The following is a 72089-nucleotide window of genomic DNA, read 5'->3' on the forward strand; positions in this document are numbered from 1 at the left end:
TATACAGCCCACACCATAGGATGATCCAAACCGCCCAATTGATGGCCACAACATAAATAGGTTCTCCCCAAAAATTATTTCCATAGATGATCCCAACCGTCCAATCTATAGAAGTTTCCATAATCTAAGTCCCTCTTTAGATCGGATGGTTAGAATCATCATATGGAAATGATTTTTGGGGCAAAACCTATTTACGTTGTGGCCCATCAATTGGGCGGTTAGGATCATCCTGTGGTATGGGCTGTATAGTCTATTTTGAAAAATATGGGCTAAATTCATCCTAAATGGGGGCTGTACAATGGAGTTACAAAAGGCAAGACTTTCAACACTTGGCATGGGGAAGAAGAATCTAAAAAAGGTGAATAGGGTTTGTGAAATGCATTGGGATCAGTTTCTCAACAAGGTGGAGGGAAAAGCAACTCAAGGGCATTCTTGTCTTTAAACATGCCTTGGGATGCATTTCACCCCTTTTTGAGAATTTAGCCAACTCAACCCTTTTTCTTAAAAATCACATTTTTTTTGAGAATTTTCCCTTGAATTTATTGTTGCTTGTGTTTTCTATGCATATAAGTTGAACTTTGAAAACATTAATTATATATGCCTATAGAAAACATTAATTATTATATAAATCTCATTTTGGTCTATGTCTAAAATCATAAAAATGTGATGCCTATTTACATGGTTCCCCTTTAAAGTGGATATTTTGAATGGAAATTATAGTAAATTTCTAGTTTTCTATTACTGTATTTTGTATCAGCTTTTGTTAATGAATAATGTATCTAAATCTTTGAAATTAATGTGTTTCATTGGATTGTTTGTATAATTTGTAAATTTGTTGATATTTTAAGAACGTATAACAGAGTTGGTATAATAGATAAAAAGAATATTTGCATCTTACAAAATGCAAACAATGTATGGCTACATCCATCTGAGTTGAACATAAGACCTAAGCCACCTAAACTTTAATTTTTCTATCATTAAAAATATTAATTAATTTCTTCTTTCTGCAGAGAGCAATAAGAAACTGGCACTGAAAGTAAAGCTTTTAACTTCTATGCTACAGACATGAAATTTCAAACCATAAAAGATACTTTTAGAATAGTAACTCCAAAGATGAGAAGCGTTTACAGATTCTAATATACAATTGAAACAGAGAATAGTAACTCTGAAATTTCAAACGTTACAGATTCCAGAGTTACACCCTGTTTAGCGAATTCGTCACCCTGTTTATAGCTTCAATTTTCTTTGGTTGAATTTATATGCCTTTGCTTAATTGTATCTTTGTTTGTTCTTTTCCTTTTTCGCTGCACTTCATTATTCTTTATTTGTGACTTTCCCACACCCATCAATGCAATCAGGATCATTATCATCCTCAACTTGGAAGTAATAGTTGAAAAGTGTGATCCTATTGGTGAACCAAAGCAATATGTAGATGGTTCTATTGCTGCTACTGCTTCACAGGGAAGAGTTCCCATTCCTGCACAGTCATCTTCAATGGTTCAACCTGGGATAGCCTCCGGGAATCCACAATCTTATGGTGGTTCACTTGCTGGTGGTTCATTTACTGGGGGTGTTCCCCCTGGACGAAATGCAACTAATGGAGTTTCTATGTACCCCAAAGCAGAGCCAGGAGGACCACAACCTCCCATCAATAACTCTGGGCGCTCAGCTCAGACGGCATATCACCAACCAGTTCCAATGTATGCAAATAGAGGACCTATAGCCAAGAATGAAGCTCCTGCTAGGATAATTCCCATTGCCGCTCTGAATCCTTACCAAGGCAGGTGGACAATCAAGGCCCGAGTGACAGCAAAAGGGGAACTTAGACGCTACAACAATCCAAGGGGGGAGGGGAAGGTATTCTCTTTTGATCTTCTCGACTCTGATGGTGGAGAAATACGTGTGACCTGTTTTAACATGGTTGCCGATCAATTTTATGACATGATTGAGGTTGGGAAAGTGTACTTGATATCCAAGGGAAGCCTAAAACAAGCTCAGAAGAATTTCAATCACCTCAATAATGACTGGGAGATATTTTTGGAGTCTACGTCGACTATTCAGCCTTGTTTGGAAGAGGACAACTCTATACCAAGGCAGCAATTCCATTTTCGATCCATAAGCGACGTTGAGGACATGGAGAGTAATTCTATGGTGGATGTGATCGGTATAGTTTCATCGATTAACCCTTCAAGTACAATAATGAGAAAAAATGGTACTGAAACTCTTAAAAGAACTCTTCAGTTGAAGGATATGTCTGGCCAAAGTGTTGAGTTAACTCTTTGGGGAAATTTTTGCAATGCAGAAGGCCAACAGCTACAAGTTATGTGTGATTCTGGGGTATTTCCTGTTGTGGCTGTGAAAGCTGCTAGAGTCAATGATTTCAACGGGAAGACTGTGGGAACAATTTCTACATCCCAGTTATTCATAAACCCTGATTTTCCAGAGGCAAAAATGTTAAGGGAGTGGTTTGATAGAGAGGGGAAGAATGCTGTTTCTCATTCTATTTCGATGGACACACCAAGTATGGGAAAGACAGAAATCCGTAAAACTGTTTCACAAATCAAGGATGAGGGGCTTGGAAGATCTGCGAAACCAGACTGGATCACCGTCAAGGCAACAGTTTCATTCATAAAGACTGAAAATTTCTGCTATACGGCTTGTCCTCTGATGGTTGGGGATAGGCAATGCAACAAGAAGGTTAACAATAATGGTGATGGAACATGGATTTGCGAGAGGTGTGATCAGTCTTTCCCCGAGTGTGACTATCGTTATCTTCTTCAGTTTCAAATACAAGACCACACAGGCTTTACAGCGGTTACTGCATTCCAGGAATCTGGTGAAGAGATCATGGGCATTTCTGCAAAGGATTTGTACTTGTTGAAATACGAAGAACAAGATGATGGAAAATTTGAGGAAATTATAAGGGGGGTTCTCTTTACTCAGTATTTATTCAAGTTGAAAGTGAAAGAGGAGACCTTTAACGATGAACAGCAGGTAAAATTAACTGTTGTCAAAGCAGAGAAAGTAAATTTCTTATCTGAGAGCAAGTATCTTTTGAGTTTGATAGATAATATTCCAGAAGAAGAACCCAGTTTTGTAGGTCAGAGGAGAGGTAGTACAGGGGTGTACCTGCTATGTAATGGCTGTGGTGGTTCTGGCCACAATTCCCAGAACTGCCCGAGGGTCATAAGTGGACAGGGACAGCCAATGGGAGGAGGTTATGGAAATAGGATCCCTCATGCTGGAGCAAATACTGATAGTGCTTCTGGTAAATGCTTCAAATGCAATCAAAGTGGTCACTGGGCTAGAGACTGTCCAAGATCAAATTCTGTCTCTACAGCATATGGAAACAGCAGTGTTACTGGTAGATATGGAATTGCAAAGATGGGAGGAGGATTTTGAATATTGTGCTAGAGACTGTCCAAGATCAAATTCTGTCTCTACGGCATATTGAAACAGCAGTGTTACTGGTAGATATGGAATTGCAAAGATGGGAGGAGGATTTTGAATATTGTAAAGATGAGAAGCTCTCGCTATAACCACAAAATGGAATCCCTTGGGGAAGATGGGATCCATCTGTAATGGATCTTAACGTGTCTGTCCTCATGAGCATGCTTGGTACTACTGCGATTCTATGCATATAAGTTGAACTTTGATGGACATATTATCACAAGGCAAGGCGCTTTTGCTGGCCAACCTGGCTGAAGTTCAACTGCCAATCTCCTTGAGCTGTTTTCATTTCTTCTAATATATAATTGAAACTATGTGAAAAGGCATGTTTCAGTGTCTTTTTCTTTTATGCCCATGGTATATTTTCAGATCGCTATTTGATTATATGATCTTCCAATAATTTACATGATTTACATGTACCGCCGACCCCAACTAGTTTGGGACAAAGGCTTAGTTGAGTTGAATTGCAGTACTTATTTATTTATTTGCACATATTGATTGTGTTGCATTTATTCTCTTCTCACATCGAATTGGTTCCTGTGGAGGAGGGAGAGTTATATGATCTATGAGGGAGGGAGAGTTATATGATCTGTGTGCATCTTATCTTGGAAAAATACATGTGGGACTGTTCAATAAGCACCGCGTCAGTGTTATATGACCTGATATGGCTACCATGTTAAGGATATTACTTGCTTGCGCGTTCTCTACTGCAAAGCGACATGGGAAAGAGATTCATGGCTGCATTCTCCAATGTAGGTTGTAAAGCAGTGTTCTAATCAAGAATGAAGTTGTTAACATGTATTCGAAATTGCTGTTGAACTCAGTCCATTCTTTTGGAGCAAATGAATGAACTCAGTCCATTCGAAATTTCTCTGGACGGCTTTGATATGGTCAAGGGAAGAAAGCTTTTTGAGCTTTTAGGGAGATCGAGGAAAAAGGAATCAAACCACATCATATCACTACATTGCTGTTATTTTGTCAAGTTGCCATGAGGGTGAGGCAGAAGAAGTCTAGCTAGTGCTGAAAAGAAGTTATAAATTGTGATGTCTGCTATTGGTGTTCGTATACATTAGTTTATTCAGCCGAATCGGTCCTGTATCTGTGACTACTCTAAAGTTCTAAGTCCCTAAAATAATTGTAGAATTAATCTGTCTAACTAGTTAGGCTTAGAATGAATGTCCAACTTCATTCATATTTGATTTAGAATTTTATATGATGAAAATATCCTTAAAAAATATTCTTTCATTTAGGCCCTGTTTTTTTTCTTCAAAATCCAAAATCAGTTTTGGACTCGCAATTGATTCTCAAAATGCTAACATTCTCAAACTGATTTTATAGAAATTTTCCATTTTACAACTAATAAAACAAGTTGTAAACTAATTAAAATAAGGTGATAGAAATAGAGAATTTGCAATATCAAGTAAGTTGATTCTAATACAAGCTTTGTATAATTTTTTTTTTTTGGTGTTACTACTATTATGCCAAAAAATATTTTAAAATTGAAAACCCTGCTGCTTTCTACTATATATTGGTATCATAGTTCTCAATATTCATGAAACTCCTGAATAATAGGGAAAATGATATCCTGCATTTCTATATTTTGATTATGAGACTCCTTAGCTCTCACTATTTATGCAACCTGAATAATGGAAGGAAAATGATATACTGCACTCCCATAGTGAGATAATGACTCTACTTGCTTTGTACATCTAACAAGTCTCAAACTCAGCAATCAGATAACACTTGATATAATGCAATCCAAACAACAGCCTTCTGTCAATCTTATTGATTTTCCAATTAAGTTTTAGTACATAAATAATACAAATACCCCCCTAACCCAATAAAATAAAAATTTTAAAGCCAATTTAGGACCAAAATAGCAAAATTATGAAAAACATAACATGTAAAAGTGGTACTAAGTTTATGTAATTAAATCCCTTTGTTGTTTAAGACTCTTTAAGTTGTGCCTATAGAAAACATTAATTATTATATAAATCTCATTTTGGTCTATGTCTAAAATCATAAAAATGTGATGCCTATTTACATGGTTCCCCTTTAAAGTGGATATTTTGAATGGAAATTATAGTAAATTTCTAGTTTTCTATTACTGTATTTTGTATCAGCTTTTGTTAATGAATAATGTATCTAAATCTTTGAAATTAATGTGTTTCATTGGATTGTTTGCATAATTTGTAAATTTGTGTACAACCCAGTGTTTTTTATTAGCATCATACAAAAATCCCAAAAATTTGTTGATATTTTAAGAACGTATAACATAGTTGGTATAATAGATAAAAAGAATATTTGCATCTTACAAAATGCAAATAATGTATGGCTACATCCATCTGAGTTGAACATAAGACCTAAGCCACCTAAACTTTAATTTTTCTATCATTAAAAATATTAATTAATTTCTTCTTTCTGCAGAGAGCAATAAGAAACTGGCACTGAAAGTAAAGCTTTTAACTTCTATGCTACAGACATGAAATTTCAAACCATAAAAGATACTTTTAGAATAGTAACTCCAAAGATGATCCTAACCCTCTATAAATCGGAGGGTTAGGATCAACCTGTGGAGATGAATTTTGGGGCACAACCTATTTAGGATGCTACCCATCTAATGGACGGTTTGGATCATCCTATGGTGCGGGCCATACCATACTTTTAAAGAATGAGGAGTGCGGTTATCAAAATATAGCAGTGCTGATAACATCTCCCTAAACATAATGAAGGAACAAAATCACAAGGCTCTGTAGAATAGTCTCCTGTTGATGGTGTCAATTTTGTTGATAAATTGAAGGTCTCTAAACAAAAATAAATGATTAAATGGGACAAGGTCCCAGTCAATAATAAATACATTCAAATTATGAAAAGTACTATTTTAAAACTACAACAGTTTTAAAATGGGACAAGGTCCCAGTCAATAATATTGGACTGGTTAAATGGGACAAGGTCCCAGTCAATAAATTGTCTTTTTCTAACAATTTGGAAATGATTACCCCAGCATTTTCACCGTTGTTTGTCCTGTGCCTATCCACTTCCTTTTGGGTTGTTTGTCTTTTGCCTACAATGGGGCATCCACTTCCTTTTGGGTCATAACCGTGTTCCCAAAGGACACTTTCTTTTTGAGGCTTGCCAGCAAGAGGTCGATGAGATGGACTCAGTGGGATCACCACTCCCTATATTCCATCCATGTGAGCTTAGCTAGACCGTGGAGACTTTCTAGTCCACATGTAGGGAGTGGTAGCTCTGTGTTCTCGAGTCATTTTCCACTCTTTCTGTACAAGTACAAAGTGTTGGCCTCGTGTTATGGAATTGTCACACCCGAATCATTTACCCATACCTCATGTTACAGTCCAAAATTTATCGAGTGCCCTGGTAGATCTTTTGAGACGCCCCGAGGTTCAAAAGTGCTGCAAGGACCTGCGTGGACCAACAAAGGGCTAAGGCCACTAAGAGTTTGGGAACTCCTAGGGACCCTTCGACACTCAAGTCAGCTCTAGACGTCATAGATGGAACTAAGCTTCAAATTAGAGCTCAGGCGTACTTTGGCTCGGTTTACCTTGGCTCTTTTAGCTCTTCCCCCCTCCTCTGACTGCTATGTGCGGATCCTCTTTTATAGATGATATTCCCTTGGGTGGTGTGTTTACTGTGTGCCAGGCGAAGAATCACATTGGTGCTTTAGGGCGGTGCCGAGTCTCCTCAACCATTTTCAGAGTGGCTCTGACCATGGACGTGACCTTTCAAGTGACGGCCATGATTGGCATTGTTGTGCCTATTTCCGAGATTGGCTGGTGTCCTTTGATTAGCTTGTTGGGAGGTGCGTGGCCTATTGAAAGTGGCGTGTTGGAGAAGATTGTTGTGCCTGCAGCTTGGGGATCGTCATGGCTGGCGGTGACATGTCTCCCCATGTGACCTCAGGGCCTCTGTGGGCTTAAGGACCAGGTAGGAGGACACGTATCGCCTCCGTGGCCTCAAGTCATCTGTGGGCTCAGTGAGCAGCTAGGATGACGTGTCTCACCTACGCGGCTTCAACGCCTCGGTGGGCTCAAGGGCCAGGTGGGATGACGTGTCACACCGTGCGACCTCAAGACCCTTGTGGGCTCAGGAGCCAGATGGCGGTCTATTGTTGGTGATCTGTTTTTGTCCCCAGCACTTCAACCTCAGCATATACCGCATAAAATGTTTGAACCCGAGTAGAACTCACCCTTAAAAGCTCACCGTTAAGGGGAGGGTACCCAAGTCCTTGTAAGACCTACCACATCACTCTACTTTCCTGGATTGTTGCTTTCACATGGAACCCACTAGGCTTTGTTTGGATGCTTAAGCATTTTTTGGGCAAGTAAAGTCCATGGAGGGGGCAGGATTTTAAAACCTTGGTAAAACCGAGTAAAGTCCAAGTAAAGTTCCTGTTTTGATGAAAAGCTAGCCGGGAGAGGGAGAGATGGAGAGAGATAGGAGGGGAGTATTACCGATGAAATTTTTTCCTTTTTGGGGATATTTAATATGTAAAGATATGTGATATCATGTCACTAGACGTGCAATTTGTCACGCGCCGATCCTGATGTGTAAATATTGTCCAGTTCTATATTGTCCAGTTCTATATCACTGTCCAGTTCTATATTGTCCAGTTCTATATCACATGGTAAATATTGATACCATGTGAACAAACCAACTTCTCCAAAAGCCTAAGCTGTTGGAGAAAGGCGTTTTTTTATCTTTTATACTTTAACATGATGGTAAGTTATCTGATTTTTTCCAATTTAGTGTTTTGTTGCCCAAATGCAAAAGAAAATATTTTCTAATTAATTTTTGTGTAAAAAAAAATGCACGATGCGGCGAAAAAAAGTATATGATACCCAATTTTTCTAATGAATTTTTGTTTAAAAAAATAAAAAAAATGCACGACACGGCAATAAAAAAAAAGCGTTATTTAAAAAATATGTAGAAAAAAATAAGGGAAGGGTAGGATTGAAAATAAGTGGGTTGAATGGGTGCCTTTGTTAAAAAGCATAAAGGAGGGGGTAGGATTGAAAATATATGAGTTGAATAGGTGTCTTTGTTAGAAAAAGTCAAAAAAAGTGAGATATAAATCCCACCGAATTTTAAAAAAATTCAAAAAAGCCCGGGCTTTTCCTCCCAGCTTATTATATATATCAAGTGGTATTTTACACAATTATTACACCCTTCTTGTCTACTAGATTTTAGGGATTTACACAATTATTACATCCAAGCAGCATAAAGTGGAAAATGGAATCTTTCCGGATATTATTGCAACCCATGAATACTACAACAGTTGCCCCACTATCAACACTAGGGCTGCAACAGGGTCAGGTTGGGTCAGGTTTTTCAAAACCCTGGCCCAACCCTGGATCCCATTATCTTGGCCCTGACCCACCCTGACCCTGAGTCAGGGCCGAAAAGCCTCAACCCATTGCCCGCCCTACAGGGCTCAGTGCTGGCCCTGGCCCACCCTGATTGGCCCTGATTGGGCAGGGCCGGGCCGGCCCATAATTGACTCTAGTGCAAATACCTGTTAAGAGTGCCAAAAATAAAGCAACCACTTATCATATAGAACAAAATGATCAATAAACAGAGAAAGGGAACAAAATAAGACAATATGAATTCAACAACATGACGGGCAACAGAGACAATTAATAATAATAATCTAAAGAAATATCAATCGAAGATAATAGAAAACTTTAGCAAAAGAAACACGCACAGATGGTTCAATTCTATAATAGAAATCTTAGGGTCGGGCCGGGTCAGGGTACCCGAGGCATTAACCTAGAACCCGTCCCGACCTGAGTCGGGGTCTAAAAAAAATGAACCCTGACCCTGTTCGGGCTCAGGGCGGGTCAGAGCTGACAAGGGCGGGTCAAGGCTGACAGGGCCAAACTTGCACGCCTAGTCAACACCATATGTATAAGCAGCAACCCCCACTATCCTCACTCCCAACAAAATTTCAAAACCAGTAGAACTCTCAAACCCCAGAAATGGAAAACCCAGATAAAGAAAAAAGAACCTCAGATCAATTCATCCTCCACTTACCCAAAACCCCTGAGAATCCCCCCGATCACATCGACAAAGTAAAACCCTTCAACTTACCAAGACACCGCCCCCTCCGTCAATTGGTTTTAATGGTTTGGACCCTAATGTTCAAATCTGAGATCGAACGGTCAACTTTAAAGCACAAACGGCTACTTTCTATGTTCTCGCGCGCGCTCCTCGCGATCTTGATCGGGGCCATTATTTGGCTCGTTAAGATTTTAATGGTCAAGATTCTCGCATCGTCCTTCCATGTGGCAACCTTCTTTGATCGGATGAAGGAGAGTGTTTTTCATCATTACATTCTCGAGGCGCTGTCGGGTCCTGCTCTGGGCGAGTTGACCCGGTCTCCGAGTGAGTGGAAGCAGTCCGCGTCGATGGCTGCGAGGCCACCGTTGGATTGGAGGCTATCGATGAAGGAAGGGAGTACTAGTGGGGCAGGGTCGAGGCGGATTGACGTGGCAAGGTTGAAGAGACTGAGTCAGGCTAGCGCGTCGGCCTTGGGTGTGAAGAAGCTGGTGAGTCATGTTATGAAATCAGGGCTTTCCACAATTACGCACACGGTGGACAATACCATGGAGCGATTCAAGGAGACCGAGTCGGAGATCACGAACGAGTTCGAAGCTAGGCTTGCGGCTCAGCGCATCTTCAAGAACGTTGCCAAACCCGGTGTGAAGTGAGTTTTCTTGGTTTTCTCAATTTGGTTTATTACGTTTCGGTAAAAAGTAAGGCCCGTGATCCAAACCGTCCATTTGTTCGGCCAAATTGTAAATAGGTTGTGCCTAAAAATCACTTCCATAGGATGATTGTAACCCTCCAATCGATCTATAGAATTTTTCATAATATGCCGTCCTTCTATAGATCGGAGGGGAAGGATCGTTCTATGAAAATAAGATTATTTTAATTTAATCTTTTTTGAAAATTAAACATTAAAGGTTTAAGGCCTTTTGATAGTCACTAATTATATAATTTACAAGGCTATTATAACCATTATATATTTACAAGTAATTATACTTAACTTCAAAACCAGTTTTTAAATTGGCTGTTCACCACTGGGATAAAATATTCTTGGATAAGCTGTTCCTGGGATTATTTATTCTTGTAGAATAAGTTTCTCTAGAAATTATCTTTCCCGTCATCTTTTTTATTTTCTCACCACCTATTTAGTGGCGAGGGTTAGAATCGTCTAATATATTTTGCTCCAAGTCCCATCCATAGTTGGAAATAGTTGGAATCATTGAACAAGTGGCCCGACAAATACTTTTGCGCTGGGCCTCCAATTTGGTGTTTAGGGGTGTAACTTGGGTCAGGCTCAACCGAAACCCGACGGGTTCAACCTGATTTTGGCTCAAGTTGGCTTGGCATTTTCTTGGATTGGGTTGGGAAAAGCCAACCCGATTTAAATTCGGGTTGGGTTAGGGTTGAGACCTTGGCAACCCGACCCGACCTGGGTCTTCTAATTTTATCATGATTTTCTTTCTTGTGTTTTTCTGTTTGGTCGTAGATGACCCGATCCCAACCTGAACGCAACCCGACCCGATTTGGAGGCGGGTTGGTTAGGGTTGACCATCCTCAACCCGAGGCTCGGGTTAGGGTTGAGGGAATGCTATCTTGGGTTGGGTTAGGGTTGGCCTCAACCCAACCCAACCATCAACCCTAACCCAACCCGGGTTGCACCCCTACTAGTGGTGTTGCCGACAGTATTTTTAAGGGTTTTTTTGCAAAAGAAGTCTTCTACTTCCTTTTATTGCAAGAAGAGTCTTTCTAGACAATTTGCAAATAGGGTCATCACATTTGAGTGAATTTCGCAAATAAGGTAATGCCATAAATTTCTGACCCAATTACTCATGGTAGATTTTCTGACTAGTTAAAATATCCGCAGAATTGTCTGTTTTTTATTGCCGTGTGCGTCAACCTAAGCATTCTGTTTCTGGTATTAAAAATCTAAATCTAGAAAAGCTATTGATATTGGCACTTGTCATGCTAATGGGCAGAACTCGCTTTGTCTTTTATGAGATCTAATATGCTGTGTGCGTGAGAAGTCCAGTATTTTCAAAAAGTATAGTGGGCCCACTATATATAATTGTTGATTTTCTAGTTTTGAAGTAGTTATAATTAGGGCTGCAACTCGAGCCGGGTTTTACCCGACCGTATCGACCCGACCCGAAAATAGCCTGGGTTGGGTTCAGGTTTCATGGGATTCGGGTCGAGCCGGGTTGAGCATTCAAAAGCCCGCATGACTCTCGGGTCGAGCCGGGTTTGAAGGGGCCCGACCCGACCTGACCCGAGTTACATAAGTTATAGTATATACATTTTTTTCTATTGTTAGTTAAAAGTTAAAAGTGAAAACCCACACACGCACTGTTATTGTATGTGAGTGTAATTTCTGCTTCTATGAGTTGAGCTGATTCAAGTGTTTGATTCAGGATTGTCTGATTGTAATTACAACATTGTTTGATTACAACATTGTTTGATTCAAGTGTAATGTGAGTGTAATTACATCATTGTTTGATTCAAGTGTAATGTGAGTGTAATTTCTGCTGAGTTGAGTTGAGTTGCCTTGCCAAATAAGAATTTTCCTTAAAAAATTGCGTCAACGTGAAAAAACCCGACCCGGCCCGAGATTTATCATGGGTAGGGGCGGGTTTGGGAATCGTGGGTTTTCCGAAAAAAAAAAACCCGACCCGAGATATTTCTCGGGTAGGGTTGGGTTCTCCAAAACCCGACCCGCCCGACCCGAGTTGCAGCCCTAGTTATAATGTGTGATATTTATCATGTAGGTACATTGAAGATGACGACCTGTTGAGGTTCTTAAATAAGGACGAGGTTAACACAATATTCCCTCTCTTTGAAGGAGCTGTTGAGACTGCCAAAATCAGAAAGTCCTCTTTGAGGAACTGGGTGGTAAGCTATTACATAAAACTCTTATATATACTTCAAGGAACAAGGGCAGTAACAGAGTGCCGGCCATAATAACTAAATGAGTCAACTCAGAACTCAATTAAGTCAAGTTAACTGGACAAATATTTGAGTCCCTTGGGTTGATGTCTTGTATTCTGGCAGTGATCTATCACCTGGTCGGATTAATGTGTGAGGCACAAACACTGATAGAGATAATAAAACACTCTTATTCCACGGGCATAAGCACACTACTGAACCATGTTTTTTTGCTATGTGTTTGTGTTTCTTGCATCTCATCTTGTCAGTGGTTTGGATAGACATCGGCTTTGATTCTATTTTTGAGACTAGATAGGTAATTAATTTTCTAAAAAATATATAGAAAATATACAAATTAAGAAATCTCCCTTACAAAGAGAGGCACCCGCATCAATTATTGACTTGCTTATGTCGAGTTCTCATCCGAGTCCAAGTTTTTTAACACTAGTAGCATCCTAGTACTTTGAAAAAAAAATAATGAAAATACTTATCGTGGGGCTTTACTTCTTGCAGGTGAGAGCTTATATTGAGCGAAAAGCTCTTGCTCATGCCTTGAATGACACAAAGACGGCAGTGCAACAGCTTCATAAACTGGTGGGCACAATCGTATTTGTCATTATAATATTTGTATCACTTATGGTAATGGGATTAGCCACAAGCAAAGTCCTAGTTGTTATCACTTCCCAATCACTGCTCCTTGGATTCATGTTCCAAAACACTTGCAAGACCGTCTTCGAATCCGTCATCTTTGTCTTTGTCATGCACCCTTTCGATGTTGGTGATCGTTGCGTCATTGATGGTGTCCATGTAAGTTTTCCTATGAGTCAAGCTTCTCTATTATCTCATTGGAATGAAAAAAGAAAATGTTTTCCATTTTGTTAACTACTCCTTTGATTTGAATTGAGATTGCTGATTTTGTGTAGATGATTGTGGAGGAGATGAATATTTTGACAACGGTATTTCTTAGATATGACAATGAGAAGATTTACTACCCCAACTCGAATCTGATCACAAAGCCCATCAGTAATTTCTATAGAAGTCCAGAAATGGGAGACAGTATTGACTTCTCGATAGACGTTTGGACTTCAGTCGAGACTATCACTGACCTAAAGAAATCTATACGATCGTAAGCAATGCTCTCACACATCCTTTCCTTACAAGTTTCCAAGATTAATTGACTTGAGAGAAAATGGGGTTGATATTGACACAATGACACCCATAAATTTGTACACTTCCACCTATGTCTATTTGTCCTATTTGATATGCTTTTACTGTCTACAAGTAGGACAAACAAAGTGACATTGATTGAAGTGTCTAAATTTATAAATTTATCAGTGATAATGCCAGCCCCTTATTGGTTGGATGGGTTGTTCAAAAGTAGAGGTTTTGGGGAGATGATCCATCCATTGTGGGTCCCATCAGATGAATAATTTGGATCATCAAACGATGTTCCCAATCTTTCGTGAGCCCAAAACTTTTTTGCTTGGGTTGAGCAAAGTTTAATCCACTATATCATTTGATTCAACTGGGATATTAAATGAGGCATGTGTGTGATGGAGGGAAAAAGAACAAGAGGTAAAAAAAACAAAGAACTTGAGGAAGAATGACCAAATAGGAGCAATGCTCCGCCACAAAAGAATTTCTTTTTTTCATCCCAATATTTTCTTCAACTGTTCCAACATACATTCATCACCTCTTTTTAACAAATTTTTGCACTACATAAACCGTTTACACCCTTACAACTTCCAACCACACATTGTTAACCTAAGAATTTGACCCAGCTTGGAAACTACAACAATAACAACTTTCAAAACATCTTGTAACTCTAAAATCTTATATTCCAAGATAATAACTTTCAAAAATGCCATAACTACATGCAAAACTTAAGTTCCAAAGCTTCCTAATACTTTTACCACCATTATAACACCAAAATCGAGGCCGCCCATCAAGCTAGGCACATATGTATGCCACCACCTGTGCTCCATCAATGCGGCTTTTATTTCTTTACTTATTTCTTTTTCTGATTTTATTTTTCGGGTGGAACAAGATTAAATTTTTCCTCACAAGATTAGTAGTCAATTTTAAATAATATCCATTTACATAGTGTTTTCTAAGTGTAAATAGTGGTTAAAACTATGTACATAGTGGTTCAGAGGGTATAAATAGTGGTTCCAACTATACCATCCGTAGTTCATGGGTGTATGTAGTGGTTAAAATAATATAAATAGTAGTTTAGGGTTGTAAAAAGTGATTCATTAGATCCGATTCCATCTAGTTTAAATTGGTTCATTAGATTAGATTCCATTTACTTGAACAGTGGTTCAGTAGTGTTGAAATAGTGGTTCATAGTGTTCGAATGGTGATTCATGTGTTTATATAATGTTTCCTAAGTGTAAATAGTGGTTCAGAGGGTATAAATAGTGGTACAAACTCTACTATCAGTGGTTCATGGGTGTACGCAGTGGTTAAAACAATATAAATAGTAGTTCAGGGTTGTAAAAAGTGATTCATTGGATTTGATTCCATCTAGTTTAAATTGGTTCATTGGATTGAATATCACCTACTTGAATAGTGGTTCAGGAGTGTTGGAATAGTGGTTCATAGTGTTGGAATAGTGGTTCATGTGTTTACATAGTGTTTTCTAAGTGTAAATAGTGGTTTAGAGGGTATAAATAGTGGTTCCAACTCCAGCAATAATAGTTTATGGGTGTAAGTAGTTGTTAAAAAAACAACAACCGAGAGTTGACTCAAGCTTTGACTTTAAAACTTCTGTTTTCTTTAAAAATTGAACAGAAACGTTGCAAGGCGCCTCAAGAGTCAACTTCAAAAGAAAATGAACCTAAGTCGACTCTGCAACTATTGTTTTGCTTAAAATCGACTCTAAAGTTGACTCCAAACCTTATGTTGCATATCATAATAAGCAGAAGCCTTTTGAGCCGCCCAAATCATGCAAAGATATATATTGACACACCCAAATCTTGAACATGTAAGAAAACAATGAACTTTTACTTCTACGTATATTCAATTACATAAAACAATTAAAGACATTAAAGTGGTCATTCATCTGTTCCTTCCATGTATATTCAATTACAGAAAACAATTACAGAAATTAAAGTGGTCATTCATTTGTTCCTTCCATGTGCATTCAATTACAGAAAAAATCAACGACATTCAAAGTTCCTTCCATGTACAATGTTGGCAAAATCGTATATATTGACTCCCATACACACCCTCTAAGAATTCATCGAGTAGAGTTCTTCTCATAGCAGTAATATCAGCGTGCACAAAGTCAAAACTTTCATATCTGCTCAGGCATTCCATTTCCTTAATAACAAATAACCTACAATCAAAACTACAAGAAATGAAGACTAAATAAAGTTAGAACTGAAGATATTTCAAAGTTGTAGGGACCAGTTGAAATCAGTTTACATCTCCGGTTTTTTTTTAAATGAGCCGTTGAGCAGGTCCATCCACTTAAAATGCACTTATATTTACATCTTTCACCTACCATACTTTACGCTAAAATTTGTGCTACATCCCTAACTTCGAACCACTAGTATCACACTACCTATTCTAAACATCCTAAGTTGTTTTTGCCAACACAGCACTAAGACAGTCATAAGTTTTTTGTGTAGTTCAACTCCTTATAGTTTGACCAAATGTCCAAATGGGCTACTTCTTATTAAATCTTCATGCTCTTCCCAAAGTTTTAAGGACTGTATGCAGTTGTGAAAACAGGAAGGACAACATCTAGATGAAAGATAAATAGCCTGCACAGAAATGCATTATCGTAAAAGCGTAAACACTTACAAAAAATCGCTAATGAATGAATAAATGTACTGGCCGATGTCATAGTTACTCACCATAGTGTCAGCATAACCTTACTTACTCTGCCCTTCTCTGTAGAAACAAAACCATTATAGTATGTGAACAGATGTTATACCGGCATAGATGCATACTAAAGACAATAAAATATAGACACTTGCAACCACTAATTACATATTTCAACTAATAAACCACTACTACACCACTTTCAACTACTAATTACAGATTCCAACCACTAATTTCTCATTATATACAGTTTGCACAAGTATTTTGACTTCAGACCACTACATTGACACTTTCAACCACTAATTACATATTTCAACTACTAATTTATCTCTATAAACCACTATTACACCTATTTGAACTACTATAGTAATTCTTAACCAATTACAAACAATAATTACAGAGTTCAACCACTAGTTGGACACTTTCAACCACTAAATAGAAGATTTCAACCACTATTACACTTGGTTGTGAATTATCATCCACTATTTACACACTGTAGAAGCACTAAAATGACACTTTTAACAAGTAATTATAGATTTCAACCACATTTCAAACAATAATTACAGAGTTCAACCACTATTTGGACACTTTGAAGGACTAAAACATATTTCAACCACTTGATTTCACATTTTTGACCACTATTTTACACACTATAGACAATTTGAATAACTAAAAAGACACTTTCAACCACTAATTATAGAATTCAACCAAATTCCAAACAATAATTACAGAGTTCAGAAACTATCTGAAAACTTTCAACCACTAATCATACACTTTCAACCACTAAATACAAAGTTTCAACCACTAAATAGAAACTTGTAACCACTAACTTGTAACTGTTAACCACAATATTACACCTGCTTTCTCATTTTCAACCACTACTTGGATACTATAGATCTTTGAACCACTAATTACATTTTTCAACTAGTAATTTATCACTATTACACCTATTCCGACCACTATGGACACACACTTTGAACCAATTTTAACCAATAATTCAAGATTTCAACCGCTAACTCCTCACTGGAAACCACTATTTCAACACTATAAACTACTATTTAGGAACTTTCAACCTCTATTTGAACACTCTAAACCACTAGGGTTCTCAAACACAGAAAAACCCTAACAGAACCCTAAATAGTGGTTGAAATTGGTTTTGCAAAACCCTAACAAAATCCTAAATAGTGGTTCATATTTGCAAAACCGTGACAAAACCCCTACATAATGGTTGAAATTGGTTTTGCAAAACCCAAAAAAAACCCTTAGTAGCGGTTGAAATTTGTTTTGCAAAAAGTAATAATAAAATAATGAATGTAATTTATAGATGTGATTGAAAAGGAAGAGAGAGGTAAAGGAAGAAAGTGGTAAGTTTCAAAAAGTAATAATAAAATAATAGATATGATTGAAAAAAGGTGAAGAGCATTTTTGTCCTCCAAAATTCATGAACAGTGAAAAACACTCTTCTTTGGTCCTTTTCAAATCACCACTGCTTTCTTAATATTCGTGCAAAAGAGGGATTTTTTTGGTCATTTTCAGAAGAAAAAAATTGACCATTTATTCCATATTCAAATTATTATTTTTAACGCGGAATTTATCTAGGAACTCGGGGTCCCTATTCAAGTTATTTAATTTTCAGTACTGTATCCTTAAAACCGAAATGTTTGTTGTGAATGCAGATACATAGAGAGCAAGCCTAAGCACTGGCAATCAAAGCACTCCGTGGTGGTGAAAGAGATCGAGAACGTGAACAATATGAAAATGTCTCTCACCGTACTACACACCATCAACTATCAAAACTTCCCGGAGAGGAACAACCGTAGATCGGATCTTGTCTTTGAGTTGAAGAAGATATTTGAAAACCTTAGCATAAGCTACCACCTTCTCCCTCAAGAGGCCATGTTAGCAGGATCAATTAATACCAGCGTCCCGATGCCTTGATGACATGGATGTTGTGTTGGATCACAAGAGTAATCCATGCATGCCGTGCAAATGCCATTGGAGGGGGTTATCGACTCTAATCCCGTTGTTGTAATGCTGAGTTGGGTTAAATCATCACCTGTTGTAATTAACATTTTATTTTTTGAATTGGACGAAGGGCTTGTAATTTCATGATGTTGGTGCTCTCAAGTTCAGAGAGGGAGAGAGGGAGAGAGAGTTGGTATTTTACATAGTTAAAAGGTAGTTTTATCATTTTAAATAATATTTGAAAGGGATATGATTTTAGCACTCCGCTCTATTGATCTGTGGCGAAAGCTTCTTGTCTTTAGTGTTAAAAGGGTTGTCAAAAGGTTATTTGCAGTTCCCCAAAATCTCTGACAATACCAATTAAAAAATTAAAAATAAAACGACGAGAAGCTTTCGAGACATATCAAACAGTGGGTGGAAACAAACATTAATTTTTAGACGTGGATCTATTCAAGGACCCTTCTTTAGCCCTTGCGTAAAGAGGGCCCTTGCTTCTATCATTCTTCTTATAATTTTATAAAGCATTAATTTTTAGAGCCCCAACCGTTTTCCTAATGGTTGTGAAACAAACAGGCACCACTCGCATATCATATCGATCTATGGCGACAAATACGTGTGCATTTAACTTTTTTTTTATGGGTATACGTGTGCATTTAAAGAATCAATGGATTATAATGAATTTACTAGCTATTGGAGCTGCATATTTGGATAGAATGGCTATAGGAAGATGAACTTAATCTCTTATATCTTGTTTACTAGCTAGTAATTAATGCCCCAAAAATGTAGAGTCTCTTATATCTTATTGCTAATACCAAGAAATAACATTGTTCTTATGGTGTTAGTTTATATTCTCTTATTTCTAAAGTTAATATAAAAATTCAATGATAAAGAGAGTACTTTTTTCTTAAGTGAAATGAGAGAGTATTTTCTTAGGAAATGTTGTTCAAAGTACATGTAGGTAAACATTAATGTTTTTCAAAAGTACATATTATATGTCGGTAAATATGAAACGTCCTTAAAGTGGCACCAACCGAATATGCATGCATGAGTCTTCATGCCTGGCAATAACAGTGGGAGGCTGTTGAGTTTTCTTCTTGTCAGCTAGAAATACGAGCTCTAGGCAAGGATAGAGTTGGACCGAGGAAGCACCACATGACGAAAGATAAATGGCATGAGTAATGAACATTACCTATCTAATAATTAATATTTTCTAATACCTAATATAAAATGCGACCACCAACAATATTAATTATTAGAGCTCCAATTGTAACATGAAATTGTTACTTGAGATAAACTGATTGGACCTCAACTTGTCTTTAAGCTTATCAATTCATTGACACATTATTAACTTCATATGTTCTTGGGATTGTCTTTAAGGCAGTTGGCCATTTTTCTATTCATGAAAATCAATTTTATACATGGATGAAAAATTGAAAGAGTACATGCATGTTATTAGTCCTTGTATGGAAGGAAATTGATGCTTTTAACCTACTAGGGATCTACTTATCATCCCTAATTGTAGACAGCCACCCACCGTCGCAAAACTAGTTGTCTGACACCTTGAAACATGGCTGGTCACCAATTTGATATTTTTCAACTAAAATGTGTTAAGTTGGGCATCTTGAATTCAACCCGGTTGGGGTCTGAAATATTGTGTATGACCCGGAAGCGGCCTGTTGTTTCGCCCGGCCCGTTTTAAGTCATTTCAGCCCTACTCGAGTAAGTTCTGGCCCGCTTTATTTAAAGGGATTTAGGGATTATTTTCGTGAGCTCGTTCTTTCTAGAAGAGGGTTGAGAGTAAAAGGGGAAAAAGAGTGCACTAGGGTTTCTTGGTGGGTTTGGTGAGAGACACTGATCTTCTCTTGTAATCTCCTGTTTCTATGGTGGATTTTCTGGTTGCTGTAGACACCCCATTTTGACCGGACCCTATTTCCCCAAAATTGAACCAAAATCCCTAAACCTGAATAAAGTTCCAAAGCCAAATCTTAAAATCTCTGAAGAATTGAACTCAAATGCCAAAAGAACTTGAAACCCCGAAAGTGCCCATTCGCATATAATTCTTGAAGTCTTTTCGGAACCCTTGGAATCCCAAAGCTCCTATCGAAACCCCTCGTTTAGTTATCCCATTCTTATCCTTCATTTCTTAAAAAAATAAAAATCGAAAAGGTACAAAAACATCCCTGAGCATTGGCATTGTGTGGACCCCGATCCGGGAGAGAGGTGGGGGACGAGCCCCCAGCGGCCTCTTAGGATCATCCACGTGAATGGAGAGCTCTACCAAGGAACTCTCGAAACGAATGCCACCCTCATAGCATAGCACGAGTGGCGATATATAAGAGATACCTCTCGATTCGGGAACAAGTCCGGATTCGAAACGTACCTAAACAAACTCAGAGTCGCCATCCACGGTATACGGCCATGGATCCTTTAAACAAAAATATGCTCTGTATACCATGGATAACCAGAAATATATATGGGTTCGTGCCTGATTACGAATGGAGAAGGTCTGAGAGCACCCCCAATTCGTCCGAGTGCAAGCACTTGGTCTCTTATGCCATTTATTATTAAATTTAAAGAGTTTCAGGCGAAAATCATATGAAATGGGAACAATTCTCAGGAATCGTCTACCTAAGCATGCATTTCCTGAGGATAAAGAAATAAGCATACACAAAATGAAATGAAAAAAATGTGTCACCTAAGCAAAGCTAGGTTATAAGTGACATGCCTAATGGGTGTCTAAATTCTGATGTGCAAACACATGCAAGCTATAGCTAAAGGTATAGGATCAGTACGATAAAGTAAGAAAACACATCAAAACACACAATATAACAAAACAACAAATCCTAAGACTCTAAATTATTAGCCCGAGTCCTCGGATGGTCTGATATTCATCCAAAGAAGCCTACGTATCCCCGCCTCCACGAGAATCAAGGCAACGTAGTTCTTCGCGCCTATTCTAAGCTATGATGTCTAAGACACATAGACCTCTATCTTAGACTCGATCTAAAAGACCGGACTAGTTATTAAAGTTTCTTGTACAATTATTTAAATTCCAGTGAATTGTGGATTTTAGGACACCCTATATGCCCTAACTAAATGCATGTTAGCCCTAGGCTAATGCAAGTGGTTCCTACAACCTATGTGTAACTAGGCTGTATTTCCTAAGGAAAACAATAGGTTCGCTAACGTATCCAAGACCTAGTCATCAATCGGCGATGTGAATCGCCAACTGACCGGACGGAGGCGCTCCTATAACTCTAGAACAAACCCTTAACTCTAAAACAAACACACAACAAACAAACAACCAAACAACATATCAAAAGAAACTCCTAACTCTAAAACTCTCTAGGAGAAACTCCTAACTCTAGAGGAAGAGCTTTTCGAAAACGGGGTTTTAAAGATTGCTTATTCAAAAAGATTTAAAATATTATTTACAAAAATTTGGCTGGACTTGGGATATAAATCCCGAGCTGCGCTACGTACCTCGTGAAAGAGGATCAAGCCAACGTAGTTCGAAACGAACTCTCCTAATATGCTAAAAAACTCAAAAGCATTTCAAAAAGACTTAAGATTTTTTTATATTTTTCAACTGTTTTTTGAATTTTAAGATATTTCAATGTTTTTGAATTTTAAAATCTTCAATTGTTTTTGAATTTTAAAACGTTTTCACTCTTTTGGTCAAAGACCTAAAGAGAACACATAAAGCCATAAACTAGGGCAAAACCCTAAAGCTACGGGGAAACCCCGAACAAGCAAACTAATGTCAAAGACACTTGAAATAAACCACAAACAAGTAACTGAAATTTTAAAGTAAAAGAGAACGGATAAGGGTTCTGAACAGGTCAAATTCGAACAAGACTAAGCTGGTTTCTAAGGATAAACCTCTAAACCAAACAACACTAAAAAGGAGTTACAAGCATATCAAAGATACTCTAAAGGAGGGCAAATGAGTCAAAGACTCTCTAAAACTCTAAGAGAAGGTGCAACTGAGTCAAAGTATGACTGAAAACACATAAGAGATAAACAAGAGTGCTAATGAGACTGAGAAAGTCTTCTATATACAAATGGAGAGGAGCGCTACTTGGACTGAGCAAGTCCCCTAAGGATGGGCTTGGGCTAGCGCCTTCATCGCCCTTGCAATGAATGAGTCTAAAGACAACTAACAGACCAAGTTGGTCTTCAACTAATAGGAGGTACCAGCTGAGATACAACCTAAAAAGGTTCTATACATGAGGCAGGGCATGCCTCCTAATGGGAAAACTTTCCACTAAATTAGACTCCCTAAGGAATGGGCTCTAAACGATAAGGCTTGTCTCCTAAGGAGAACTGCCTAATGAGATAGAGTGCCTTCCATTGGGGCTCCAGATGACTCTTTCATTGACCTAACAATGAGAAGGAGCACAAATCAGGGCAGATAATTTAAAAAAAGTTAGAAAGTCTTTCACAAATGACACTCTAATGAGACGAAAGGTAGTCTTCTAAAGGGTAATAGACCTCCAAAGAAAACACTAAAAGACACAAATATATCACCCTAAGCAGCAAACAAGATCCCTCACAACAGACCTCCAATTCCCCAAAATAAACCACCACTTATAGATATAACCCTTTTGCACATCCTCACATATACAGGCATATTCTCAAATACATGCTTATGCATACATATGTACACACGCGCACATGCTCGGAAGCATCTATTCACATATATGTAATGGGCACTCCGACATGTATACATGCATAGAACTATGGCCATCATGCACCCGACTATATTTTGGTGAACAAATAACATGTTACAAAAAATGCATTCCCAAGCAAAGGGGAGTCAAGTAGCAAAGGGTGAGGGCTGATAATATCAAAGTGAAGTAGAAGAAGGCAAACATCAAAGTGATAAAAGGACTACAAATATCAAAGTAATGGCTGCCAAAATCCAAGTCCAAAAAAAGGCTGCAAATATTATGGTAGTGTCTACCAAAATCATAAGAGTGTAAAAGCTGCTATTATCAAAAGATGTGCAAGATTTTCCAAAATTGAGGGTATAAGGGGCTGCCATTAGCAAATGTGCATGAGGGCTGCCATTATGCACCTATGAACAATTACAAAACATAACAATAGAGTACAAAACTAGGTAGGGCAGCAGCTACATGCTTCTAAGCAGACATAAATCACAGTTGTAAAGTGAAACAACCCATAGGGGCAGCAACGAGAGAATAGCCAGGCAGCAGAATTCACTTGAATGAAAGAAACTCACTTTGTCATTAAGTGTCCAGCCAAGATATTTTAAGTATAAATCTTGCAAGAATAGTGACGGATATGACACAATCCAAAGCACATACTTTGGAATCCAAAGCAACAAGTAACAACCAATCAGTGGACAAAGCTCCTCAAATATTGGGAAAACTGCATGGAATCCCACACTAACCACATATGAGCAGTTTCAAAAATCAAAGTCTAAGGCAACCTTTAGTGACCTTCGAATCAAATCGCATTCATTTAAACCAAAAATACAAGTATAATCAAGTTCCAAGCCCCATTCGATCTGTTGTTGTTTGAATACAAACAAATGAGAGTTGAAAATTTACCACAGCCCATCAAACATGAAATACTTTAATGAAATCGCCATTCATAGAAGGGAAAAATATGAACACTAAGAGATGGAATTTCTGCTAAATGAGACATCTTTCCGAAGTAGCAACTACAACCACACAATTCCTATGATAACCTTCGCTATTGCTCTGCAAAATATACATGGCATCGCTATTGCTCATAGACAAAGAACCAAATAGACAGAACTATGCAAAACAGGGGCATGCAATGCGGACAGATTTTAGGCAAAAACTGGACACGAAATTATTGACAGAATTGTGCTAAGCAGGGACAGATTTTGCGCAAAACTGGGCTGAAATGAGTAAAAATTGTGCTCAAACAGAGGCTAAAGTGAGTGAAAATTGTGTTCAAATGTGGACAGATTCTGGGTGAAAATTGTGCTCAAAGGTGGGCAGATTCTGTGCCAAACAAAAGACAAATTTATGTGCGTATATTGTGCTAAATATGATGGTAATCCCTTTCAAAGATATCCAAAGAACAAGCCAAGCATTTTCTCAACAAGATGCCACAATATCCGAATCTACATAATCCTCGAAAATAAATGAAATAATCTACAACCAGAAGATATCAGAAACGGAAATTCTGGCAAGAAATTCACCATTTAAACCTTAAAACTATAATCCAAACATCCAAAACCTACAAGATCCAACAAAACACCAAAATTCATCCCCGAGCGTCAAAAAAAATGTCAATGAAACTCTTCTTCGAAGATATGAACTCGAATTAAAAAAAAACGAGAATCATAAAAAAAAAATCACAAGTAAATTAGATCTAAACATCGAGAAGAGGATCGAAAAAAAGAAATTGTGGGAAGAAATCAAAACCTTTCCACCTAAAGAGATAGTCTCCATGTCAATGGAAACAGAACCGCTCGAATCACCCATGGCCGCGGTCTCTTGTCTGGAAAAACAAAATCCTCGCTTCCTTTTCCTTTCCTTTCCTTTGCTTTCCTTTCTCCTCTCCTCTTTCTCTCTTTTTAGATCTCAGATCTCAGATCTGAGATCTCACAGGGATGTGATCGGAGGTAGGAAGACAATCAGGGAAGAAGGAGATGAGCTGATAGCGAGAGGCGATGAAGAGGCCGCGGATCGGAGGTGGAGATCAAGCTCTCCTCTGCAATTTCTATTCCTCTCCCTTCATTCTCCCTCTCTTGGTTTTTGTTTTTGTTTTTTTTTTTCTTTCTGCTAGGGCTTTTTGTGAACGAGAAATTGAAAGAAGATCCTACTCTCTCGATCCTTCTTGGGTATTTAAAGAGTTTAAGTGAAATTTTTTACACCCATCAAATCCAAGTGGACACTCCCTCTAATGCATTATGACTAACATTTTCACTTAAATTGGGTGGTCCGGGAAGCAACAAGGGATAAAATTTAACTCTTGTTACTACATATAGGGTTTGCATTGACACACCCTTGTGAGATACGTCACCCCCCTTCCTCTTTCCATGGACAGCCACTCTTCTCAAATGTTCTAATTTGGGGTTTTATAAAAAGTGATATTTGTCTTCCCTCCATTCCTTTCTAAAACAGTCCTTTTAATGCTAATCCACTCCCCTTTTCCTCCTCCCTTTTGATTTTTCTAAGACAAAAAGCCTTTCTGATTTTTCCTCTCAATGAGAATAACGAAGACCTCCCTTAAAACTCTGATCGTATCCCTTTATAGCTGGGATGCGTGCTGATTTCAACACATCCTATCTTTGATAATTGCACTCCTTTGAAAATGGTATGCATTAGGCCCTTTTGCTTCCCTTAGACAACCCCTAGGCAATGGTATTGGCACAAACCCGGTTTTGATAATGGCACACCTTTTTTTATCTTCCTTTGCTGCCCCATTTCACTCCAAATGAAAAATAAAAGAACCCCCTGGAACTTGGTTATTGTACACCCTGCTCATGGTCTTTTCCTCTTTAGTTGTAAACACATGAATTGGTAATGGCACATCTGGTGTGAATAAAGCACACCTCTTTTCACAAGATAAAAAATCCCTCCCTCCCTTATACTATGATCAACCTTTTCACTTTATAAAGGGGCTGATATGAGGGTTCGGGTAATGCACTCTTTTTTTTTTGCTCATTCAAGGAAAGATATTGACACCACCTTGCTTGATGTTGCACCCCACTTCTTTTTGTTCTATACAGCCCCTTCTACGGTGGTCTTTTGCAAGCGCAATGATAAACTTGACCCCCCCCTTTTCTTGTGTACAAACTCTATGTATGATTCACCTCTCTACTAGTGTATTATGACTACCTCCTTCTGCAAACAAAGGTGGCTCAAGTAAACCAAAAGGAAATGATATTAGCCTTATTTCTTCCATGAACAACCCCTCTTGGGTGATTAACACTTCTTTTACCTCTAAAAAAAAACAAATTGCTCTCATTGGGCAACCCCTAAACAGGATAACCTACTCCCCTATCATATTAAACTTAAACACTACATTGCAGACCACACTAATCTTATTAGAAAATATTCATTAGATTCTCCCTAAATTTTAATGAGACCCCCTAAGGACTCTAATTAATTTTATCATTAAAAATGAAGTGTTTGGGGTACGGTCAAAATGGGGTGTCTACACATTGGCACTTCCCTATTGAGGTCCCCCAAACTCCGAAGGTTACCCGTACAATCTTGTTTTGATATTTTTCGCTAACCCATCTTCTCTTGGTGTTTAAAGAGCCATCAATGGTCATTTCTATTTTTGAAATGCCCCCAAAAATCATAAGAAAAGAAGAAAAGACAAGTTGGGCTGTGCAAATTTCAAAATTTGAGGTGCCAATATCATTCCCTATAAAAAGAAAGTGATTTGTTTTACTCTTGTCATTACATGAACCACCCCCTTTGTAGTGTACAAGAATAGTCAAAAATACTTTGAGAGGCTGTCCAAGTAAGAGGAAGGGGATGCAAAAATATATCACTTCTCTTTTCGTTTAAAATACCCATCTACTTTACCCAGGCCACCCCATCTTTTTGTAGAATAAAACGAGTAGTCATGAAATACATTAGAGGGGGCTGTCTAGAGAAGCAAAAGGGGGGGCATTAATATATCATTTTCCCTTTATAAGGGATCGAAGGAGAGCAAAACAGAAAGGAGGAAAAAAAAACAGATCAAAAAATTAGAAAAAGAGGGTTTGAGAGAGAGAGACAGAGGGAGGAGATCTCATTCCCCAAATCCATATTCTCCGGCCAAATTTCATTTTCTCCGGCCGTTACTCCGGCCGGTCTTCACTTCACCACCAGCTAGCCACCGCACTCTTTCATCTCCTGCATCATCTTCTCCGACGTCACTCTTTCATCTCCGATCAGTAAATCTGAGCTCCGGCCATCTCATCAAAGATTCGATCGTTATTCTTGCCATTGCCGTTCACCTTCATCTTTTATAACCTCGACATCATCTGTTTGCAGCCATCTCTACTATTTTTGAAACTCCTCTTGCTATTTTTCTTTATTTGAAACCCATTTCTACCTTCTTCTCCGGTCAAAGCTCATCTTCTCCGGTAGAATTTCACTCTCCGGCCGGTCATCATCAAACCCTTGCTTTTGCCTCATTTTCTGCAACATCGAAGAGAAGAGAGGTTTGCTGATTTTGATTAGAAGAATTAGGGTTTCTAAATTGAAGAAGAATAGAGATTTTAGATCTGAGAGAGAGGGGTCTCGGATCTGAAATTTGAAGGAAGTTAGAGATAGAGATTGAGAGAGAGAGAGAGAGTAAAACCCTAAGATCCGTTGTTGTTAACCTTGGAACCCTAGTTTAGACACTCAAATTTCAGTTTTGAAACCTTTGAGTCATTGTTCCATTCTCTGATCCACCGAATTTGTGATCTGTTGTGTTCGAAGCCTAAGATTTAAATTCTTGAAAATTTGGATTCAATTTCATTTTCTCCAATGTTATAAACCTCAAAAAGAGAAGAAGAAAGGAGTTCATCTGCTATAGAAGATAAATTGAAGTTGCGATTGAAGGAAGGTAGTTCAAGAATTTCTCGTAAGGTAAGTAATTTGATTGAATCATCTTTTAGATTTTCTAATTCATGATAATTTCCTTAATTTGATGGTTCTATTCATGTTTATTTGATGATACTTAGTGCTTCGATTGGATCTGATCATAATTCTGCTCTTGATCATGATGTTATGTATGATTTGTTCTGGAAAGATTAATTTTTACAATTATTTTCAGTTCTAAAACAGAGTTAGATGGAAAAATAATAAGTACTTCAAAAATTCATTTTTGCATAATTTGTATTCCAATGATCTATGCCTGATTCAATAATTATGTTTTAGCATGTCTGAAAATTTTGGTTAGTATCAAGCTTTTAAAATGTAAGGGCAGAATGATAGGTCACGTCAAGTTGAAATTTATCAATTGAATTAAGTTTGAGTTTGTTCATACAAATTTCGTAGGAGGAAATCACTGGAATGGGGATAATGTTAAGAAACCTGTATATGATTACCAAACAGATAGATATTCTCTGAAAATGTCAAATAGTGAGAAGAGATTGGGAGCTGTAACTGTAGACACCCCATTTTGACCTGACCCAAATTTCCCCAAAAATTGAATAAATCCCAAAATCTGAGTCCCGAAACCAAATTTCGAGTCCCAAATGTCAAGTTTCAAGTGCCTGAAGCATATCCCTGAAATTTCCGAAGAACCGAGCCTTCAATGCAAAAGAACCCGAAAAGTATGTATCTGCAGATCATTGTTGAAACCCTTGGAAGCCTGGATGATCCCCAGAACTCCTGACAACCCTCGTTTAATCGCCCCAATTCTCTGAAACTTATGAAAGTTATAAAATATCCCAGAATTTTGGTGTTGGCACCCTCCTGCTTGGATCCCCTGGGCTCCAATATATATCGACACAACCCTATTTTGATATTTGCACCCAGCTGTCATTTATCCTTTGGTCAGCTTGTCGGAGTTTATTTCCGAAAAGCAATAATCTATTGACAGCCATTTAAACACTAGATGACAAGACAATTTGCAAAGGTATCAAAATGAGGCAGATATATTTTCTTTCCTAGAAGTGGGGTGGATTAGCAAAGCAAGGATACCCATTGATTAAAAGAAAAAGCAAGTAGAGCTTAATGGCAAGAGGGTAATTCACCTTAGCCTTGCAGGTATTTTGGTACAGTTGATATTGCTTCCTTCCCAAGCAATAAACATGGGCCATTAGATCAAAAGGGTGAGGTGTAAGGCTGGATTGAACACTCTAGATCCTTAGGATTTCTAGGATAGAATTAGGGTTAGGAGAGTAGATCAAGGGCTGAGGATAACCAAGGAGAAAAGGGCAACAAATGGAGGGTGGAGATGAGATTAAGAAGGGCACCCTAGCTATTTAACCAAAAAAACAAATCGTGGAGAAGGGTCGGTTTTTTTTTCTTGTCTAGGCTACACACGGAAAAAAGAGGAGGAGGAGAGCTTCAGAAAAGAAAAAGGGGTTTTCTTCCCATTTTCATCAAAAAAAAAACAACAAAGAGGGAGAATCGGCTCCAACCTCATCTAACCTTCATCTTCCCCGACGATCCTCGTCGGAATCCGGTAAGCCCCATCATTTCCGACCAACTCCTCACCGCCACCTCCAACCGGAATCCGGCACCGCCACCATCCACCTCTGTAAATTCAAACCCCACCGGATTCCACCTTCACCTCTACACCACCATCCTTCCATTTTCTTCTTCTCAAACCCACTTCTTTTTTTCCTCCACCTACCACCACCATCATCCCTTCATCTTCTTCGACGGCCTTTACCTGAATTTGGCCTCCCAAACCCTTTTCTAAAACCACCTACCACCACCACTAACTATTTTTACCTCAAATCCAAGCCACCGACCCCCACCTCTGCAATTTCAGCCACCGTCCCCAACACCATTCCCATCGCCGGTCATCCACAAACCTCACTCCATTACCGCCGACCATTAAACCCAAACGCAAACCCTCTTCCCAAACCCTTCTTCTCTTCTTCGCCACCCTCTCTACAACACCACCCTCAGCCACCTCCATTTCTGCAACCATCACTCTCAAACCCATTTCATTTTTTTCAAAACCCTATCCATTAAACCCCCCCCAAATCCGGAGCTACCACTGAGCCATCGTTACAACAAAAATCTCTCTAACCCTCACCGTTTCCACCATCAACCAAACCCATCTGATTTTGCTATTAACCCATACCCCAATCTATCCTCAATAAGACTCATTTTCGGTGAAAAAAATAAGAAAAACAGAGTAAGGGAGAGAGCGAGAGCGAGAGAAGAAGCTTGAGCTCCATCCCACCACCATCTTCTTCTTTCATTTCCCCTTTCTTTTTTATTTCACCCATACTACTGCCCTCATTTCCTCCTCCATACCTAACTTCCATCTAGACCTCTGGCCTCCATCTCGTCCGGACACCTCCACAAGATCCGCACCATTATCGACGCCAATCTGCGGTCAAACCAAATCCAAACTGCCAAGAAAAAGAGCAAGGAAGAAAAAACAAGAGAAAAGATCTGAACCCTTGAATTTTTACTTCAGCAGGTAATTTCTAGTTCCTTCTCTTCATTCATGTAGTCTGGCACTTCCATAGTTCTTAGATCCTTTGAATGTTTCTATCCTATTGATGTGCTAGGCTTAGAATTACCAGTTGTGCTCGATTGTCATTTTTAACAGAGTTTGGTTTTTCCGCAAACCTTGATTTACCAATCTTGAATTTTCATTCCTTTTCATTGATTAAGTATCGTTAATTTTAAGGATGAAATGAGCTTCGGATTTTGGTTCCCAGTAGCATTTTGTAGATTACAGGTTTCTGATCCGATGTTTTCTCTGAACCCCATTTCTTATAATCCTTGGATTATTGTGAGAATTCAACTTTGACTAGTGATACTCTCATAATCATGTAATGATGATGGTATTGCTCTGTGTTGCCTCCTACTTTGAAAATCTGGGAATACGGATCATTCTCCTGGCGATGATGGAATATTTCTTGAGCCAACCCCTTGCCCTTCCTATCATTTTCTCCGTCTTAGAGTCTTCACAGGGCTCGAGGGGTTTTCTTTCTTACCTTCTTTCGGGACTATTCTCTTCACGTTCCTGGGAATACTCTTTGCATCTCGGGATTCCATCGATTTTGGGAACACTTCTCTCGGGTTTAGGCTATGACGAACGGCAACCTCCTGAGCCAAAACCCCCTTTCAATCAAAGGGATAAAAAACAACAAAAATCTCAAAACGTCAAAAACATCAAAAATATTTTTCGAAAAAGCTGTTTCGAACTACGTTGGCTTGATCCCTTTTCACAGGGTACGTAGGTAGCTTGGGTCCACCCAAGTCCAGTCAAACCTTTTTTAATAAATATTTTCAAACATTTCAAAAAAAAAAAAAAAATGGGCGAGGATGATGATCGCCAGGTCACTCGGAGTCCCCTTTTCATTCCATTTCCGACTTCAATCGTGGTTTTACGGTTTTCATCGGTTTTTCGATGTTTTATCGGGTTTTGGGACGGGCGATGACGTAGCGTGGACCCTTCACAGGGATTGTCCTCGCTGAGCCCAACGATAGGTCATGACGATCGCGAGACTTGTCCGATCTTCAGCAGATTAGGATCGCTGGGCTTGATTCTTTTTTGAATCGCCCTCTGAGCCTATCGTGTGTTCCATCTTCTTTCCCTTGGCATTTTTGGTTCTCACATACCGTTGATTTTCCGATTCATTTCTTTCCCTGTATCTTTTAGCTCATTGTGTGTTTATCTTTGACTCCTTATGTGCTACTTTGGCTTGCTTACTTTTCTAGTACGAGATCGATTATTATTTTCTTAGCATTATCTCTTACATAGGCTCGCATGCTAGTGTGTTTATTCTATTGCTTTGGTAGTTTACTGCTGTGCTTATCTGTCCTCTCACCTGCTTAGTTGTAGCATTTATTCACCTTATCTTGATTATCTGCTTAGCTGTAGCTGTGTGTGCGGATGTTACTGCTTTCCTAGATGTGATGGGTTAGGATTAGATGCGGTGAGTTAGGATTTGGATGTTTATTTTCTTTTGCCCATCCCCGGGTCATGCATGCTTAGATAAACGTTTCTTCGGGGATACTCGTTCCCATTTCTCATGATTTTAGCCCAAAATTCTTCAAAATTAATTAAAAATGGCATAAGAGACCAGGTGCTTGCACTTGGGTGAATTGGGGGCGCTTAATACCTTCCCCATTCGTCATCAGGCACGGACTTTTGTATCTCTGGTTATCCGTTGCAACAGAGTATTTCATGGGATCCAGAGCCTACTTCCTTAGATGGCGACTCTTCTTTGTTATAGGTACACCTCGGTTCCGGGCTGGTCCTTGAATCGAGAGGTATCTCATTTATATCGCCACCCATGCTGTGAGTGGCACAATTTCGAGAGTTCCTTGGTAGAGCTCTCCTTCACATCGTGGAGGTCTCAGAGGATTGAGAGGGGGATCACGCGTCCCTGGCTCACCGTCCTCTCGGGATTGGGGTCCACAGTAACTAAAGAAGCATGGTTATGTCCAGATCCATTTTTTCAAGGTATAGGAAGCTGTTATTCATATGATCTGTTGGGTAGACCCTGTTTTGATGAGAGCTCCAAATTCCTCTCATGCTACCCTTGTTTGGATAAGTTTACCAAGCCCACTTGTTTTCTGTTGGAGTATCCATGATCCATTTGCCTTGTTTTGGGTTCCATATATATGATCCTCGCTCGAATATCAGTCACTGAATTTCAATTTCTAGTGTCCCAAGACTTGTCATCTTCATTTATACTAGACATCTCAATATGTTTGTAAATGTTTTGAAAATGATAAGAGCATGATAGTAGTAGTTTAAATCATCATTTTGATAGTTTAAGAAAGAGAGTTTCAGCTGTGGGTCTGTAATTTAGAGATGGATTCATTGATGTTCTTTGGATGCTATGGTTTAATCTTGGTGATAGACTCATCTCTTATATTTACCAAAGAATAATAGAGAGTAAGAATAAACCATTTCATCAATACCCTTTTTTTTTTTGTTCAAAATTAAGACATTCATTACTTGTCCACACAGTCATGGATCATCTACTCGAGTTCTTTGTGTTACCAGCCTCATATACCTTGTTGCTTCATTATCCGATCCTAACAATTGTCAAAATGTGGTCCATCGGTTGGTTTGCATGTAAAGTAACTTGAATGGGCATTAGGTTTTAGTTGCCAAATATTTCACAAGTGAACTGGGATTGTTATCTTCTCACTATCTTTTATGGAATGTTTTCAAAGCATGCCTGGGAAGACGATTTCAACTGAATTGCATGTCATATGAGACAATTACATTCCTGATGACAATTAGGTCTATTCATGACAATACTTTCTCGGGTTGTTCTCTTTTCGAATTGATTTGCTTAAGTTTTTTTTTTTTCTATTATGATGCTTTAGTAGCTTTGGGTACCTTAGCTGATTAGTTCTAGATTTTGGTATATTGCTCTTTTGGTCTTGCATAGAAATTATTCTTACATGGTCATGTATCCGAGTTGTGTAATCCTTACTAAATTTATCTGCTTGTGAATATTATGTTAGCTTGGTGGAGCTTGTATAATAATAAGGATGTGCTAGCTGGAGTTTCCCTTTTAGGAGACAAGCTGTCTCTCGATACAAAGTCATACCCCTTTTAGTAGACTTTCTTAGTCTTTTAGACACCCTTAGACACTAGCTCCTATCATTGCGGGCGATGAAGGCGATAGCCCAAGCCCATCCTTAGAGGGATTTATTGAATCATGATAGTACCCTCTCCCCTCTTCTTTCCTCTTATTTAGGTAAAGAATCATCAGTCTTTTAGATACCCTGAAACCTTTAGTTCTTCATTGCAAGGGCGATGACGGAGTCATCTAGAGCCCTTCTTAGGAGACAGGCTGTGTCTCATTAAAGAACTCACCCCTGTAGGAGACAAGCTATGCCTCATGTAGAAAAGAGTTATATCTTTTTGGAGACAGGCTTTGTCTCATTAGCAAGCCGCACCCCTTTAGAGACAGGCTTTGTCTCATTAATGAGTCACCCATAGGAGACTATTCAAGTCTCGAGTAGAACCCTCCGCTCTAAGTAGAAGACCAATTCGGTCTATTAGTGGTCTAATCCTTTAATCATTGCAGAGGCAATGATAAGGATACTTGGAGCTCATATCTGTGTTTAGGAGACTTGCCCAGTCTCACTAGCACCCTTCTTTATCTCATCTTCTTTTAGGAGACATGCCTTGTCTTATTAGCATCCCTCTTAGAGTCACTAGTCTACGAGTCAGTCCTTTAGCATAGGAGTCAATCCTTTAGTTCAGGAGCCTGTCCTATCATCTTAGGGGTTAGGATTCTGTCCAGCCTCTCATCAAGTTATGTGATTTTTATCCGTTCCTGCAAGGTATAGGATGTTGTCCAACCCTTGCAGAGATGTGATTCCATCCAGCCCTCCCCATAAAGCATAGGATGCTGTCCAATCTTTGCAGGATATCAGGAGTCTATTCTACCCTTATGATGATAGGATTCTGTCATCTTGTGTCAAAAATTCAAAAACACTTGAAAAATATCTGAAAAATCCAAAAATCTCAAAAATGTCAAGAGTCATAGGAGAGTAGTTAGGAAATTCTGTTCCGAACTACGTTGGCTTGATCCCTTTCCACAGGGTACGTAGTGCAGCTCGGGATCTATATCCCAGGTCCAGCCAAACCTTTAAAAATAAACACTTCAAACCTTCACAAAAATACAAAACATCTTCAAAACCTTTTCAAAAAGATCTTCCCCTAAAGTTAGGAATCTGTCCTAGATATTTGGGGTGTTTTAGAGTTAGGAGACTGTCCTGATTTGTATTGATATGGTGTGTCTTGTCGTGTGAGTGTCCCTAGAGTTAGGAGGCCTCGAGTTGATCGGTTAGACATTTAGTCGAACTGATGGCTAGACTATGAAGCATATAGTTAGCCCATGGTTTTCATTAGGATGCACAGCCTAGATACACATAGAATATAGGGCCCACCTGCATTAGCTTAAGGCTAATCAACTTGCATTAGTTAGGGCATATAGAGAGTCCTAAAAATTACAATTCACATGAACTTAAGCAATTGCACAAAAAGCTTTAAAAAATCAGTCGAGTCTAGTGGATCGAGTCTAGGATAGCGGTTCTAGATGGTTAGGCATCGTAGTTTAGAATAGGTCATCGAACTACGTTGACTCCGATTCTTCCCGAGGCCGGGATACGTAGAGCAGCCAGGGTGGATGGCCATTCTGGTCCGAGTCAAGTACTGCATTAGAGTTTTAGGATTCATTTTCTCGAGTCGTGTGTTTTGCTGTGTTTTCTTATTTTCATGTACAGACCCTATACCTTTATCTGTAGCATGCATGTGTTTGCACACCAGAACTTAGACACCAATTAGGTATGACACTCATAACCTAGCTATTCTTAGGCGACACTACTTTCATCTATTTTGTGTGTGCTTATTATTCCTCCGAGACATGCATGATTAGGTAGACGTCTTCTCGGAGATATGTGTTCCCATTTCACATGACTTTCGCCCAAAACTCTTCAAAATCAATAAGTAAATGGCATAAGAGACCAGATGTTTGCACTTGGGCGGATGAGGTGCTCTTCGGACCTTCCAAATTCGTAACCATGCACGAACCTTCTTTTATATCTCTGGTTATCCGTTGCAACAGAGCATAGTATGGGATCCAGGGCCCACTTCCTTGGATGTCGACTCTTCTTTGTTTAAGGTACATCTCGAATCTGGGCTAGTCCCCGAGTCGAGAGGTATCTCACCTTACCTCGCCACTCATGCTGTGAGAAGCACATTCTTTCGAGAGTTCCTTGGTAGAGCTCTCCATTCACGTGGATGATCCTGAGACTTCGTGTGGGGTTCGTCCCCCGCCTCTCTCGGATCGGGGTTCACAGTTGCCTCTGCCGTGGATGTAGGCTTTACGCCGAACCATGTAAATCTTTGTGTCTTCATGTGTTTGCTTGTGTTTCCTTGTTTCGTTTTGAATTGCCATTGAAATTGCAAACTGCTACTGTGGTGGTTTTTCACAACAAAATGGGATATTGCTTCCAAAATTGTATTGTACATCCAGGACAGATATTTTAAGCTCTTATGTTCGTCTTTCTGATCTGGTGATGCAGTGTTATTAGTGTTAAGAGCTGGTTACTTGGCATCTGTCCTGATCATAGTGTGTTATTGTCTCCATTTTTTGCCAGATTGCGCCCTAGTGTGTTCCCAAGCGCTTAGCTATCTTACTTAAGGTATGGAGCAGGCAAGCCTTTGGTCAAATTGCTACCAGTATCGGGTGTTTTCATTCCAGGGGGTTCTCGACTGGCGGTTTTTCAACTTTGGAGAATCCCTTCTCATTTTGTTTGTCAACTATACTTAGTGGCCTGCTGCTCTTACATGACCATCACCGATGGCCAGATGCCAATTTGTTCTGAAACCGGTGTTGGATCTATATTGCACCTTCACAAGTAAACCATTTATCAATGTCTTTACTTCAACAAGTATTTCTTACTTTCAACTTGGTCTAATATTATTTATATCCTTCCCCACAGTGCATTACCGACACAAATTTCACTGGAAATTGGTTTGAAGTATAACGAGCCTGACATTGTGGGAGTATCTTGTGGGGTATGGCTCAGATTATGGATTCCATGGAATGTTTGCATGTTCAAATATTATTATTCTCAATAAATACTAACTTTGCTTCCTTTCTCTGTTTCTTTATTTCCAGGGTTAAAGGCTGCAAGTTGGTAATGAAGGTTTTTTTGCATTGCCTAGCTATGAGTATTGTTTCCATTCAATGCAGTCTTAGAAGCTTTTGCCTCCTTTTTATCACTGTTCCTCGGTTATTATTATGAGTTTTCAGGGAACTTAAATTTTTGTCCTGAATTTCTCTATATGACAAATAGAATTGGTGCTTTTGAAATCCTAATCATTCGATTCAAGTGATCTTTGAGCGACATTCATTCCACTTGGCCAGAGTAATCTTTCTATTTTTGGCAACCGCAAAATTGGCGGAACAATGCATTGCAGTTTGACACCTTTTTTTAGCACTTAAAGTGGTTTGCTGTTCTGGAGCTGTTTTCGGAGAGTTGTTGGTAAATGAGGTGATGAAGACCATCGATCAGCAGAATATGAGTTTTGTGGTGAGGCATGTTGTGAGTTCAAATTAATACTGTATTTGACCATACAATTTGTCTATATTTTGTAGTGCATTCAGAAGCTTCTCCTTTGAAGCCAAACATATCTTGTGAAATGTCAAATATTTCATTATTACATTTCACATTTTTTACTTGAATAAGTAAGAGCAACAAGCTTTCGGTAGCTGCTTTGGTTCCCCCTACCGCTCATGGATCGGTGAGTTCGTTTTTTATAAACCTATCTTACAGGTCACATTAATTGCGGGTATGAAATTTTCTGAGAGATATTTTGCTGTTACGGGTACAATATAATCAAGGAGGTTGGTGATGGAACTTTTGGAAGTGTCCGGCGAGGTATAAATAAGCAGACTGGTGAAGTTGTAAGTGTCCTTTGTGTGGAGATTTAAGTGCTTGCTCACGTGTTTTAACTTATCCGTATTGCCGTCAAGTTTTTTTTATGATCTATTTTCTTTTTCTTTTTTTCATTTGCTTGACGACAAGTTGCAATTAGGAAAATGAAGAGAAAGTATTATTCTTGGGAGGAGTTCATGAATCTTAGAGAAGTAAAGGTGCTCTTATGATATTTTGTCATTGATTATTGAAATCTTTTCTCCATGCTCATCTCTGAATAAAGTTTATTATTTTGGCAGTCCTTGCGAAAAATGAACCATCCAAATATTGTGAAGCTCAAAGAGGTTATTAGGGAAAACAATGTCTTGTACTTCATATTTGAATATATGGTATGTTTATGAGGAACACAGATACTTTTCCCTGTTCCTGATATGAATGTATTTTAATGTCTAATTTTGAATCCTTACTTTGTGTGTTTATTTCAGGAATGCATCCTATTCCAGCTTATGAAAGACCGGGGAAGCTTTTTTCAGAGGCGGAAATTAGAAACTGGTGCTTTCAAGTCTTTCAAGCCCTTGCTTATATGCATCAGCGTGGATATTTCCATCGTGACCTTAAGCCTGGTGAGCAAATAGTGTTCTATATCCCACTTATTATCACCTTTGCGATGCTATTAACTTGGGAATTACTCTGTTGCTATCACTTTAAAATTAGATTTGACTGATTGATCAGTTGTCACGTGTCTCTCTGGTAACAATATGAAGTAATACTGTAATAGAATACAAAAGATGTTATCATGACATATGCTGATGTAGAAACAATAGCATCTGGTAATGTCTGCAAGGTTGCACATGGACATGTGATTGGCTCCACTATGCTGGCATGCTTATACATCCATATCCTGAATGCTTATGTGCTAACTTGGATGTGCATCAGTTGGAGAGACATTTTCTTTCTTGATCTACCATCATTGTAATTGCTATTCTCGTTTTTTTTCATAGATAGTTTTCGAAATACCAACCAGTGCCCCAAAATGGGGATACAGTTCTTATGTCATATAGAGTTGACTACTCTATAGTGGCCATACTCTTACCCGGCAATGGTATCCATGCAAATATGAGTAATTTAGATATAAACAGATGGATTAATATTAGGTGCATCTCATACATTTTAATGCTCATACCTAGGTGCCTGCTGGGTGCTCAATTACTTCTTTCAGGGCTTCAATTTTACATTACATTTGTATCATCCTTAGGGAGAATCTAGAGCTGTACCTGTATTTGCACGTCATTAACTTGTTTTAGCTAATAACCTGTAGATCAGTATAGTTGTATTTTGAATTGTTGAAGTGAATTTTGAGCATTTTTTTGAAGTGAATTTTGAGTATATATTTCTCTTAGTCGTACTGTGTACATGCTGCTATTAATAAAAGAACATAGCATGTTATATTTAATAGCTACCAACCCACCAGAAAAATTTTGTATCCAATAAGTTATTTTTTGCTATAAATATTTTATCGCACATTGTAGACACCCCATTTTGACCGTGCCCTGCACCTCCTTGTTTTGTGCATAACTTTTTCAAATCAGTGTGTTTGGACCCCAAATTACACCCTAGGTTAGCTTAGGGTCCCACCGAGGTCCCTGTGAAATTTCGTTAAGATCCAAGCACATTTTCTTAGCAAACGAGTGAAGGCAGTGTCGTGGTACGAGTTCAGAGGGGGAGGGGGGTGAAATATGTCATTTCCCATCTGAAGGAGGGCACTCTTGGCAATTTTATGTTGCTTCCTTCACAAGCAATCTTTTATGGCCATTAGATCAAATCAAAGGGTTTAGATTAAGAGAGAGAAGAGAAGTTTCTTGCCCCCATTTCTTACTTGGCCCCCCCTACTAGTATAAAAGTTATTGTAAATGCACTTGCAAATGGCTGTCTAGGGAAGAAATGGGGGGTAGAAAATATCACATTTTTCTTCTAAAAAGCCCATCGAGTTAGGGTTTTTAGAGAGGAGGGATTTTTTTTTCTTGACACAGCCGCAAGGGAGAAGAGAACGAGAGAGAGAGAGAGTTGCAGGGAGCTCCCTCTTCATTTTTGGGAGAATATATAGAGGGAGAGGAGAGGCCATCACCGACGATCATCTTTGGCCGGCAATCTTTTCTTCTTCTTCTTCCTCCCCACCTCCGACTTCATTCCTGCCGGAGCTCCGGCCATTTTTTTTGACCTTCTCCTTTACTCCACCACCAACCGCCATCATCATCTCCCCCATCTGCGAAACCCATTTTATTTTTTTTCCCCACCTCCATCTCCTCTGCCATTTTTCATCACCAAACCCACTTCAAAATCCCCATTCTCGATCAAAACAGAGCGAGAGAGGGATTGCAGAGAAAAGGGAGAAAAGGGAGCCGCGGCCATCGTCTCCTCCAACCGATCATTTTCCTCGGCCTCTCCCTTGCCGCCGATCATCTCCACCTATCACCGCCACCTTCAATCTCAAGACCCACCTCCACCTCCATCACTTCTATTTCCATTGATGCTTTCATATTCAACTTCTACAATCTCTAAATCTGAGATCTGAAAGAGGGAAAAAACTAGAAAAATTGCTGAGGAGAGAAAAGAAGCTCGAGCTCCATCTTCATTCTCAATCCACGACCATCATTTCATTTGATTTCGGCAATTTTGCCGGAATCCGCCCAAACCTTTTTGAAATTCGAGCATCAAGAGAAGGAGATCTGAAGAGCTAGCTAGCATTAAATCAGACTATATTCTCTGCTGTGAAGCATCATCTCAAATTTTTGCTCCGATCATCTCCGGCAATTTAAGTCGAACCATCCGCCAATATCATCAATTCAAGTGATCTCACACTCATTACAACTAGCAGTTCCTCAATCAGGTAATATGCCTCATTTCTGTTCATTATTTATGCCTGCTTGATTGCTCTCTTTAGTTGTATAATTTTCATTAGAAGGCCTGTGTCTTTTATTATACCTCTTTGACTGTTTCATGGATGTCAATAGTTGTTATTGTTGTGTAGTGTCTTGTCTTAATATGGTTTTCTATCATGAAATTTATCTCATGATTGCTGCTGCTCTATACAAGACTTGAGATGAAAGAATTTTGTGTTATCCCTTCCTTATTTTTTTAGTTAGTTATAGGGGTGCATGTTTAAACAAGGTAAAAAGAAGGTCAGAAGATGTTTCCCCTATCATTTTTCTTTTATGTGTTTAATTTGTACCCCAGGTTTGAATGCTCATATCATCCTACTGGGCAATTGGATAATTGGATTAATTCACCCCTATTTCAGCCCCTGTTTTGAATAGCAGCCCCTCCTCTGTTGCCTAGTTATGATAGTGCTCATAGCAGCTCCCCTTGTATTATTGAGTTAAGCTAATGAATAACAGCTCCTCTGTTGTTAAGTTATGGTGATACCTGTAGCAGTTTTGTAGTTGATAAGAGTACTGTTGTGTTTTAGAAGTTGTCCTTCAATGGTGGTAGTCTCATAATAAAAGAGAAGATGGGCATTGTGTCTTCTGCTTCATGTCCTTTTGATGCTTCATATTCCTTTTGGTGTAATTTTTTGTCTATAGTGTGGATGGAGCTGTAATAATTTTTTCTACATTTACTCTGTTGTTAACCTTATAAACACTATAAATTCTCTCCTGATTTGACATCCTAGCCATTACAGGCCTGTCAGTTAGTTATCTTCATTCTCTTGGACTTTTTTTTTTTTATAAACATTGATTCTTATTAGAGCTTTGCTTGTTTGGGATCTTGGATCGTTTTCTCTCTTCTTGGGACGCTATCTTTCTTATTGTGGTTCGTCTCTTTGAGGCGTTAGTTGCTTATTCGGGGTTTCCCCTTTTGGATTTAGGGCTTTGCCCTAGTTTATGGTTGTTCTTGCGTGTTCCCTTTAAGATTGAAAGCATTTAAAGATTCAGAGCATTGGAAAAGCTTTAAAATCCAAAAACATTAGAAATTTGAAAACTCAAAAATATTAGAAATTTAAAACATCAAAAACATTTGAAAAACCGCAAAAAAAAAATATATAAAGTGTTGAGTGTTTCTTTTAGAAGCGTAGTTTGAGAGTTCGTTTCGAACTACGTTGGCTTGATCCTCTTCCGAGGTACGTAGTGCAGCTTGGGATTTACATCCCAAGTCCAGCCAAACTTTTTTGTAAATAAACGTTTTAACTTTCTTCAAAAACCTTTAAAATCTTGTTTTCAAAAGATCTTCCTTTAGAGTTAGGAGTTTCTCCTAGATAGAGAGTTTTATAGTTAGGGTTTTTCTTTTGATAGGTTGTTTGATTGTTTGTTTGCTGTGTGCTTGTTTTAGAGTTAGGGGTCTGTCCTAGAGTTATAGGAGCGCCTCCGTCCGGTCAGTCGGCGATCCACATCGCCGAGTGATGACTAGAGTAGGATACGCTAGTCCACCTTTGGTTTTCCTTAGGAAATACAGCCTAGTTACACATAGGTTGTAGGAACTACCTGCATTAGCCTAGGGCTAATCTGCATTTAGTTAGGGCATATAGGGTGTCCTAAAATTCACAATTCACTGGAATTTAAATAATCGTACAATAAACTTTAATAATTGGTCCGGTCTTTTAGATCGAGTTTAGGATAGAGGGCTAGGTGTCTTAGGCATCATAGCTTAGAATAGGCGCGAAGAACTACGTTGCCTTGATTCTCGTGGAGGCGGGGATACGTAGGCTTCTTTGGATGAATACCAGACCATCCGAGGACTCGGGTTAATAATTTAGAGTCTTAGGATTTATTATGTTGTTATTATATGTTTTGATGTGTTTTCTTACTTTCTCGTACTGATCCTATACCTTTTGCTGTAGCTTGCATGTGTTTGCACATCAGAACTTAGACACCCATTAGGTTTGTCACTCATAACCTAGCTATGCTTAGGTGGCACATCTTTCATTTTATTTTATATGTGTTTATTATCTTTATCCTCAGGAAATGCATGCTTAGGTAGACGATTCTTGAGGATTGTTCCCATTTCAGATGATTTTTACCCAAACTTCTTTGGAGTTAATAATAAATGGCATAAGAGACCAAGTGCTTGCACTCGGACGAATCGGGGGTGCTCTCAGACCTTCCCCATTCGTAACCAGGCACGAACCCATATATATTTCTGGTTATCCATTGTACAGAGGATTTGATTTTAGGGTTCCATGGCATATCCATGGATGGCGACTCTGAGTTTATTTCAGGTATGTCTCGGTTTCGAACCTCGGTTCCGGATCGAGACATATCTCTTTCTTTTATATCGCCACTCGTGCTATGCTATGAGGGTGGCATCCGTTTTGAGAGTTCCTTGGTAGAGCTCTCCTTCACACGTGGATGATCCGGATGGTGTTAGGGACTCCGTTCCCTCGCCGTCTCTCCCGGATCGGGGTCCACAGGCTGGCGACTCTGCTGGGGAATTCTTGAAACATTGCCTAACTCTATAAAAATGCCATTTTTACTAACTTTTGAGAAATTTGAGCTAAAATCATTTTAAATGGGAATTCTATCGTTAGAATCCAGGGGCACCAGATAGGTGCGTAATTAAAACAAGGGATTCACACACTGCACATCATGCATTTTCATATTTGTTATTTGTTTCGTTGTTTTTATTGTTTTTTATTATTGGCTCCACGGGATAGATATAATGCGTGCCTCATGGGATATCACTATCCAGATGGTGCTGTTGTATCTATTACCAAGCTATGCGCCGGTGCTGCAGCCGTAAACACTAGGTGTACTTGTGTTTACAGCAGCCGATGAGCAATGAAGCATACTATGTATAACACTAGGTGTACTTGTGTTATACATTTTAGGTATGTTTCATACGCATAGTACCCATTAGATTGAGTCCGGAGCCCTACTCTGTTTTATATATTATGTATATACTTACTGACTTAGTGAAATCCAACTAGGAAGTACCCGTGTTTATATATGTATATTTTGCATTCATATGGGGTCGAACATGTGTTGCTCACACATGTGGAGCCTAGAGTTAGGAGCCTTGTCCCATTTGTAGACTAGGGTAGCTCACTTTATGTGGCTACAGCAGTCCTAGTACACTCACGAGTCTGTCATGAGTCAAGACTTTCTTGACTCCGTTAGATTAGATTAGGGCTGGTGCCCCTGGTTAGGATGTATATATATATATATATATATGTATATATATGTGTATAGTGTATTATTCTTAGATTAGGGCTTATCCTTTCGAATAAGGTTTCTTTATCTATTTCAGTCGTACCATTCTTTCAGACCCGATCGATGACTCTTGCTCTTGCTTGGTCATCATCCAGATCGCAGTCTACCCTGTCATCTTTATCATATGATTTTTCCTGTATCTCGGATTTATATCCGTTTTGTCGGCTGTCTGATCAGGGCCGACTTTCTACTGAGGTTTTCTGGTCTATTATCACCGATCAGAGTTTCTTCACTACTTCTTTCTTGGATCAGGCTGATGATTATTGTTCACCACCTTTTATAGCCTGGGTTCATTTCTTGATTCTTCGTTATCCATTCTTCTTGCTAGCTGTTAGACCAGGGCCTGTCTATCAATGAAGTTTTCTAGTCTATCCATTAGCCACATTGTTTCATTCCCCAGCCTTCGGACCTGGTCAATAATTTTCCTCTATCGTTATTCTTACCATGGTCTGTCTTTTGTCTCTCTAGTGTACAGTTGTGTCGTTCCTTTGTACATGACTTATTTGCTGAGTCGATTTGTAGCTGCCTTCTTGTACCTACACCATTTGTTGAGCTGATTGTCTAGATTAGGACCCATTTCTAGTGGGGGATTCCTGGTTTAATCATTTGTATTCACATTCTTTCAGATTCACTTGACGGGTGGTCCGTACTTGTCACTCTCATGGCCACAGTCTACTTGCTGCCCATTTGATTGTATATCTATTCTGTTGCTGTGTCTTAGATCTGGTCGATGGCTTGTCTGATGTCTCTATATCTTTTGGTCCCAAATCCAACCCATGACCAAGCGTCGTCATTCATGGCCAGTCCTTCATGTGACTACATCTCCGTGGTGGCCATATTCTGCTTACTGATTGTGTGCTTATCTTGCCATCATTATTTGAGTGCAAGTATCCTTGCTGAGAGTCCTACATTACTGAGTTTCTATTCATTTACCCTTATGTTGAGTTGTGAGGATCACCCTGTATAGCCGTCATGCTGCTGAATTTTATATAAACACCTTGAGCGTGATCGCTATCTTTTCAGAGTTATCGATAAGCCATGAGTTTACTCTACCACGATCCTTTTAGGGCCGTCATGCTGCCGGATTTTACTCAACTCATTTCCAGTATGATTGTTATCCTTTGGGATTATTGATAAGTCATGTGCTTACCCTACCATGATCCTGCTTACAGTTCTGCTGTTAGTTTTATCCTAGGGAGAGATGTGTTTGTATTATCTCTTGTTTCAACTTGTGTATATCATTTTCATGAGATTGCCTCATACTAAAAGTCAGTGTCTGTCAATTCCATGACATGAGTCTGACCTAATTCACCTTACCCGTTGACAGCATCAGTTTTCCCTCCCTGCTCAGACAAAATGGCCATATCTGAAGATTTCCTAAAGAAAATGCAAGAATCGGTAATGAACCTATCTAGGGAGTTCTCTAATGTGAAGGAGGATTGGAACCAGCTGAAAAACTTAGGTAATGAGAAGTCTTTGACCGTTGAGGACTCTGTAGTCCAAAATCCTCCTCCTCTGATCTCTGTTCCTGTCCAGGCCATTGTAGAACCAATCAATGGTTCTAAAGACAAGGAGCATGTTGACGAGAAGAATCTGCCACCTCCCACTGCCGTAAGAAAAGAGGAAGAACTTGCAAAAGAAGTTGAGAAATTACCTTCTATGGTCTCTGTTCCTATGCCAGCCGCAGTAGCGTGTCTCGATGATTTTAAAGGTAAGCAACATGTTGAAAAGGAGTGTCTTCTAACTCCTACTTCAGAAGAAAAGGCGAAAGAACTTGTTAAAGAGACTGAGAAGTTAACCTTTGATCAACAGAATGTGAAGAACCCAAAGAGCGATAACAAACCTGTTGTTTATTCCAAGAAGATCGGCGGTATTGAGTCATGAAATACTCAAGAGGGGGGGTGAATTGAATTTAACTCAATATTAGGCCTTTTGAAAATTATCTATAAACCCTAATTGGAATTTTTCTTCACTTAAATAAATATTTGGTTAGTGCAAATATAATTGAAAGAACAAAGTGAAATGCCAAACCAAAACAATAATGGAAATGCAAGAGTGAGAAATTGACACACCGATATATAGTGGTTCGGCCAACGGCCTACTCCACTCTACTCAAGGTCGCACTTGAGGGATTCCACTATAGGAGACCTCCACGATGCCCGGCTCCGAGGCGGTTACAAATCCAAGGGATATTAAACAAGGATGCCCTTACACCTTTACAAAGACTCTCCTTCTCCGCCGAGTTCTAAGCGGTTGCTCTCTAGGGAATTAAAAAGGGAATGCCCTAGCCACCTACACTAGATTTGAAAGAGAATAGCTTGGCTTCTTCTTGAAAGCTTGATGCTCTTTGTAGACCCTTGATTGCTCTTCAAAGATGGTGATTTGCAAGTGAAAGCACTACTATATCCAAACTCAAAAGATTCACAAGTGAAAGGCAAGTTTGGGATGAAAAACAAAAACTCAAGCTAAAATGGATTGCAAATGTTTTTGATGCTTAAGGATGTTTTTCAAAGATCAAGAGAGAGTGAAAAACTTCTCTACATGTTGTATATATAACCACACCAAAGAATATGACCGTTTGGGGGTGGACATATCAAAAACCAACAATTAATTTGAATCCCAACGGCTATTTTTTAGTCTGTCGCGAGGTTCTCGGAGTTCCGAGAACCATTCTCGGAGTTTCGAGAATTCTCGGAGTTCCGAGAAATATTCTCGGAGTTCCGAGACAACGGCCAGAAGAAATAAAATTTCTACTGGACCATTTCTCGGAGTTCCGAGAAATTGTCCAGATGCTACTGGACCTTTTCTCGGAGTTCCGAGCTCGGAGCTCCGAGAAAAATTCTCGGAGTTCCGAGAAGCCTAAAAATCCGCACTTTTTGATTTTTATTGCAAATTTGATTTTTAGCTTTTGGAACTCAACTCCTATGGTTATTTTGGAATGTTTATGAGGGTCCCAACATGTTGGTCCACCACATAACCATTCACTAATGCATTTTAAGTTCTTAAGTGTTCTTTGAAAAACAAGTTGAAAACACTTTGCCTTGACTTGGAAATCTAAAGAGAAAGGATGTACAATGATACCTATGCAATCTTCAACTTCTCTTTAGTCTTGGTCTTCAATTGATCTTCCATCTTGTGTATGCTTTGCTTGAGAGATGAGGTGAGCTTCACTTAGCTCCTTTGACTCTTGTATGGGATATCTCCAAGCATGACCATGTTGTGTGTTGGTTTCTTCAATGATCAATCCTATCTTAAACACAACACTTCAAAGCAAATTGATTAGTATTCAAAAACACAATCAATTATGTTTAGAATCATCAAAACAAGATAGGAGAGTAGACCCTTGGGCTTACAATCTCCCCCTTTTTGATGATGACAAACAAAATTGATTATGAGGTGTGTGTGGAGTGACATAGTAGGCAAGTGAATACTAGAACTCCCCCTCAATATATGCACACATATAAATGATACAAGTTATAAGCAAGTGGTGCATATAGTCAATTGAATAGATAATCAATTTCAAACTTCTCCCCCTTTTGTCATCGACAGAAAGGGTGTAAAAAAAATAGGAGTGGATAACTCCCCCTGAATCAATGCTTATGGTATAAAATTATATAACCAAGTAATGCACATATACCTGTTCATGATCGAGATGTTGACATATGTCAAGATGTTAGGTATTTTAATTAAAGTGAAGATACCTCTCCAACTTAGAAAAACTAAGAAGGCTAAGAATATCAATTGAGTGATTTTTAAGATTAAAAATTTGACATCTCATTCATGCAGATACTACCAAACAAAGATTATATATATAAATACTATATAGATAAGCTGGTTAAAGGCACAAAGTATTTATTTGGCAATTTCTTTGATTTGATCCGCACTCCATATGTTTAAGGCACTTCGGATATAGCAAATTCTATCATCACTAAGGGGTTTTGTAAAGATATCCGCTAATTGTTCTTCAGTGTTGATATATTTTAAGCAAATATCCCCTTTTTGTGAGTGATCTCTGATGAAGTGGTGCCTAATCTCAATGTGTTTTGTTCTTGAGTGTTGTATGGGGTTCTTTGTTAAGCTTATAGCACTAGTATTGTCACATTGGATGAGAATATTTTCCATTTTGATTGCATAGTCCATCAATGTGCTTTTCATCCATAGGACTTGAGCACAGCAAGCTCCAGCTGCCACATATTCTGCTTCTGTTGTGGACAGAGCTACTGAATTTTGCTTCTTGCTAAACCATGAAACAAGTGATTTACCCAAGAATTGGCAAGTCCCACTAGTGCTTTTCCTATCTACTCTACATCCAGCAAAGTCTGCATCTGAATATCCGATGAGAGTGAAGGAAGATGATCTTTCATACCACAGTCCTAGACTTTGGGTTCCTTTTAAGTACTTGAAGATCTTCTTAACTGCCGATAGGTGAGATTCTTTAGGATCCGATTGAAATCGAGCACAGAGACAGACAGTAAACATAATGTCTGGTCTGGTGGCTGTCAAATAGAGCAAACTACCTATCATACCCCTATACAATTTCTGATCCACAGATTTGCCAAATTCATCTTTTTCTAGCTTAGCAGTAGTACTCATGGGAATTCTTGATGTCTTACTGCTATCCATGCCATACTTCTTTAATAACTCCTTTGTATATTTTTCTTGATTTAAAAATATTCCATTTTTGTATTGTTTAATTTGGAGTCCTAAGAAGTAGGTTAACTCTCCCATCATGCTCATTTCAAATTCATTTTTCATTAAGGTTGCAAATTCATCACACAATTTTTGATTAGTTGAGCCACAGATGGTATCATCCACATAGATTTGGACAAGGAGGATATCATGATTTTCTCTTTTGATAAATAAGGTTTTATCCACCTTTCCCATCTCGAATCCCTTTTCAACTAAGAAAGTGCAAAGCCTCTCATACCAAGCTCTAGGAGCTTGCTTTAATCCATATAAAGCTTTATCAAGCCTGAAGACATGATTTGGATGTTTGAAGTCTTCAAAACCTGGAGGTTGCTCAACATACACTTCCTCTTGGATATAGCCATTTAGGAAGGCACTTTTGACATCCATTTGATATAGTTTAAATCCTTTATGAGATGCATATGCCAAAAGTATCCTAATAGCCTCCATACGGGCAACAGGAGCAAATGTCTCATCATAATCTATCCCTTCCTCCTGATTGTACCCTTGGGCTACAAGCCTAGCTTTATTCCTAGTGATAATTCCATTTTCATCCAATTTATTTCTATACACCCATCTCGTGCCAATGACTGGATGATCACTAGGTCTAGGTACTAGCCTCCATACCTTGTTCCTTTCGAATTGACTCAACTCTTCTTGCATGGCCATCAACCAATATTCATCCTTTTCTGCTTCCTTGATGGATTTTGGTTCTAATTCGGATAGGAATGCCAAATTATTGCTCACACTACGATAGTATGATCTAGTTCTTACTGGCAATGTGGCATCACCTAAGATTTGGGATTCAGGATGATCAATCAATGTTCTCCTATCCCTAGGTAATGAGGCATCATCTTCATTTTCTACTTCCTCACTAGGTGGTGTATGACTAGTAGATGCATGAGGAGGAGCACTCAATTTTGGAAAAAGATATTCAACGGGTTCATCCTCATCATGTGGCATTTCTTGAGGTGTTGGCTCTCTTTCATCAAATGTCACATGCATGGATTCTTCTGCTACTAGGGTTCTCCTATTAAATACTCTATATGCTTTGCTATGAGAAGAATACCCTAAGAATATTCCATCATCCGACTTCTTATCAAATTTATGTAAATTATCTCTAATGTTCAAAATGAAGCATTTACATCCAAACACTCTAAAATAGCTTATATTTGGTTTCAAGTTTTTCCAAAGCTCATAAGGTGTTTTCTTAGAGATTGGCCTTAAGTATACCCTGTTTATGATATAGCAAGCGGTGCTAACCGCTTCCGCCCAAAAATATCTAGGGAGATCATTTTCATGCAACATTGTTCTAGCCATTTCTTGGAGAGTTCGATTCTTTCTTTCTACTACTCCATTTTGTTGAGGTGTTCTAGGTGCGGAAAAATTATGTTTAATGCCATGTTCATTACAGTAAGTGTCAAAGTGTACATTTTCAAATTCCGTTCCATGATCACTTCTAATGTGGGAGATGGCAACACCTTTTTCATTTTGAATTTGATTGCATAATGTTAGGAAGTTTTCATAAGTTTCATCTTTAGGTCCTAGAAATATGACCCATGTGAATCGTGAGTAGTCATCAACAACTACAAACACGTACCTCTTTCCACCTAGGCTACTAGTCTTCATTGGTCCAAAAAGATCCATATGAAGTAGCTCCAAAGGGTAGGAAGTTGAAATCATATTTTTAGGTGCAAAAGAGCTTTTCAATTGTTTTCCTAATTGACAAGTTCTACAAATGTGATCCTTGATGAATTTGAACTTAGGCAATCCTCTAACACTTTCTTTTGAGGAGAGGGTCGAAATGAGATCCATTCCGGCATGACCCAACCTCCTATGCCATAGCCAAGAATCCTCACTAATGGCATTTAGACAAGTCACTTTTTGGAGTCTAAGATCATCTAGTCCAATTGTATAAATGTTATTGTCTCTAGACCCTATGAGTTAGGGAGTTCTTCAGTTACAAATTTGGGAATGTCAGAGTTTGAGATGTCACGAGGTGGTTATATGCCAGAAAGAATATCACCACTGCCAGTTATTGAAGATCAGCTTAACCCGGATCGACATGATTTGCGCCAGAGTTGAACCCCCCAGTCATTAATATCATGGAGGAAGGAGTACTACTCATAAATTTCCAGTGCCGGTTCATCATTATTGAAGAAGTGTCCTGTGTTGTTAGGTTTGTCTTTCGTTGAGTGTACACCAACTTTTCTCTCGCAAAGTTGGTAAGTCATATTGTGTTGATGTCAAAAAAAAAAAAAAAAAAAGTGTGTCATGTTTGTCAGTCGTGTTCATTCATAGTCTGTTGTTTCCATCCTTTGTCAAGTTCAATGTAGAGCCCATTGAGGTGCGTCAAAAAAAAGAAAAAAAAAAGAAAAAAAAAAGAGTTACTGAAAAGAGTCTTCAATTCAATAAAGTTGTTGGTTTAAAATCTTTGATGTTCTATGATTGACTCTTTAGATCTAATGTTTAAATAACTAAAGACACCCTCTTGGATGAGATTGCAGATGAAATTCCCCTCGAGATCTCAAAAGGTCAAACGAGAGGAAGAGCGTCGAGCATAGCCACTTGAAGAAGAAATCGAAGCCATTGATAGTGGTATCGAAATCCAAAAACTCGAGAAAGATGGAATGGCAAAACTTTATCTCCCGATGAGCGCAAAGAATTGATAAACCTGTTTAGGGGGGTTTAAGGTAGTCTTGCTTGATCCTATAAGGATAAACCAGGGGAATGCCCTGTCGTTGCTCAAAGCAAGATTTCATTGGCTTTAGACATCCAGTTGAAAAGTGAAGATTTTAAAGAGCGAAACATCAGACATCCTGTGGAGCTGATTAAATATCGAGAGAAGACTTTCTGGCAAGGAAGTTGTATGATAAATTTGAGCCTTAAAAAAAAAAAAAAAAAAAAAAAAAAAAAAAAAAAGAAAAAAAAAGAAAGACAAGGGGTTGTGGAACCTTAAGCATAAATTCAAGATCTTAGAGATGGGAGTGGAGCACAGTGGTTGTAGCTTTGCCTGACATGCCGTCAGACTCCTCGAAAAAAATTCTAAGTCTTTGAACCTTAAGCAAAAGAGCTTGTACATCAAATACATCAGGAGGCCATCATTGGGCGTTTGAACCTTTATAGCCAAGATCCCAACGTCGTAAAATCCATTTGTAAACCCTTTGGGCCAAAAGTCAAATCAAACCCTTTCTTTCTAGCCACAATATAAACCAGGGGCATTTTTTTGAAGAAGTTTGAACTACGTTATGACCTGATCCCCACCTCTTCAGGGGTACGTAGGCGTCTGATTAATTCAGATTCGGTCAACCTTGGGGATAAAAGCTGAATGATTCCCCTTTCAAAATTTTGAAGCTTAAAGCTAAACCATCTTTTGTTTAACCCATGGTGAACTACGCGGATCTGATCCTCCATCGTTTGAACTTTAAATATCCCACCCTTTTGAACCTAAGCCCACCTAGAAAGTCCTTCTGGTGAAACAAGCAAAGGTTCAAGGCAAATGAAAGCAAAAACAGAAAAAAGAACGAGAGTCTGAAGACCCACTAGGTTGAAAACCCGAAAGGGCGGCCTAAATGAAATCATGTGCTTGCTAAGTCATTAACCAAAGAAGTTGGCTTATGCAAAGGCAAGGGTAGCGGTCTGCTGGATTGAAAATTGATGAGATACCGAAGGAGTTCTTCAGTTGTGCAGAATTTTCAAAGTTTGAGTTGTGACTTCTTTTGAAGAGAGAAATCAAGGAGATGGAGAAGCAACCACTACACAAGGCAGGATCCCAAAATCCGAGTAGTGTCGGCAAGACTTGCTTTGATACTTTTCTAAACTAGGGGCATTAAGACTGAGCAATCCGAAGGGGGTAATAACCATGACGAAAATCCCGATGACGGAAGGAAGTGCCTCTTGACATAGTTTTCGAGATTACTGTAGGAGTGGCTAGCCTTACCATAAAAAAAATAACATATTTTATCTAAAGGTGAATCAAAATGTAGTCGAGTCCCTTGAATAATCTATACCTTCTTTGATAGAGTCCTTGGGAGTCTATTCCTCATTCATATTTGTTTTCTTTCAAGGTTAAAAAGTTGTATGGCACTGGAAGGAAGGGGTGTATACCTTCCAAAATGAAAGATCCTGGTTTAGGTATCCTACTCGGACAGGCTGAATATGTCAAGTTTCATGCAGTTGGTGGTGGAAAGAGCGAACCTCCAATAGTGGTCAATGAAAGGAGAAGTCTTTGAGCTTAGCCATTATCCCATCTTTATTCCAAAGAAAGAACCCATGCAAATCCAAAATTTCTTTATCTATCTTTGTTCTACTCTCCTTGGGACTCTTGTCATGGGAGTACAATACACTAGGGGCATCTTTTATGACTTACGTCATAAAAGATATCAAGCATACAAAGGCAATCAGTGCCAGTATTTACAACAAGTTGAAGTAAGAGAGATGCGAGCACGTCTTGAGCCAAATCTCCGAGCTCTTCAAATGAGCCCTCTTTCTTAAAAGAGTCAATTCCCAAAGAAAATCAATTTTCCCACCGGAGTTTAGAATTTGCTCCCGCAACCTTCAAACCTCAGCATAATGCTTTTCACTTGTTAAAGAAGGGTAAACACCTGAAAGCCCCGTCAAGTACTTAAGTCTGATCCTCAGCAAGGAACTCATACTCCCAATTTTCTTGGCAAGAGAAAGCTAATTCCAGAAAAATCTAAAAAAAAAAAAAATCCAAAAATCTAAAAAAATCCTAAAATCAATTCTCCATTCAATAAATTAGTCCTCTATATTCATTCAAGGCTCTTCGTGGTCTACCAGTCAGGTACACCATGAACCCTTGCTCCCTGAGTGGCTCTTCGTGATGTATCCTCTCAGATATATCATGGACCCACTATTCATAGTCATTCCATTCATATCTTTTACATGTCATTGATCCTTGCTTCCTTGGCTCTTCATGGCTTATTACCATGGACCCTTGATTCTTTCTTTCTTGGCTCTTCATGGCTTATTACCATGGACCCTTGATCCTTGCTTCCTTGGCTCTTCACGGCTTATCACCGTGGACCCTTGATCCTTACTTCCTTGGCTCTTCATGGCTTATTACCATGGACCCTTGATTCTTTCTTTCTTGGCTCTTCGCGGCTTATCACCGTGGACCCTTGATCCTTGCTTCCTTGGCTCTTCACGGCTTATCACCGTGGACCCTTGATCCTTGCTTCCTTGGCTCTTCGCGGTTTATCACCGTGGACCCTTGATCCTTGCTTCCTTGGCTCTTCATGGCTTATTACCATGAACCCTTGACTCTTTCTTTCTTGGCTCTTCACGGCTTATCACCGTGGACCCTTGATCCTTGCTTCCTTGGCTCTTCATGGCTTATTACCATGGACCCTTGATTCTTTCTTTCTTGGCTCTTCATGGCTTATTACCATGGACCCTTGACTCTTTCTTTCTTGGCTCTTCACGGCTTATCACCGTGGACCCTTGATCCTTACTTCCTTGGCTCTTCATGGCTTATTACCATGGACCCTTGATTCTTTCAATGCTTGGCTCTTCATGGCTTATTACCATGAACCCTTGATTCTTACTTTCTCGGCTCTTCACGGTTTATCACCGTGGACCCTTGATCCTTGTTTTCTTGGCTCTTCATGGCTTATTACCATGGACCCTTGATTCCTTCTTTCCTGGCTCTTCACGGTTTATCACCGTGGACCCTCGTTCTTTGCATGGCTCTTCACGGTTTATCACCGTGGACCCTTGATTCTCGCTTTCAAGGCTCTTCGTGGCTTATCGCCATGGACCCTTAATCAAAATTTTCATTCAGCTGTTGTTCGTTCTTGTCTAGTTTGGTAAAAAGTTGGACCGCAACTCTATCTGGTTATTTTTGTTGTTCGTAATGAAAGCCTGAGTCATGTTTTACATGATTCGTTGTTCTGCAGTATACCGCTGCCCGCGTGTGGATTTAGGTAACCGCCGCCCACGTGTGGATTTAGGTATGCCTGCGTTTGTTTCTTTGGTATGTTACTATGTTATGTTTGGTGAGAGAAACTCTCACCAATATATTTTGATTGCCGAGTTATGTGTCCCGCGTTTTACCAAATTACTCATAAGTCATGTTGAATGTTGAAATTTCAAAACCAAAATCCATTTTACCCTTGTAAGTACCATTTTAAAATCAAAACCCAAAAATTTGCTTTTCCTTATTTTCGGGCCTGCCAAAATGTGTTGTCTTGTCAGCTTTGCCATTCGTGTGACAAGCACACTCTGCCAAAGAGGGGCATCTGTAGACACCCCATTTTGACCGTGCCCTGCACCTCCTTGTTTTGTGCATAACTTTTTCAAATCAGTGTGTTTGGACCCCAAATTACACCCTAGGTTAGCTTAGGGTCCCACCGAGGTCCCTGTGAAATTTCGTTAAGATCCAAGCACATTTTCTTAGCAAACGAGTGAAGGCAGTGTCGTGGTACGAGTTCAAAGGGGGAGGGGGTGAAATATGTCATTTCCCATCTGAAGGAGGGCACTCTTGGCAATTTTATGTTGCTTCCTTCACAAGCAATCTTTTATGGCCATTAGATCAAATCAAAGGGTTTAGATTAAGAGAGAGAAGAGAAGTTTCTTGCCCCCATTTCTTACTTGGCCCCCCCCTACTAGTATAAAAGTTATTGTAAATGCACTTGCAAATGGCTGTCTAGGGAAGAAATGGGGGGTAGAAAATATCACATTTTTCTTCTAAAAAGCCCATCGAGTTAGGGTTTTTAGAGAGGAGGGATTTTTTTTTCTTGACACAGCCGCAAGGGAGAAGAGAACGAGAGAGAGAGAGAGTTGCAGGGAGCTCCCTCTTCATTTTTGGGAGAATATATAGAGGGAGAGGAGAGGCCATCACCGACGATCATCTTTGGCCGGCAATCTTTTCTTCTTCTTCTTCCTCCCCACCTCCGACTTCATTCCTGCCGGAGCTCCGGCCATTTTTTTTGACCTTCTCCTTTACTCCACCACCAACCGCCATCATCATCTCCCCCATCTGCGAAACCCATTTTATTTTTTTTCCCCACCTCCATCTCCTCTGCCATTTTTCATCACCAAACCCACTTCAAAATCCCCATTCTCGATCAAAACAGAGCGAGAGAGGGATTGCAGAGAAAAGGGAGAAAAGGGAGCCGCGGCCATCGTCTCCTCCAACCGATCATTTTCCTCGGCCTCTCCCTTGCCGCCGATCATCTCCACCTATCACCGCCACCTTCAATCTCAAGACCCACCTCCACCTCCATCACTTCTATTTCCATTGATGCTTTCATATTCAACTTCTACAATCTCTAAATCTGAGATCTGAAAGAGGGAAAAAACTAGAAAAATTGCTGAGGAGAGAAAAGAAGCTCGAGCTCCATCTTCATTCTCAATCCACGACCATCATTTCATTTGATTTCGGCAATTTTGCCGGAATCCGCCCAAACCTTTTTGAAATTCGAGCATCAAGAGAAGGAGATCTGAAGAGCTAGCTAGCATTAAATCAGACTATATTCTCTGCTGTGAAGCATCATCTCAAATTTTTGCTCCGATCATCTCCGGCAATTTAAGTCGAACCATCCGCCAATATCATCAATTCAAGTGATCTCACACTCATTACAACTAGCAGTTCCTCAATCAGGTAATATGCCTCATTTCTGTTCATTATTTATGCCTGCTTGATTGCTCTCTTTAGTTGTATAATTTTCATTAGAAGGCCTGTGTCTTTTATTATACCTCTTTGACTGTTTCATGGATGTCAATAGTTGTTATTGTTGTGTAGTGTCTTGTCTTAATATGGTTTTCTATCATGAAATTTATCTCATGATTGCTGCTGCTCTATACAAGACTTGAGATGAAAGAATTTTGTGTTATCCCTTCCTTATTTTTTTAGTTAGTTATAGGGGTGCATGTTTAAACAAGGTAAAAAGAAGGTCAGAAGATGTTTCCCCTATCATTTTTCTTTTATGTGTTTAATTTGTACCCCAGGTTTGAATGCTCATATCATCCTACTGGGCAATTGGATAATTGGATTAATTCACCCCTATTTCAGCCCCTGTTTTGAATAGCAGCCCCTCCTCTGTTGCCTAGTTATGATAGTGCTCATAGCAGCTCCCCTTGTATTATTGAGTTAAGCTAATGAATAACAGCTCCTCTGTTGTTAAGTTATGGTGATACCTGTAGCAGTTTTGTAGTTGATAAGAGTACTGTTGTGTTTTAGAAGTTGTCCTTCAATGGTGGTAGTCTCATAATAAAAGAGAAGATGGGCATTGTGTCTTCTGCTTCATGTCCTTTTGATGCTTCATATTCCTTTTGGTGTAATTTTTTGTCTATAGTGTGGATGGAGCTGTAATAATTTTTTCTACATTTACTCTGTTGTTAACCTTATAAACACTATAAATTCTCTCCTGATTTGACATCCTAGCCATTACAGGCCTGTCAGTTAGTTATCTTCATTCTCTTGGACTTTTTTTTTTTTATAAACATTGATTCTTATTAGAGCTTTGCTTGTTTGGGATCTTGGATCGTTTTCTCTCTTCTTGGGACGCTATCTTTCTTATTGTGGTTCGTCTCTTTGAGGCGTTAGTTGCTTATTCGGGGTTTCCCCTTTTGGATTTAGGGCTTTGCCCTAGTTTATGGTTGTTCTTGCGTGTTCCCTTTAAGATTGAAAGCATTTAAAGATTCAGAGCATTGGAAAAGCTTTAAAATCCAAAAACATTAGAAATTTGAAAACTCAAAAATATTAGAAATTTAAAACATCAAAAACATTTGAAAAACCGCAAAAAAAAAATATATAAAGTGTTGAGTGTTTCTTTTAGAAGCGTAGTTTGAGAGTTCGTTTCGAACTACGTTGGCTTGATCCTCTTCCGAGGTACGTAGTGCAGCTTGGGATTTACATCCCAAGTCCAGCCAAACTTTTTTGTAAATAAACGTTTTAACTTTCTTCAAAAACCTTTAAAATCTTGTTTTCAAAAGATCTTCCTTTAGAGTTAGGAGTTTCTCCTAGATAGAGAGTTTTATAGTTAGGGTTTTTCTTTTGATAGGTTGTTTGATTGTTTGTTTGCTGTGTGCTTGTTTTAGAGTTAGGGGTCTGTCCTAGAGTTATAGGAGCGCCTCCGTCCGGTCAGTCGGCGATCCACATCGCCGAGTGATGACTAGAGTAGGATACGCTAGTCCACCTTTGGTTTTCCTTAGGAAATACAGCCTAGTTACACATAGGTTGTAGGAACTACCTGCATTAGCCTAGGGCTAATCTGCATTTAGTTAGGGCATATAGGGTGTCCTAAAATTCACAATTCACTGGAATTTAAATAATCGTACAATAAACTTTAATAATTGGTCCGGTCTTTTAGATCGAGTTTAGGATAGAGGGCTAGGTGTCTTAGGCATCATAGCTTAGAATAGGCGCGAAGAACTACGTTGCCTTGATTCTCGTGGAGGCGGGGATACGTAGGCTTCTTTGGATGAATACCAGACCATCCGAGGACTCGGGCTAATAATTTAGAGTCTTAGGATTTATTATGTTGTTATTATATGTTTTGATGTGTTTTCTTACTTTCTCGTACTGATCCTATACCTTTTGCTGTAGCTTGCATGTGTTTGCACATCAGAACTTAGACACCCATTAGGTTTGTCACTCATAACCTAGCTATGCTTAGGTGGCACATCTTTCATTTTATTTTATATGTGTTTATTATCTTTATCCTCAGGAAATGCATGCTTAGGTAGACGATTCTTGAGGATTGTTCCAATTTCAGATGATTTTTACCCAAACTTCTTTGGAGTTAATAATAAATGGCATAAGAGACCAAGTGCTTGCACTCGGACGAATCGGGGGTGCTCTCAGACCTTCCCCATTCGTAACCAGGCACGAACCCATATATATTTCTAGTTATCCATTGTACAGAGGATTTGATTTTAGGGTTCCATGGCATATCCATGGATGGCGACTCTGAGTTTATTTCAGGTATGTCTCGGTTTCGAACCTCGGTTCCGGATCGAGACATATCTCTTTCTTTTATATCGCCACTCGTGCTATGCTATGAGGGTGGCATCCGTTTTGAGAGTTCCTTGGTAGAGCTCTCCTTCACACGTGGATGATCCGGATGGTGTTAGGGACTCCGTTCCCTCGCCGTCTCTCCCGGATCGGGGTCCACACACATCTTCTGTGATTATTATAATATTACTCCTTCAGGATGGTCAGTTTATCTTTTTCAGAGAATCTACTAATTGCAAAAGACATCATCAAAGTCGCTGATTTTGGTCTTGCTCGAGAAGTTAGCTCCCAACCGCCATACACAGAATATGTTTCAACTCGCTGCTAAGTGCCGACTTGTTCAAGTCATTCTACCCTCTGTACCTCTCATATTGAATCAAGATCATCATTCTACATGCATTGACCAATTCAGTCATTTCTGCATCTTTTTATTTCACCTCCAGATATGTGGGCAATGGGTGCCATCATGGCTGAGTTGTTTACTCTTCGTCCTCTTTTTCCTGGGTCAAGGTACTTGTCAACCTATTTTCTGCAGTTACCCACACCTTTAAATAAATGTCCTATTATTTAGTGAACAGTTTAGAGGAACTTTCTTTTCAAATTGATCTCATGATACTTGTGAGTTGTCACAAGTTCTCAGTGATGAGAGAGATATGCAGAGCTAGTAATACTTCCGAAAAAAGTAGGGATGCCAACAGGGGGAACTAAGTAAAAAAAATCTTGTGGTTAATACTCTGAAGAGTTTTCAACTTCTGATTGTTATTTGATAGTGTTGTAGATGTACAGCTCTCCTACTTCGATATTTTTTTTTCTGGTATTGTCATTTGTTATTGAATTTAGGAAAAATTCTCAAAAAATGTGATTTTTATCTGAAAATCTCAACAAAGGGTTGAGTTGGCTAAATTCTCAAAAAGGGGGTGAAAGGCATCCCAAGGAGTGTTTTAAGACCAAAATGCCCTTGTGTTGGTTTTCCCTCCATGAAAGTAAGCAACGGATCCCAATGCATTTCACCTAACATTTTTACCCTTTTTCCTTCTTCTTCCCCACACCAAAATGAATCTCCATTGTCTGTTGTAAAAATTCATTTTATTTGGATGGCTCATGCTCTTGTTGGTTGATATTGTTGGTTCATGGTTCATGAATGTAATTCTGGATGGTTCATGCATGTAATTTTCATAGGTTCATGTAATTTCTACACGTTCATTGGTTGGTGTACTGGTTAGCATCCCCCCCAATGATTAGCAAAATCCTCTTTTGTGTATGCATGCTTGGATAGTGTATGGCCATGGCCCCCCAATTGGATACCCCCCCCCCAATTGAATCATGTTGTGGACCCCGATCCGAGATAGGCGGCGAGGGAACGGGTCCCTAACACCATCCGGATCATCCACGTGTGAAGGAGAGCTCTACCAAGGAACTCTCAAAACGGATGCCACCCTCATAGCATAGCACGAGTGGCGATATAAAAGAAAGAGATATGTCTCGATCCGGAACCGAGGTTCGAAACAGAGACATACCTGAAATAAACTCAGAGTCGCCATCCATGGATATGCCATGGAACCCTAAAATCAAATCCTCTGTACAATGGATAACCAGAAATATATATGGGTTCGTGCCTAGCTACGAATGGGGAAGGTCTAAGAGCACCCCCGATTCGTCCGAGTGCAAGCACTTGGTCTCTTATGCCATTTATTATTAACTCCAAAGAAGTTTGGGTAAAAATCATCTGAAATGGGAACAATCCTCAAGAATCGTCTACCTAAGCATGCATTTCCTGAGGATAAAGATAATAAACACATATAAAATAAAATGAAAGATGTGCCACCTAAGCATAGCTAGGTTATGAGTGACAATCCTAATGGGTGTCTAAGTTCTGATGTGCAAACACATGCAAGCTACAGCAAAAGGTATAGGACCAGTACGAGAAAGTAAGAAAACACATCAAAACATATAATAACAACATAATAAATCCTAAGACTTTAAATTATTAGCCCGAGTCTTCGGATGGTCTGGTATTCATCCAAAGAAGCCTACGTATCCCCGCCTCCACGAGAATCAAGGCAACGTAGTTCTTCGCGCCTATTCTAAGCTATGATGCCTAAGACACCTAGCCCTCTATCCTAAACTCGATCTAAAAGACCGGACCAATTATTAAAGTTTATTGTACGATTATTTAAATTCCAGTGAATTGTGAATTTTAGGACACCCTATATGCCCTAACTAAATGCAGATTAGCCCTAGGCTAATGCAGGTAGTTCCTACAACCTATGTGTAACTAGGCTGTATTTCCTAAGGAAAACCAAGGGTGGACTAGCGTATCCTACTCTAGTCATCAGTCGGCGATGTGAATCGCCAACTGACCGGACGGAAGCGCTCCTATAACTCTAGGACAAACCCCTAACTCTAAAACAAACACAAACAAGCACACGACAAGTCCAAGACAAACTCCTAACTCTAAAACAAGCACACAACAAACAAACAAACAAACAACCTATCAAAAGACACAACCTAACTCTAAAACTCTCTATCTAGGAGAAACTCCTAACTCTAGAGGAAGATCTTTTGAAAACAAGATTTTAAAGGTTTTTGAAGAAGGTTTAAAACATTTATTTACAAAAAAGTTTGGCTGGACTTGGGATGTAAATCCCAAGCTGCACTACGTACCTCGAAAGAGGATCAAGCCAACGTAGTTCGAAACGAACTCTCTACCTATCAAACACATACAGCAAATCAACCACTTTTTATGTTTTAAGTTTCTAATGTTTTTGAGATTTTTAATGATTTCAATGTTTATGGATTTTAAAATTTCTTATGTTTTCACCCTTTTGGTCAAAGACCGGAGGGAATATACGAAACAACACCCTAGGGACAAACCCTAGAGTAAATAGGGGAAACCCCTAAACAAGGCAAACTAAGCTATCGATGACAACAAAAAGATCTATGATCTCAAAAGGCAAAGCTATAATGAGACTCGGCTAGTCTCCAAGAAGAAGGAATGACAACAAGACTAAGGAAAAACCCCTTACTAACTGAATCAAAGAAGACAAATGAGCCACAGACTCTCTAATACTACAACTTAAAGGAGGAATGAGTCAAAGACTCCCAAATAACGCCAACGGAAGAACCAACGAGTCAAAGACTCCCTAGTAATACTACAAAAGAACGAATGAGTCAAAGACTCTCTAAAAGAAACGGAGCGCGAGTCAAAGACTCCAAAACAACCAACTAAAGGATAAATGAGTCCAAGACTCTCTAAAAGAAATGGAAACATGAGTCAAAGACTCCAATAACACCAACTAAAGGATAAACGAATCAAAGACTCTCTAGAAGAGAAAGGAACACGAGTCAAAGACTCCACTAATGCTAATTAAAGGATAAATGAGTCAAAGACTCTCTAATAACACTACATTAAAGACAAATGAGTCAAAAACTCTCCTATAACACCACCTAAAAGGCAAATGAGTCAAAGACTCTCTAATAACACCATCTAAAGGATGAATGAGTCAAAGACTCTCTAATCAAGGGCTAACTCTTATACAAATGAACTATCGAATAAGGAGAAGCTTACAAGCAAAAGGAATAAGAGACCTTGTGCATATTTGGCAAAGGTAAAACACCCAGCCGGGCCGGACAGCTACCTAGCCCTAGGGTGCAACAAATGTGCAACCCAATACCCATAAGGGTAAGGGTATGAAGCCAAGCCGAGTAGGGTGTTCTTCCAAAACCAAAAGGAGCACAAAGAGGAGGTTTAGCAAGAGAATGAGACCGGGCGGGTCTAAAAGGAATAAGAGACCTTGTGCATATTTGGCAAAGGTAAAAACACCCAGCCGGGCCGGACAGCTACCTAGCCCCAGGGTGCAACAAATGTGCAACCCAATACCCATAAGGGTAGGGGTATAAAGCCAAGCCGAGTAGGGTGTTCTCCCAAAATCAAAAAGCAGACAAAGAGGATTAACGAGACAATGAGACCGGGCGGGTCTCCCAAACACACACAAAGATGGGCTCTAAACAACCTTATCATTGCCCCCAAGGGGTAAGCAAGGCTAAGACAACTAATTAACCAAATTGGTCTCTAATTAACAGAGGAACAAACTGAGGTGCAATATCAGAGAGGATTCTACAAATGAGGCTTGCCTCCAAAGGAGGATTGCCTAACAAGACAGAGTATGTCTCCTAGTACAGGTTCTATTATCTAAAGAAGTCTAGAAGACTGCGCTAGTCTATCCAAAGAGAGGAAAAAGGATACCAGATAATCTCAAATTTTCAATCAATTATTATAAAAACAAATCAAATATCAGAAAAATGTGATCTACAACTAAAGAGTGCACAACCCGTAGCAATCATAAAATGATAAACAACATTAATTAGTCCAGACCAGCCGCTGGATAGCCTAATAAAGCAAGAAACAACATTAAACACTTCTATGCCCAACCACAAGTACCACTGCCCCAATATGGGGGTGAAATCAGATGATGCTAAAGTAACCATCTGATATCACAAATACACAGGATAATATTTCTAAGCCCGCCTTGAGATCAGACAGTACTCATGTCGATAATATCGAATAGAGTAGTCATCTGATCTCCTTCTTTCCTAAAACAATTTATTTAAATAAAAGACAAGTTTATGAACCTCAAGAGAGTCTCACCTGAACACCATTTATTACTGTCTTCAAACCCTAACTCAAAGCTTAGTACAAGAGAAAAAATATTAAAAAAATTTAACAGATTATACAAATGCATGCAATGATATTTCTGATTTTCATAAATTTTGATGCATAACAGGGGGCATATCTGAAAGGTTGAGTAGGCCTACTAAACAAGAGAGGGGAGCGCTACTTAGATTGAGCGAGTCCCCTAAAGATGGGCTTGGGCTATCGCCTTCATCGCCCTTGCAATGAATAATTAGGGGCGAGGCAGCTAATAGACCAAGTTGGTCTCCAACTAGCTGGGGGACAAGTTAGGATACAACTTGGAAAGGGTTCTATAAATGAGGCATTGTATGCCCCCTATGAGAGAAGACGGGCTCTAAGCAACGAGGCTTGCTCCCCAGAGGGGAGTTGCCTAACAAGACAACCATGTCTCTAAAAAGGAAATCACTAATGAGACCACTATGGTCTTCTAAAAGAGGAAAACTACCACTTAAAGGCTCCTTAAAGACTAGAGAAGTCTCTAAATAAAAAAGGGGAAGCTCCTAAGACTTTGAACACCAGCGCATTTTTATGCATCTGACTCTCCATTAGCTTTGACTCGGGGCGATAGCCGACCTCCATGTGAATTACCTTTTCTCGAGTCAGCAGCGCACTGCAATTCCTTAGAGACCTCATCATCATTCACGAATTTTGCACTTCCAATACTCGCAGTCATTCGAGAACCCTGATCATGACAACAGGAACCCTCCGCTCGCTGCCATTAGAAACAGTATCAGCTTCCCTGGAAGCTTCTGCAATGGCCAAACCATCGGGTGAGATGATGATAGGTGTATCCTTGGCTTCTGGTGTACCGGTGAGAGCTTCTTGGGGCTTAGATATCCTTAGCTTCAGAGGATCAGATTTAATCTTCTCATCGGTGGACGGTTCAGCATCCACCACAGGTTGTATTGGAACTCTTGGAACACCATAAAGTGTTGGAGGCCTCCTCGCAAGGATTCCATTCTGAACCAAACTGTTTATCTTAAACAGAAATGTATATGGCAATTGAATTGTCTGCCAAGGTTCAACAATGGGGACTAGATCCAAACTGCGAGAAAAGAATCAACAAACTCCAAGAAGAACCGACCCTTTTTCTTTTCTTTTTTTTTTTATAAAAAAAAAAAAAGTTTCATGGATGCCTGCAAGGCTGCATACATTTGGAAGCTCCAAACACAATGCAGCAGATTATCCAATAGAACAAAATGGAGTGAAATCTGTTGCTCTGGCCCACTGATCATCTGAAGGTTCCATAAAGTAGTTCAAATCGAGTTCTTCAAACTCTTGCTCCAAACTGCTGTGTTGAGGCTTCTTATAAATCCGAGGAGCAGCTTGCACCTGTATCATAAGAAACTTTTCGTTGAGTCCATTCGGGCAACGTAGCTGGATTTGCCAAATGTTCTCATAGAAAAGTTCAAGCTTATAGCAAAAACCGCGATAGGACAACAAGAAGTATAATTTTCTTAGATCAAATCCAAAATCAAATTTAACATCAGGGCACTCCAGAGAACAGAGAACTTGTCCTCCGAATCCTGACACCCAAAATGCAGAATTGCATGCACCATAGTAAACATCGAGGTCATTGGACCTGGCAGAATATCATGCTCCATTCTTCGAGTTGTTAGATAAGAAGTACCATACCAAAGCCTCCGACTCTGAGCCTTAAGGGCAATATTTTCAGCAATCTCACTCGTCGTAAATTGAACAACTGCAAATGCTCTTGCTCCTCGCCTCTTGGGCAGCTTGACATTAATTGCAGAAACAGTTCCCTCTCCTGTTTCTGCTTCCAGAAAAAGCCTTAATCCTTTCATTAGTTGCATTAACACGGGGGAAACCAGACAATTGAATTGTCCTGCTTCCCATATTCTCCAAATAAATTTAACTTAAACAAGGGATAATGCCACGGTTCTTTTCTCAGACAGATTTAATCTCACCGGGAGACCACTGGCGTTCTAAATTTTAGTCTCTGCAAGACTTGATTAAAGAGAAATCCATTACAATACAAGAGACAACACAAAAGAATCAAATAGAATATCTTAGAAGTTCCATTAGATTTATTACCAACTCATAACTAGGCAAGATCATATAATCTAATAATATTGAACAGGCATTTCCGTCTTAAAAAAAATCATCATATCAACCAAAATTTTAATATTTGTGCAAGCATATAGCCACAAGTCATAGATCTAAAGTATTACTCACATAAATCTGACGAATATTCTCAACAGAGCACAGAAGTACTGAAATGGATTTTTAGACATATGGCTTAAGCAAATCAAATTGATAAAATGGAATGAGCAAAAATTTAGCCACATCCACATCCACAGCAAATCATCATAATATATATATATATATATATATATATATATATATATATATTTAATGTAAAAATTAAAAGATTAAGTAACAGACAAATCCCGCCTATTAAAATTAGTTTGAAAATTAAGTATAATTGTTATTATTACAATATAATTTTCACATTTTAACAAGACTAAAATATATATAGAAAAGGAGAGATAGAAAGATCTCATGTCCTAATACAAATATTCACACTAAAATAGGAAACAATATTCAAATTTCACATTTATGCTCTTCTTAATATTCTATAAGCCTCAAAAGATTAATTACAAGAGAAGGACTGAGCTAAGTCACGCGATCAATTAACTCCAGGTTCGTAACACAATCAGTGCAGATCGGACGGGAATTACACATCAAACTAAAATTTTAAGATAAAAAAAAATCTAAAAAATCTGGAAGTAAATCGCTAGATAAGAGAATCATTTGAAAGGATCAAATACATGAAAAATTTATGATCATCTAATTTCAGCAATGCGAACAAAAAGTAACAAACGAAATCATACCTGAAAATTTAAATCAAAGTAGCGAAATACCTTGAATCTGCTCTGATCTCTCTTTTCTGCTTCTATATTATGCTCTCCTCCCTCAGTAGTGAGATTTATAGACACAGATCTGATGAAATCTGTCAGATCTGAAATAATTCCACCAGATCTGCGACAACTCCACTGAGCCCGACTGATATGAAAATGAAAATCCTCTTTCTTAATCACAACCGATTCAAGAATAAACTCCTAGCCGGATTCCAGCCAGATTCTAGTGGAAACCTACCGGAAAAAATGAGGTCCAAGGGTTATGGTTTCAATTTAGGGATTTTGAATGATAAAAATCAAGTTATGGTGTAGATCCAGAGGAAATTGCAGATCTAGCACTAAATGGAGATGGATAATATGATTAAGATCGACACAGATCTAAAGATTAATGAAGACAAAGTTTCAGATCTGAGATTTAAGGCACAGATACGGAGCTAGGGTCGAGAGATTAGAGTAGAAGAAGAGGTAATTTGATCGGTGATGAAGGAAGAATGCATAGGTGGATGAGCTCTTTGAAAATTAGTAGTCGGAGCCTCGGGTATTCGCCGGAGAAGAAGAAAAGTGATCGGAGAAGACGATCAACGAGGAAAAGGAATGAAAAAAAAAGAAAAAACCCAAATCTCGCTTTCTCTCTGCGATTTTTCTTTTTTTTTTCTTTGCTACAGTAACTCCGAATTTTTATATATATTAAAAAGCTGCTGATAATGGCACTCCAAATACAGATAAAGCGCGCGGTTCGCTAAGCGCACTCCCGCCGCTTTGTCCTATTATCGGGAAAACAAAAATCGAAATTTTGCACCTCAAAGGAGCACCCCCTCTGCAGATAATTCACCCCCCTTACAGATTTGCACTACGCTCACTACTTCGATCCGTTCACTGATCAAACGTGCTCGGATCTCGATGAAATTTTACGGAGACCTGAGGGGGACCCTAACCTGGCTTAGGGTGCAATTTGGGACCCTAACTCACTGGTTTGATGAGATTGCGCACAACTAATTGCGAACCTGGGTCTGGTCAAAATGGGGTGTCTACACATGTCTGCATCTACTTCTAAAAAGAAAAAAAGTATCAGGTTGACCTTTTCACCCTCTGCTCAAACAGGTACTAAAGACGAATACAGGCCGACCTGCAGGTCGACCTTTTTTCCATCTGCTCAAACAGGTACTAAGGACGAATACAGGTTTTTCTACTCTATAAACACTATTTATATCTTGGAACCACTACATATTGGTAAATAGTGGTTCCTAGGTACAATTAGTGGTTATGAGTGTTTAAAACCCTATAAATACACTCATTCTCACTTTTTATAGTGGTTTTGAGTGCATAACTTTTTTCAATCTCACAATTTAAACTCTCGGAGCAAGTATTAGGCCATCTAAACTATGGACCACAAAAAATCTGAGTGTTTAGACAACTATTTGACCCATTGTTCTTAAATTCATTGTAACTTTGACACCCAATGAAGTACTATTAGATTGTGTGAAGCAATATTTTTACTCTGGAACCACTATTTATACCTTGGAACCACTATTTATACCTCAGAACCACTACATAGTGGTAAATAGTAATTCCTAGGTATAATTAGTGGTTCTGAGTGTTTAAAATCCTATAAATACACTCATTCTCACTTCCGTATAGTTGTTTTGACTGCTTAACTTTTTTCAATCTCACAATTTAAACTCTCAGAATAAGTATTATGCCATCTAAACTATGAATCACCATAAGATCTGACTGTTTAGACAACTATTTAACCCATTGTTCATAAATTCATTGCAACTTTGACACTGACACCCATTGAAGTATTATTAGATTGTGTGAAGCAATATTTGTACTCTGGAACCACTATTTATACCTCGGAACCACTACATGGTTGTAAATAGTGGTTCCTAGGTATCATTAGTGGTTCTGAGGGTTTAAAACCCTATAAATACTGTCATTCTCACTTTTTATAGTGGTTTTGACTGCATAACTTTTTCAATCTCACAATTTAAACTCTCAGAACAAGTATTAGGCCATCTAAACTATGAACCACCATAAGATCTGACTGTTTAGACAACTATTTAACCCATTGTTCATAAATTCATTGCAACTTTGAGACCCAATTAAGTACTATTAGATTGTGTGAAGCAATATTTCTACTCTGGAACCACTATTTATACCTTAGAACCACTATTTATACCTCGGAACCACTACATGGTGGTAAATAGTGGTTCCTAGATATAATTACTGGTTCTGGCAGTTTAAAACCCAATAAATACAGTGATTCTCACTTTTTATACAGGTTTTGAGTGCATAACTTTTTCAATCTCACAATTTAAACTCTTGAAACAAGTATTAGGCCATCTAAACTATGAACCACCATAAGATCTGACTGTTTAGATAACTATTTAACTTATTGTTCATAAATTCATTGTAGCTTTGACACCCAATGAAATACTATTACATTGTGTGCAGCAATATTTCTACTCTGGAACCACTACATACTGGTAAATAGTGGTTCCTAGGTATAATTGGTGCTTCTGAGTGTTTAAATACTGGTTCTCAGATATCAACAGTGGTTACGAGAACAACATATTGCTTCTACACATTTAAATAGTGGTTGTAATTGTATAGACATGAGTTTCATCCAGGTTTACTCTAAATAGAAACATAGAGGGCAATAGAGAGATAGAGTGATGATTACAATACACCATAGCATTGTAAGGAATATGTTAAACCTATGTAAATGTATCACAATGGACCTACCTAAGAAGCTTAGGTTTGATAGCCAAAGAAAAATATAGAGATACAATAAAATCTAGATTTTAGGAGAGCTGCAATGGAATTTCGTAGGGGATTTTTACAACAGACAATGGAGTTTGATTTTGGAGTGGGGAAGAAGGTAAAAAGTCAAAATGTTAGGTGAAATGCATTGGGATCGTTGTTTACTTTCTTGGAGGGAAAACCAACACAAGGGCATATTTGTCCTAAAAACTCCTTGGGATGCGTTTCAACCTTTTTTGAGAAATTAGCCAACTCAACCCTCTTTTTAGATTTTCATATAAAAAGGGAAAATTCTCAAAAAAATATGATTTCTATATAAAATTCTCAAAAAAGGGGTAAGTTGGCTAATTTCTCAAAAATGGGTGAAACGCAGCTCAAGGAGTGTTTTTGGACAAAAATGACCTTGTGTTGGTTTTCCCTCCAAGAAAGTAAGCAACAAATCCCAATGCATTTCACCTAACATTTTGACCTTTTTACCTTCTTCTTCCCCATGCCAAAATCAAACTCCATTGTCTTTGTAAAAAAACCCAAACGAAATTCCATTGCAGAGGGGTGAAACTCCCCCCTCCTAAAATGTAGATTTATTGGATCTTTTATTTTTCTTTGGCTATCAAACCTAAGCTTCTCAAGTAGGTCCATTGTGATACATTTGCATAGGTTTAACATGTTCCTTACAATGCTATGGTGTATTGTCATCATCTTGTTTACTTGTTAGGGATTTGTTATGGTTTTGTTAGGCATTTGTTATTGTCATCATCCTATTTATAATGCTATGATGTATTGTTTAGATGTCCTAATACTTGGATGTATGGTGTATTGTCACTCGGATGTTATGGTGGTTTATAGTTTAGATGGCCTAATACTTGTAAGAATGACTGTATTTATAGGGTTTTAAACACTCAAAAGCACTCATTATACCTAGGAACTACTAATTATACCTAGGAACCCCTATTTACCATTATGTAGTGGTTCCAAGGTATAAATAGTGGTTCCAGAGCAGAAATATTGCTTCACACAATCTAATAGTACTTCATTGGGTGTCAATGTTGCAATGAATTTATGAACAATGGCTCAAATAGTTTTCTAAACCCTCGGATTTTATGGTGGTTCATAGTTTAGATGGCCTAATACTTGTGAGAATGACTGTATTTATAGGGTTTTAAACACTCAAAATCACTGATTATACCTAGGAACCACTAATTATACTTAGGAACCACTAATTATACATATGAACCACTATTTACCATTATGTAGTGGTTCCAAGTTATAAATAGTGGTTCCAGAGTAGAAATATTGCTTCACACAATCTAATAGTGCTTCATTGGGTGTCAATGTTGCAATGAATTTATGACCAATGGGTCAAATAGTTTTCTAAACATTGGGATGTTATTGTGGTTCATAGTTTAGATGGCCTAATACTTGTGAGAATGACTGTATTTATAGGATTTTAAACACTCAGAAGTACTCATTATACCTAGGAACCACTAATTACACTTAGGAACCACTAATTATACCTAGGAAGCACTATTTATCATTATGTATTGGTTCCAAGGTATAAATAGTGGTTCTAGAGTAGAAATATTGCTTCACACAATCTAATAGTACTTCATTGGGTGTCAATGTTGCAATGAATTTATAAACACCTGTATGACAGAATGGTGGAAAGGTCGACCTTTTCACATGTTTTACACCTGTCTGACGGAATGGTGGAAAGGTCGACCTGTAATTGGTCTTCGTACCTGTTTGGTCAAATGGTGAAAAGGTCGACCTGTAGGTCGACCTATCAAGGCAAATTCCCATATGTTTGTACATATGCTATAAAGGTCAACTTGCAGGTCGACCTATTACGGCAAATTCACACATGTTTGCAAAGAACGTAAAAAGGTCGACCTTTAGGAGTGACCCGTACAATATTATTTGCATTGTATTTCATTAGATCACCCTGTGGAAATGATTTTTTAGGCACAACCTATTTGCATTGTGGCTCATCTAATAGATGGTTTGGATCATCCTATGGTGTGACCCGTACGATACTTTTTTTGAAAAATGCTGGAGTATATGGGTTTACACCATATAAAAAACTCTTTCTCATGAAGAAACAATATAGTTCTTCCCTACCACTAAGTCAAAAGACAAAAGTATTTATGTAATTGAACATAATTTGTAGAAGGGCAGTGAAAAATTCACCTCATCTTTTTAAAATGGACTATACAGCCCACACCATAGGATGATCCAAACCGCCCAATTGATGGCCACAACATAAATAGGTTCTCCCCAAAAATTATTTCCATAGATGATCCCAACCGTCCAATCTATAGAAGTTTCCATAATCTAAGTCCCTCTTTAGATCGGATGGTTAGAATCATCATATGGAAATGATTTTTGGGGCAAAACCTATTTACGTTGTGGCCCATCAATTGGGCGGTTTGGATCATCCTGTGGTATGGGCTGTATAGTCTATTTTGAAAATTTTGGGCTAAATTCATCCTAAATGGGGGCTGTACAATGGAGTTTTAGAAAAGGCAAGACTTTCAACACTTGGCATGGAGAAGAAGAATCTAAAAAAGGTGAATAGGGTTTGTGAAATGCATTGGGATCAGTTTCTCAAAAAGGTGGAGGGAAAAGCAACTCAAGGGCATTCTTGTCTTTAAACATGCCTTGGGATGCATTTCACCCCTTTTTGAGAATTTAGCCAACTCAACCCTTTTTCGAGATTTTCAGTTAAAAATCACATTTTTTTGAGAATTTTCCCTTGAATTTATTGTTGCTTGTGTTTTCTATGCATATAAGTTGAACTTTGATGGACATATTATCACAAAGCAAGGTGCTTTTGCTGGCCAACCTGGCTGAAGTTCAACTGCCAATCTCCTTGAGCTGTTTTCATTTCTTCTAATATACAATTGAAACTATGTGAAAAGGCATGTTTCAGATCGCTATTTGATCTTCCAATAATTTACATGTACTGCCGACCCCAACTAGTTTGGGACAAAGGCTTACTTGAGTTGAGTTGAGTTGAGTTGAATTGCAGTACTTATTTATTTATTTGCACATATTGATTGTGTTGCATTTATTCTCTTCTCACATCGAATTGGTTCCTGTGGAGGAGGGAGAGTTATATGATCTATGAGGGAGGGAGAGTTATATGATCTGTGTGCATCTTATCTTGGAAAAATACATGTGGGACTGTTCAATAAGCACCGCGTCAGTGTTATATGACCTGATATGGCTACCATGTTAAGGATATTACTTGCTTGCGCGTTCTCTACTGCAAAGCGACATGGGAAAGAGATTCATGGCTGCATTCTCCAATGTAGGTTGTAAAGCAGTGTTCTAATCAAGAATGAAGTTGTTAATATGTATTCGAAATTTCTGTTGAACTCAGTCCATTCTTTTGGAGCAAATGAATGAACTCAGTCCATTCGAAATTTCTCTGGACGGCTTTGATATGGTCATGGGAAGAAAGCTTTTTGAGCTTTTAGGGAGATCGAGGAAAAAGGAATCAAACCACATCATATCACTACATTGCTGTTATTTTGTCAAGTTGCCATGAGGGTGAGGCAGAAGAAGTCTAGCTAGTGCTGAAAAGAAGTTATAAACTGTGAT

The 72089-nt window shown here is 38.8% G+C and overlaps 2 protein-coding genes and 1 pseudogene across 2 annotated transcripts; all 3 read left to right on the forward strand.

The window, feature by feature from the left end:
- The first annotated feature begins 1337 nt into the window (after positions 1-1337).
- LOC143879568 (replication protein A 70 kDa DNA-binding subunit E-like) lies at positions 1338-3908 on the forward strand. Its single transcript, XM_077382019.1, has one exon. The coding sequence runs from the start codon at positions 1495-1497 to the stop codon at positions 3400-3402; it is 1908 nt and encodes a 635-aa protein (XP_077238134.1). The 5' UTR covers positions 1338-1494; the 3' UTR covers positions 3403-3908.
- Positions 3909-9382: 5474 nt separating this feature from the next.
- LOC143879574 (mechanosensitive ion channel protein 10-like) lies at positions 9383-18492 on the forward strand. Its single transcript, XM_077382029.1, has 5 exons — positions 9383-10174; positions 12279-12402; positions 12949-13242; positions 13359-13561; positions 17943-18492. Exons 1-5 carry the CDS (start codon positions 9447-9449, stop codon positions 18202-18204), a joined length of 1611 nt encoding a protein of 536 aa, XP_077238144.1. The 5' UTR covers positions 9383-9446; the 3' UTR covers positions 18205-18492.
- Positions 18493-36899: 18407 nt separating this feature from the next.
- Positions 36900-59337, forward strand: LOC143845399 (cyclin-dependent kinase F-4-like; annotated as a pseudogene).
- Positions 59338-72089: the final 12752 nt, after the last annotated feature.

Source organism: Tasmannia lanceolata, unplaced genomic scaffold (genome assembly GCF_043159265.1).
Source record: "Tasmannia lanceolata isolate RefF3 unplaced genomic scaffold, GAP_Taslan_0.1 ptg000002l, whole genome shotgun sequence".
NCBI lineage: Eukaryota > Viridiplantae > Streptophyta > Magnoliopsida > Canellales > Winteraceae > Tasmannia > Tasmannia lanceolata.

What these genes read in the sequence shown, in the direction of transcription:
- LOC143879568 (XM_077382019.1), top strand. Translation starts at nt 1,495, where the DNA reads ATGGTTCAACCTGGGATAGCCTCCGGGAATCCACAATCTTATGGTGGT.
- LOC143879574 (XM_077382029.1), top strand. Translation starts at nt 9,447, where the DNA reads ATGGAAAACCCAGATAAAGAAAAAAGAACCTCAGATCAATTCATCCTC. An exon ending in GTTGCCAAACCCGGTGTGAA is followed by an intron (nt 10,175 to 12,278) that starts GTGAGTTTTCTT and finishes TTTATCATGTAG; the next exon opens with GTACATTGAAGATGACGACC. An exon ending in GCGTCATTGATGGTGTCCAT is followed by an intron (nt 13,243 to 13,358) that starts GTAAGTTTTCCT and finishes GATTTTGTGTAG; the next exon opens with ATGATTGTGGAGGAGATGAA.